The 63,374-nt window shown below is 34.8% G+C and overlaps 3 protein-coding genes across 3 annotated transcripts; 1 reads left to right on the top strand and 2 right to left on the bottom strand.

Annotated features, from left to right (window-relative positions):
• The first annotated feature begins 7,266 nt into the window (after nt 1-7,266).
• On the top strand, nt 7,267-10,945 carry LOC128552772 (DNA-directed RNA polymerase III subunit RPC9-like). Its single transcript, XM_053533835.1, has 3 exons — nt 7,267-7,411; nt 9,962-10,065; nt 10,394-10,945. Exon 3 carries the CDS (start codon nt 10,403-10,405, stop codon nt 10,811-10,813), a length of 411 nt encoding a protein of 136 aa, XP_053389810.1. The 5' UTR covers nt 7,267-7,411; nt 9,962-10,065; nt 10,394-10,402; the 3' UTR covers nt 10,814-10,945.
• A 15,303-nt stretch (nt 10,946-26,248) lies between these two features.
• On the bottom strand, nt 26,249-42,282 carry LOC128552773 (XK-related protein 6-like). Its single transcript, XM_053533836.1, has 4 exons — nt 42,121-42,282; nt 37,781-38,241; nt 36,615-36,823; nt 26,249-35,417 (listed from the first exon to the last, which is right to left on the bottom strand). Exons 1-4 carry the CDS (start codon nt 42,280-42,282, stop codon nt 34,744-34,746), a joined length of 1,506 nt encoding a protein of 501 aa, XP_053389811.1. The 3' UTR covers nt 26,249-34,743.
• An 11,402-nt stretch (nt 42,283-53,684) lies between these two features.
• Nucleotides 53,685-58,059, bottom strand: LOC128552774 (uncharacterized). Its single transcript, XM_053533837.1, has 5 exons — nt 57,348-58,059; nt 56,069-56,305; nt 55,650-55,896; nt 54,160-54,384; nt 53,685-54,046 (listed from the first exon to the last, which is right to left on the bottom strand). Exons 1-5 carry the CDS (start codon nt 57,651-57,653, stop codon nt 53,763-53,765), a joined length of 1,299 nt encoding a protein of 432 aa, XP_053389812.1. The 5' UTR covers nt 57,654-58,059; the 3' UTR covers nt 53,685-53,762.
• Between the last annotated feature and the right edge of the window lie 5,315 nt (nt 58,060-63,374).

Below are 63,374 nucleotides of genomic sequence, written 5' to 3' on the forward strand. Positions count from 1 at the left end.
GATCCTTTGGAAGAAAATAATGCACCCAATAAGAATAATACCAGACTCAGTTTGATTGAGTCTGTTCATCAGAGGTCATGAATTGTGCAACACTTCTCACGTCCCCTAGCACCGGCTTAAGCGAAACACTATTGCACATATTTCCGTTTTAAACTTAACTCTCAGTCAGTATACAAAGTTTAAAGAAACTCTGTCAGTAGGGAAAAGTTTTGCATATACATATAGAAACTGGGTTTGATATGCCTTTAAAGCCCTTTCTTCTACATTGTAAATAATAAGAAGTATTTACAACAGTGCTGGTGTCTGTGTTTATTCTTATGTTAACCTTTAGAATATCTTTATAAAAATAAGAAAAATATACAAATTGAAGGACAGTTTGTCGCAATTGTTGTTTTTCTTCTGTATAAAGGCTGTCTCCCAATATGAAGGAATGTATATATAGTTTTGTCCTGCTTGTCAGTCTGTCATGAACATATTGTCTACCGATCTTTTATTGGAAAGTTCAGTAACTAAAGGTAGTTTTGAAGATTCTCAGCGTATTCCAGTATTTTTTCTTTTTTTTTTTTTTTTCTTTTTTTTTTTTTTTTTTTGGAATTATAGTGGTCATTGTCTGGACTATTTCTTTTAATGTTGGGATTTGTATTAAGCTTCATATGAATGGTCAATACCATTGTACCAAAGCCCAATCACTCATATTCAACGGGTGGTTTTTGTTTTCAATTGAATGATTTTAGCAGAATTACAGAGGTTTGAATTTTCAAATAAGTAAATTTTACCTAAAATACTATTCTGTACAGACTTCCTGTTTTTAACTGTTTGTTGATTTTCAAGGAAACTTTGTAGAATAAAACTTTGTAGAAATTATCAATATGATAGAAAAAAAGTGGAAACCACAGATCGCCCAACACGACCTAAAAGAAAGTGCTGCAGGCTCAGTTTTATTGAGCCTGTTCATGGACGGAAATTGAAATGCAAACTACCGTCCACGCCCTCTAGCCCCGGGTTGAGCAGAACTCGACATTTACACATGTAATAAGTACCAGAATATAATTTAGGGCTTAGTTCTATCTGCTTTACATTGCCTTATGATATTTTTGGCAGAGTTGCAGGCCTTTGAAATATAAGTAAATATTGCCATGACAACTTATGTTGTATGGCACAAAGTCTTGTGTTGGCTTAACCTCTGAAACTCCCCAAGTTTGATGTACTAAGTCTAGTCCCGTTCTGCATATCTTCCCTTTGTGCTACACATCAGTTTAATGTTCTCTTTAGTGAGAAGGCACAGGCTTTTAAATTTACTAAAGGCATCTCTAGTTTGTCTTAATTGCAGTTTGTTGAGGTATTCCTAATCTAGGTTGGTTGCAACTAGACTTTATAAAAAAACTGAAGTATTGAATAGATAGAGCAAATCCTAATAATTTAGATAATTTTAAATGATTTATTGCCAATATAAGCTAACTACTCTAAAAACCCTGGCTGTTTTTTGTTGTTGTTTTTTTTTTTTCATCAGAACATAACGTACTTAAAGCGAGCTGTTTTGAACATTGCTTGTCCATCTGTCTGTTTCAAATCAAGCTCTCTGTCGGTGTCAACAGTTTCTTTAGTGAACATCTTTTCTTTAATTGATTTTTCAAGATGGTGAAACTTGACATGGATGCTACTTAGGTGGTACTCTTTGAGAGGTGTTCATTTTATAAAGAAGTCAATTCCAATGATATTAAGATCAGTCCAGCAGTTTCTGGCTAGAAGATTTTAAATGTTCCCATAGGAAAAAGTAACCACGCCCCATGCCATGTTTTCTTTGCAAATCAATTTTGAACATCAAAGAGTTACCCAAGGAAAAGTTCTGTGAATTTATTTCAAGGTCCAACGAGCAGTTCAGACGATGTAGAGGTCTTTTGAAGGTTTTTCTATTTATAGCTCTGAAAAGCCATGTTTCGTTTGGGTTGTTGTTGTTGTTTTGTTGTTGTTGGTGGTTTTTTTTCTGGGTTTTTTTTTGGGGGGGGGGGGGGTTGATGAATCAGAATAATTTAAAATATCTTTGTATACGGTCACCAAATGAACCTTTGCAGAAACCTTATTTTAAAATCAGGCAAACAGTTGTAGAAAGAATAGACTTTCTACTATTAGCACACAGTTCAGTTAAAACCAAACCAGCAACTATTAACAATAACAAAGTTTTTTTAACGTAACAATTCAAATACCTTGAAAATATTAACTAGCCGTCCGTATGCAAGAATAGTCCAAATCCTGTTATGGTCAAACTTAAACCTAGTTTGTAAAAATTCCAGATTTCACACAGAATCAAAAAATATTCAAAGAATATCAGTCCACTCTTTACGATATTTTTTAAATCCACAAAGTTAACCTAAATCCAACAAATGTTCAATGTCCAAATTGGTATATATTTTGTTATTAAGAAATACAGGAATGTTTTTTAATAAGATCTAGCTTAGGTTTTTCATTCTTCTCAGACAGCTTTCTATTTAAAGCATAAAGGAAGATTCCAGTACTTTCATGTATCACCAAGAGTAAAAAGAAGATTCTGGAACAGCCAGAAAAAAAACATGACTTTAAAATTATGTTTACATACTTTTATCGGCACCCTTTTCGAAAACCATTTGAATATAAAAAACTTACTGGATACATGTTGTCTCAAAACTAGGACAGGATTGCATTAAACAATGAGTCATCAATATAAAAAAAATGAAAAAAGTGAAGCAAAAGGGGAATGGGCATTAAATAAACAATTTGTTAATGTCTGTTTAAAAGAAAGAAAAATATTTTAAAAAATTGTTTTTTTTTTGTGCCCATTTCATAAACTTTTAAGACAGGTCCTTATCCTAAATTCATATTTTGGATTCAAGCTGCTATCACTGACTATGTAATTAGGACACGAAGAAAATTTCATTCATGCAATGTCTGGCACAGCAAATTTGTGTGGTTTCAGCCATTGTAGAAATTCCAGTACACCTTTGTAGATCTGTGGTGATGATGGGACTAGATGGGATTTTACTAGATGGTATTGGGTTAGAAGTATTATCTTCCTTGGAAAACATTTATGGAAAATTTATTTTTTTAGCCATCACCTTTCTTCTTGTCTATGCTGTAGATGATAACATTTCTTCTATGGAGACACACCAAAGTTGTCTTTGTTCCGGGATTTCATAGTGTGAACAGAAGTTTAGATTCAGTGTTGTTATATTTTCTGGTTCTTTGGGATCATGGGGCACATTCAATAGATGTGTAATAGAGTTCCGCTTCTATGCTTCCAAGGGATCTTTTATTAACTATCATAACAGCAATCTTTAAGCAAAGAGCTATAAAAATAAATGTATGATTTTGTTCTTTGCTTTAAGTGACATGTGGCGGCCGTAAAAAGTCTCTCCGTACTTGGATTTAGTGTTGTTATATTTTGTGGTCCTTTTGGGATCATGGAGTCCATTCAATAGATGTGTAATAGAGTTCCGCTTAAGCCCGTGCTTGGGGCGTGAGAGGTGTTGCACATTTAATTACCTCTCATGAAAAAACAATCAAATCGAGTCTGCTATTATTCTTTTTTTTTGGTTGCATTCTATGCTTTCAAGAGATCTTTTTACAGGTTTTATTATTTATATTATTTCTGGACATCTAATCCTCTTTCTGTTGATTTATGTAGACATATGTGCGTGTTTTAAGAGGCATACCTAAAAATACCCTGACGTAACAGTGATTACTTTTCGTCTAGATAGTTTCAATCGACACGTATTTTCCACATTTTTTTATTTTTCAGGGGCAGAACATAAATATGTCAGAGTCTGACTGTTAAGAACATTTAAACAAAAAATGCTTTAGAAACGTTACAGACTTTTATCACTGTTTTTGAACTTATATGTTTATATTAACCTTCAGAATCGTACTAGAAGTGTCTCTATAAACGTTTAGACTATTGTCAAGATTAGCACCTACTGTATTACGTATCATCCGTTTCTGCTTTCAGCATAGGTATTTAGAGTGCATGCTCATGCTGTTCATTTTGTGATTTACACGTTGTGGCATTACTGACCAGTACATTTGTAATGGAAACATGTCAAGTTTCCCGGATTCAGACCCACTTTCCCGGACATACGGAAAACTTAAATATCCCCCGGAAAATCCTTTTTCCATAAAAGCATATACCATTAGTTGGCCAGACCTACATTTTAAATAAAAAGAATTCCAAGCTTAATAGACCTGGTGTGTGTATGGGCTATTTTTAGACTGTGTTATTTGGCGGGTGATGATGTTTACATTAATATGTTAAAAACAGGAGCTTGTTTATGGATGCTTTAGGTGGGAAAGGATATTTAGGGATACATTTGAATATATAAAAGAGCCGACGTTTATTGGAGTGATGGCAATCATTACCACTGATACAACTTGACAATTTGGTTCAAAAACATTTTAACAGCTACATGATTTTGTATATTCAGCTTATTCTTTATTAGTAAATAACACTTTTTAATACTATATAAATTCAAAATGGTGAAATAGATTTATTGCCAATCTATTTTAGCTACTGCTCATGCGCTAACATTCTAGAAATATCGAAAAGATCTGCAAGTTATTCACTGGATACTGTATATTAAATGAAAAGAGACGTGCTAGTAAATTTCATCAATTCCTCTGCTTATTAAATGATAACAACTAAATAAATTTAAATCAATACTTTAAAAGAATGTTTTAAAATGCAAGTTACAACCCCTCAAACCATTGCCCAAATTTAATCAGTTGATCAAGTCAGAAAGAAAAATGAGTTAGATCTAATCTGTTTTACAGTTATATATTCGACCAAAAATTTCTCGGTAAAACCTCCTGCATTTTCACCAAATCTCCTTAACTGAAATCTCCTAGAAAATTGTCCGGGGAACTTGCCATGTATGCTGGAGGGATAACTTTTTACACTGTTCTGTAGTTTTGAAACATGGTGGTAATAAAGATTGAGTGTTTGCGCGACGATTTAAGTGTTTTTTCCAAGGTACTGTCCGACTGTGTCCCTGAATATTTTTGTTTTGATCTTTGTTGTCCATTTATTTTGCTTTGTCTATATTTAGCAGTGTATATATGTATACAGACTTATGCTTAGCACTGTGTTTTTTGTTACTGTTGACAGGCTGCTTTCCGGGAATAAAGCTAATCCTACTGGATCAATGTTCTTGTTTGTTACGAACCTAATCTTATCATAGCATGCATACTGTGTTAGAAACAAATGCATTTTATAATCATCACTGGTCAGGGACCACCAATTCAAAAAAAGTACATGGAACCTACTGGGAATAAGGTAAGTATATACTTGGAAAAAAGTCATATTTGCCCGTTCTGATTGGTCAGTCATGTAAACAAACCCAAGAAGAGACTTTTTTTTCAAACTGGAACTTTTTTACTTCATTTACAGTATTCTATTACATTTTGACAAAATCTGCGTTTATTGAAAAAAAAACACGTTATATTTTACGAATTTCCTCCGCCATACAAACGATGTAAACAGGGTGTTGTCTCATTCACACGAAAATTACTTAAGGTAGTTCTGCACGGAAGTGATAGCGTAACGTCATTTATCCGGAAAACATAGAATAAAGCCTGGATTCGGCGTACAGATATGAAAAATATTTTATGAATTAATGACAACCCGTGAGTAACTTTATTATAAAGGCACTGTTACAATATTTCTGAAGTTAAAATATGATATTAAAACATCTGACAAGTTAGATAATTCAAAATAATGTCTCAAAATTAGCTTGAAATATGCGGTTCACTTTAATCATGGTCAAATATCTCAAATATAAGCATACGGACCTATGAATTTTATTTCACTACCATATGTTTACTTACGACTGTGAGAAGTTTCATTAAAATCTACATTGTAGAAAGAATTCTATTCGCGAAAATGTTATGAAAGTTGTGATTTTCCCATAGACTCCCATTATGAAAGATTGTACGTGGTTCAAATTTTTCAAATCAGTCTAGCAAAAAATCAAGCACATGACCTTAGCTATCTTTTTTATTTGCTGAATTTCCTAAGTGTATTCTGAAGTTTTGAAAAATCAGGGTTTTATCAAATGAGATAAGATAAGATAAGTTTTATTTTAAGTTGGCAAGACATATAACAATGTCATTATTCTGTTATTTGGAACGCGTTCCAAACAAATATTTAACATAATACCTTATGGCAAAATGGACGATGTTTACATTCCGAACCGGATAACCACTTTGGAACTACTTTTTTAATTCATAATGATGATCAATTCTGTTATGTAATAATACTTCGATTTATTCCGTAATTCTTTTTGAATAGAGTCAAATCATTCAATTACTTTAATTAATTCCACCTCATGCCTCTAAACAATAGATATAAAAGAAAAACAAGGGCGTTCCAAATAACAGGAGTATATATATAGCGAGCGAGTTAAGATACTAAAAATGCCTTGCAAGGGGAAGGTTCCCCCGGGAAAAGGGTTTTCTTTGGGGGATATATTTCTTCAGAAAATGGGGCTTGGCAATCTTTGGGGGTTAAAGTCTGTCACTTTTAACCCCCAAAAGATTGCCAAGCCCCATTTTCTGAAGAAATGTATCCCCCAAAGAAAACCCTTTTCCCGGGGATACCTTCCCCTTGCGAGGCACTATTTAGAATCACAACTCTCTCTCTATATATATATACTCCTGTTATTTGGAACGCACTTGTTTTTCATTCATACCCATTTTTGGAGACAAGATGTGGTATTCAATAGAAGTGAATTGAATGATTTGACAGTATTTAAAAAGCTATACGGAATAAATCGAAGTATTATTATATTAAATTATTCTTTACTAAAAAAAGTAGTTCCAAAGTGGTTATCCGGTTCGGAATGAAACAACGTCCATTTTGCTGTAAAATATGGTAAAATATTTATATGGAACCCGTTCCAAATAACAGGATAATGCCATAACAATACAATATAAGCTCTGACTGAGCTTTTTAACCGACTACTTTAACATTCTACATTGTAGAAAAAAATTCGACCCAAATGTGCTGAAATACCTTAAACAAAGTATCACTATTCATATGTTTTTTCGTTCGATATTTTTGTTGAACTAAGATAGTTCTCGAAAAAAATGTGATTAGATATATATGTTTCGATATATGGAAGGCCGTACACGCCATAATGATATAATGGAAGTCTATGGAAAACAATGTTCTCTAACCTACTTTTCCTCCGGCTTTATGGTACGGTTTGGTACGCGAAATAGGCACAACTTGCGCATGGACATAGGTTGTTTCCGGTTAAGATGTCAACAAACATGTAGACAGCGCTGAGATTTTATATTTCCTGGCATTATTTGTCCTAAATAAAAGTTATCAGCATAAACCATGTTTATTTTCAGCAAAAAGGCAGTCTCAAGGATTCTTAACTTGGTAATTTTAGAAGTCACCCTTTTAAAATTCGTAGTAAACAGGCACGATTAATGGATAAGTTTTCCAGACATGTTGCAGCATATTTCATCTACAAGTGCGGTGGTATTCGGACACGACATTAAATGTTATCGGTCTAATGTTTTCAAAATAGATAAAATATACTTTTAAAGTGATGGATGTAGGGACCTTAAAATTAAACAACAAGTAATACATGAAGGAAGAGTTTAGACTTTCAGTAACCAGTAGTCAAAATAATTCGACGTTCGGATTGTTTTATATTTGTGACTTGCAATCTAAACGTCAAAACTTTGAATGACCAAAATAATAGAGGATGAATCAAAGTACACAGTCATGTAAAGTTATTGGTTTTATCGCTTGCGCATATTGGCGTGTATACATGGTAAACTTTAATCGTGTACAGTACATACATAGGTTTAAATCAACAGAAAATTTGTAATCTTGGATATTATTTGATAATTTTTACATAAATCTATCTATCTATCTATCTACATCGTTACAACCAACAATCGATTTCCGATTATGACTGGTCGGCGCTGTCAGAGAAACAGTTGTTAAAGAAATTTAGTATATTACAGTATTAAAAGTAAAAGATAAAAGGACAGTATGCTACAGTTAAAATAGGACAGAATGGAAGAATTACATAGTGACCGCCGCCAGCCTCTCTGTAAAGATACTGAGGCTGGGGCTAGCTTTGACTGTGTGGGGAGGGAGTTCCAGAGACGGATGGTTCTAGGGAAATAAGAGTTAGCAAAGTATTGAGTGCTGGAATAAGGGATCAAGTAGTTCAGGTTTCTAATGGGGGACAAGTAACCTTGGTCAATAGCAACGGTCTGGGTCCTTACTTTGTAAAACAAAAGTAATGAACAGTTTAACCTACGGTACTGGAGAGTTTTCCATTCTAAGGATTTCAACATTTCAGTTACACTGCTTGTATAGTTGTAATCATTCATAACATACCTAGCTGCTGACCTTTGGACTCGTTCAAGTTTATGGGTGAGGGTTTTCTGCCAGGGATGCCACACAGTTGAACTGTATTCTAGCTGGGGGCGGACATAGGTGGTGTATGCAGCTTCTTTGACCTTTATGTTATCTGTCTTGACATTTCTCTGAATAAATCGAAGGGAAGAGGTTGCCTTAAAAGTTATGTTTTCTATGTGTTGTGACCAGTTCAAATCATTGGAGATAGTTATTCCTAGGTCATTAGCTGATGAGGTGGACTTTAACTCTGTATTGTGTAACCTGTAGGGATATATAAAGGGATTTCTCTTCCTACTTACTCTAAGGACTTCACATTTGTCGGGGTTAAATTCCATTTGCCAGACTCTTTCCCATGTTTCTAATTTATGGAGATCTTCTTGAAGGGCTATGCTATCATTATTTGATTTGACAGTGAGGTAAACGATGGTGTCATCTGCAAACATACGGGTTTTACATTTGACTGAGTCAGGCAGGTCGTTAATGTATACAAGGAAAAGGCAAGGCCCAAGGACAGACCCCTGTGGAACTCCAGACAGGACCGGAAGTTCGCTGGACAGGTGACCTTCAACTGCGACCTTCTGGGTACGATTAGAGAGGAAAGATTTGACCCAATTAGTTATTTGGGGACTAACACCTAGGGATTGTAACTTGTAAATTAGCCTCAAATGGTCAACTTTTGTTTAGGGGTCACATTTTTTGGAAATTGTAAATCAGGTGTTTGCAAGAGTTATCTTTCCTGTGGGGACTTGAATCCCCTTTTGATACATGTAAGTTTTATTTGAATTTATGGCCAATTCGTGAAATAAACGGCATTTAAACCTATAGCATGTAAAGTGTCTGCAGCGATGAAAATTTCATTGGAAATTGCTTCAACTATTTTGGTCTTTCAAGTGTTTGACGCGAGTGGGGACATTGCCCATATGAAAAAATTATCTCAATATTTCCTAAGATCGCGTCAAATTAGTTGGACTACAGTAACCAAATGCCTAGTTTGTGATCTAGTAATTATTTGGCACAGGGTTAGCAACAACCACAGGAAAGATAACTCTTGCAAACACCTGATTTACAATTTCCAAAAAATGTGACCCCTAAACAATTTTAACGCTCGAAATCGCTTTTAAAACCTAGCTTATAGTGTTGCATAGAAGGGATCCTAATACTATATGAATTTTAAGACGGGAAAGTATGGAGGTTGGAAATTATACACTGTTTTCCAAAGTGAAAGTACCATGTATTTGAATGGGGCTAAAATTTCATTTTCATTTTTTACTGAATGACTGCATAGTGTTATTTCTAGAGATCAGAAAGGGCAGGGTACTGTCAAAAAGGGGCAGGGGGCCGCCAAAAAAGAGCAGGGTGCTGTTTTTAACATGAAAGTTACCTTAGTCGCGTTTCCAGATGTTTATAGTTATGTATTCATAACATTTATGATTATTGCACACTTATTAAAGAATGAAACATGGACCAGTTCATTTTAGATATTTAGCAGACTAAAGGTTAAATGTAAAAAAATAAAATCATAAAATGGATGTTTTGATTTTATATTTTCAGCTCTTGTTTGCTGTAGTGATACTAAGTTGGGTGTATACAATTTTGGCTGGACGCTGGGCATCAGTAAAATATTTGAAGGACACATACGGTATCGCAGAATAAAGGTAAACCACTTTATTGTCTTACTTACATGAGTAGAAAGATAGTGATAAAGATTAAGTTCATCCTCTTAGTTTTGGCTCATACATCATTACATGTCAAAGTAAAAGTTGTGCTGGGCGTCCTCTGGTTACTGAAATGTTAGGACACTTTGGAAGAACACTTTGGCCTACAGTTATCATACTTAATAGGATGATTGCATGTGGTCAGTAGATTGCCTTTATTTTTTGTAGGGGTTAATAGGTCAAAGGTTATTGTGATCTCTAGATTGAAAATGGGACAGGTCGTCATTTAGGGCGCATGTGTTTTATAAACAGCACTTTTTTTTTTCAGCTTGGCAGAATGGAGGTGAAAAATGACAAGTCTGCAATGCTGAGTAACTATGAAGTCCTGAACCTTCTCAGTGACATGCACAAAGGACAAAGTAAACAGAGCAAACTTCAAACTAACCTGGCCACAATATCGTACGAGATAACTCATTACCTCGAAAACTCAGCATGTTCGAAACAATCACCTGAACTTGTCGCAAATTTCATTAAAACTTTAGATAGGTTTAAACTGACAAAAGCAGAAAAGATGCAGCTGTTGAACTTGAGGCCAAAGACTGCTGTAGAAATTCAGTTGATAGTTGAAGAAAGTGAGGAACGACTGACGGAAGATCAGATTTATGAGTTGTTAGATCTAGTGAAAGAACATTTACCTGGTGGTGATGAGGAAGAGGAAATGGAAGAAGATGACCAGGGACAAGAATAAAATATGAATAGGACCATCCAATTGACCTGTTCAAAATTTTGATTTTTTTATAGATTCTAGATGCAAAAAGATGTTTTTGTGTATTTTATGTGTACTTCAATGAGGAAATAAATCATACCTCGCAAAGCATAATTATGAAATTATTGAAACTATTTTAAATGTTTTAGCAAAATTGGCCTTTATTGACTTGCCCTTACATAATTTCTGATGGCCATATCAAGACAGTAGAATTGTGTACAATTAAGGTATTTCTGCACATTTGATAAACCAGAAGTAATGACGTAACATCATTTATCTGGAAAACGTAGAATAAAGCCTGGTCTCTGCATACAGAAATGAAAATTATTTTATGAATTACGGTAATGGCAATCTGGGGGTAAATTGAGAAATACAACAATGTTACTATCTTTCTACAGATATGATATTAAAACATCTGACATGTTAAATAGTTTCAGATAATGTCTTAAAATCAGTTTGAAATATTTGGATCTCATTATTCTTGAGCAAATATCTCTAAAACTAGCACACAGCCTATACATTTTATTTCACAGTATTACAGACCATATGTTTATTTAAGACTCTGAAAAGTTTCATTATTAAAAATCTACATTGAAGAAACATTTCTATTTGCTAAAATTTTAATAAAACTGTGATTTTCCCATAGGCTTCTGTTATGAAAACATGCGCGAGGTCCAAAATTTTGAAGCAAAATATCAAGCACACAACCATATCTTTTTTTTTTTTTTTTGCTGAATTTTCTTAAAGTTTTCTGAAGTTCTGAAAAAAAAACAGGTTTTAATAAAATTCTAAATTGGTGATTTTTTTTATCTGAACGTGCAAAACTACCTTGAATGAATGTATTTGAACATTTACCAGGTGAGGATGACCAATACATGCAGGTGAAAAAAACAAAAAATGTAACAACTGCATGAGATAATCATGATGGAAAGTAACTACACACCTATTTAGTTTGTTCTTGCTTCTTTGTTTTCATAGCAGAAGGTGGGAACTGTAATAAATATTTCAAGTTTGCCATCAATATGAATTTCTATTTTCTTCTGTTTGTAAGATGCACATTATATGTCAAACTGTCATTTTTAGGATTCTTAAAAATATAGTATTTTAAGCTATGTTAGCAAATAAAATGTTTCAAAAGTTCATAGATTAACCATTGTTTTCAAGAAGTCTGCACTTGCATAAACACCAATTAGCTTGACTATGTGAAGAATAACGAGAGCCATTCTACTCACACGAGGCCACCCGTCAAGGGTCAGCTTCACACTTTGGTTAAGGTTTTGCATGTCAGTTAATACCTTAGTGACCATTGCATGTATTGGATTGAAGCTTTACACCAGGCTTCTTAGTGATCAACTGAAATAAGTTACATAACATTTGGTTGAATGTAATTCAAATTATGGCCCCCTTGTAGGGTTGGATACCGGTTCCCGGTATCGGTACAATACCGAATAATCACTTCGAAAAGTACCGGTATATACCGTTTCGTAAAAGAACCGGTACCGATTTCGGTATTTCCATAAAAGTAAAAACAAAATTCTTACAAAATCTGCTGCAAAATAAAGCAGAAATTTAAGCAAATAGCGTAATAACGTGATCGACATTGTTTTTACTGTGATACCGCTCAGAGTAACCTCCCTTGACATGGAGAGCCAACCGTGCGAATAGTTTCGTATGCTAAATATTCCCTGAAATACTTCTTTCCCCGTCATTTCAAACAACGTAAACCAATACTTAATTTCAAAATATATGACCCTATTTTTCTTTGTAGTTTTCTTTTAAAACCAATGAAAAAAAATGATGTAAATAAAAAATTACGAGACTAAGCTGTAACCTACGTAAACAAATAATCGGTTTCCGCGAACCATTAGAAATAATGTTATTGTTGGAATGTTGGTTGTTTCAAGTGTTTTGAAGGTTGTTGTACAATTAAAAATGTGTTGCAAAGTGTTTCACTTTATAAACTTTACTAGTCAACCAAGTCGAAGATTATCATGAGTGAGAATGAGTCTGACTTGTTAGAGGGGTAGTTTGAAAGCTAATAAGTGTTCAGTTTAACAGTTCTAGACAGTACTGAGCTTTAAAAGCATTGCTACAGTGAGTGTATTCATAAATTTTAATTGCATAGTGAGCGAGGTATCTGCTCTAGATTTTTATTTTGGAAAACTAGTCTGTAAGATATGTTTATTTTTAACTCTTTCATAACCTAATACATACAACATTCCATTAACAAACTTAAAATGTTCATTTAACACAGCAAATTTTCATGTATATCTACTTACATAGGTGTATATAATACTAAGCGAATCATTGCTTATGTAATGTACTACAAAGCATGGTATCGGTATCGGTATCGTTAAAAATACCGTATCGTTTCGTTGGTATCGGTATCGGTATCGGACCGCTTCGTCCTTAACGATATCCTACCCTACCCCCTTGTTCTTGTTTAAGTTTTGCATGCATCTGGCTATCAAGCTGTACCTCAGTAACAACTGTTTGCATTGCTTTGAAACTATGCACAGTGCTTCCCAGTCATCAGACCTACTGATACATAAACAAGTTCGATAACGATTGTCTGCATTTAATTTATCTTGGACCTTTTCTGACTTAGATTTGGTTAAATTTTTGCATGAGACTATCAAGGTATCTCAGTAACACCTATATGTATTGGATTGAAATTTCATACCGTTTCCAAGTGATCATACCTACAGAAAAATACAGTTAAATAACTCTTGGTTGGATTTTAATTAAATTACGACCCTTTTTCTACTTGGAAAACTTGGTTAAAATTTATTTTGCAACTATCAAGCTGTATGATAGTAAAAGCATAAGTATTGGACTCACACACTGCTTCCCCAGAAATAACAAAGTAAGGTTACTCTAAGTTGACTTTTATTCAAATTATGGCCCATTTTTAACTTTGGTTAGTTTTGCATGCAAGCTGTCTTAATAAAATTTTAATTCGTTGTGAATTGTAATGAAATAACTAGCACAAGTCTGTCAAGTTATGGCCTTTAATTGACTTAGCTGTCAAAAAGTTTAGCACACTATCTTATGGACAGCTCTTGCTTATGCAATATAATTGAACATCACCTTTCAAATACTGTGGAATCATTAATATTCATGGGGGGCTAATTTTCATGGATTTCGTGGTTGAGTCAATCCACGAAATTTAATCCCAACGAACAAGTAAAATTCCCATTTATTTTATGTTCAAAAGTTGAAATCCACGAATTCATATCCCCATGAAATTGCCGTTTTGACCAAAACCACGAAATTTCATGCCCACAAAATTAAATGATTTTACAGTAATTATTTACAAAGGCAGTATGAACACCTCCCACTTCGAGACAGATGGTGTGCTGTCATAGATACAGCCTGTTCATCTTGGTTTTTAAATAGAATGAGCAAAACAGTTTTGTTTTTAGCTCACCTGAACAAGAATGTTCCAGGTGAGTCATTGTGAATTTGGGATACCTGTGTCCATTATTGTCAACAATTTTAACTGGCAATTTTAGCCTAAATTTAGTGGAACTTGGTCAGAACCTTTTGCTTAAGTAACATTTGGAGGATTTTAATACTTAGTCATCTCTTGAATAAAACACTAGGTCAAACATTAGACTAGATGCCCATGGGCATGTGGAGCCCACCAGCTGCCAAAAGGACTGGGAGTTGCACACGACACTCTGTCTCATTGAGGCAAACATTTACTTTCCAAATAAAAAACAGATCGCAAAAAGTTACAAAATAAGTTATTTAAAGTAACAACAAAGAGAAGTAAATCTTAAAAAAAATCTAAGTCCACACAATAATCCTTAACAGTAGAGATAGGCCAAAATACACCTCAAAATTGGATGTAACATGCATGTTGTACTAAAGAAAAGTGGTCTTGATTTTTCTCTACGACCAGTAATAAAAATGTTATAATATAAGCCGTTCATAGTAACAACAAAGGGAATTAATTCTAGGTTCTTGCGCAAGACACTCCGTCTCATGATGGTGAATGATTGTGCCAAGTTACATCAAAATCCCTCTATGCATGTAAAAACAAGTAAATGAAGTATTGCCATGCAATACAAAGTCCCCTACTGGAAGGCACCTAATTTTCTCCACGGCAGTGTAACATAATGAACTGATATCTGTCAATGATGTATAAACAATATTGTACTATATAAAAAATATCAACACACTTGGATTAAAATGTGCATATATAAAAAGCCACAGTTGTTTTCATATTGATTTTTTTTTTGGCCGATTATAAAAAAAGTTATCATATAAGTTATTTATAGTAACAACAAAGGGAAATTGATCCTAAAACAAGAGCTGTCTCCATAGGATGACACATGCCCCCGATGGCACTTTGAATGAATAGTTATGGCCGATGTTAGAGTTTAGGACCTTTGACCTACAGAGCTGGGTCTTGCGCGCGACACGTTGTCTTACTGTGTCACACATTCATGCATAGTTATTTTAAAATCCATGCATGAATGACAAAGATATGGACCGGACATGCCCATCAATGCACTATCATGAAAAATGACCTTTAACGTCTAAGTGTGACCTTGACCTTGAGCTACGGACCTGGGTCTTGCGTGTGACACGTCGTCTTACTGTGGTACACATTCATGCCAAGTTATTTGAAAATCCATCCATCGATGACAAAGATATGGACCGGACACGCCCATCAATGCACTATCCTTTAACGTCTGTGACCTTGACCTTTGAGCTACGAACCTGGGTCTTGCGCACGACACGTCGTCTTACTGTGGTACACATTCATGCCAAGTTATTTGAAAATCCCTCCATCGATGACAAAGGTATGGGCCGGACACGCCCATCAATGCACTATCCTTTAACGTCTAAGTGTGACCTTGACCTTTGAGCTACAGACCTGGGTCTTGCGTGCGACATGTCGTCTTACTGTGGTACACATTTATGCCAAGTTATTTGAAAATCCATCCATCGATAACAAAGATATGGACCGGACACGCCCATCAATGCACGATCCTTTAATGTCTAAGTGTGACCTTGACCTTTGAGCTACGGACCTGGGTCTTGCGCATGTCGTCTTACTGTGGTACACCTTCATGCCAAGTTATTTGAAAATCCATCCATCGATGACAAAGATATGGACTGGACACGCCCATCAATGCACTATCGTTTAATGTCTAAGTGTGACCTTGACCTTTGAGCTACGGACCTGGGTCTTGCGCGCGACACGTCGTCTTACTGTGGTACACATTCATGCCAAGTTATTTGAAAATCCATCCATCGATGACAAAGATATGGACTGGACACGCCCATCAATGCACTATCGTTTAATGTCTAAGTGTGACCTTGACCTTTGAGCTACGGACCTGGGTCTTGCGCGCGACACATCGTCTCACTGTGGTACACATTCATGCAAGTTATTTGAAAATCCATCCATCGATGACAAAGATATGGACTGGACACGAAAATTGTGGACAGACCGACAGACAGACGGTTCAAAAAGTATATGCCTCCCTTCGGGGGCATAAAAAATCTATATAATGTAAGTCCACAAGAAACTCTTTACCATATAGAGAAAGGTCACCACAGAAAAGTGGTCTTGATTTTTCTCTATGACCAGTAATAAAAAAGTTACAATATAATCTATTTATAAAAAACAAAGGGATGTAATTCTAAAATCAAGAGGGCCATGAAGGCCCTGTATCGCTCACCTGACCTATTGGCCTAAAGATCATCAAGATTAACATTCTGACCAAGTTTCATTAAGATATGATCATAAATGTGGCCCCTAAAGTGCTAAATAGCTTTTCCTTTGATTTAACCCAGTGACCTAGTTTTTGACCCGACATTACCAAGATTCGAACTTGACCAATAGATCATCAAGATTAACATTCTGACCAAGTTTCATTAAGATATGGTCATAAATGAGGCCTCTACAGTGTAAACTAGCTTTTCCTTTGATTTGACCTGGTGACCTAGTTTTTGATCCTACATGACCCAGATTCAAACTGGACCTTGAGATCATCAAGATTAACATTTTGACCAAGTTTCATGAAAATACTGTCATAAATCTGGCCTCTTCAGTGTTAGCAAGTTTTTCCTTTGATTTGACCTAATGACCTAGTTTTTGACCCTGGATGACCCAATATCTAACTCGTTCAATACTTTACTGAGGGTAACATTCTGACCATGTTCCATTAAGATTGGGCCAAAATTGTGACCTCTAGAGTGTTAACAAGCTATTCCTTTGATTTGACCTGGTGACCTAGTTTTTGACCCCAGATGACCCAATGTAGAATTTTTCCAAGATTTCATTGAGGGTAACATTCTGGCCGAGTTTCATTAAGTTTAGGCCAAAATTGTGACCTCTAGAGTGTTAACAGTCAAATTGTTGACGATGGACACAGGGCGATCACAATTTAAAGCTCACCTTTGAGCACTTCGTGCTCAGGTGAGCTAACAAGGGTGCTTCATGGTGGTGAACATTTGGTCCAGGTTACACCAAAATCCCTCCATGCATGAAGAAGAAATGCTCCGGACAAAGTCATTCTTGAACTTTACCTTTGACCTCTAAATTTCACCTTAGACCTAGGGACCTGGTTCTTGCGCTTGACAATACATCTTATGTTGGTGAACATTTGTGCCAAGTTACATCAAAATCCCTCCATGCATGAAGAAGAAATGCTCCAGACAAAGTCCTTCTTGTATCTGACCTTTGGTCTCTAAGTGTTACCTTGACATTAGACCTTGAGCCTGGGTTTTGCACATGACATGTTGTCTCATCCAGGGGGATATTTGTGCCAACTGATATTTAAATCCTGTTTTGTATGACAAAGTTATAGACAGGGCAGGAAAAAAATCTATTGACCTTTGATCTCAAAGTGTGACCTTGACCTTTAAGCTAGGGGTCTGGGTGTTGCGCACGACACGTCGTCTCAACACGGGGAACATTTATGCCAAGTCATATTGTAATCCCTTGGATGACAGAGTTCTGGATTGGACAAGAAAAAAACCTTAGACCTTTGACCTCTAATTGTGACCTTGACCTTTGAGCTAAGGGTCCGAGTTTTGCACATGGCATGTTGTCTCATCATAGGGAACATTTGTGCCAAGTAAAAAAAAAACACTTCATGGATGGCTGAGTTATGGACAGCACAGGGAAAAAACTGACCTTTGACCCCAAATTGTGACCTTGACCTTTAAGCTAGGGGTCCGGAATTTGCGCATGACACATCGTCTCATCATGGGGAACACTTGTGCCAAGTGATATTAAAATCCCTTTATGAATGTCAGAGTTATGGACCGGACACGAAATTGTGGACGGAAAAGTGCACTCTTATAGTCCCCGAAACTGGTTTTCAGTCAGTAGGGCACTAATAATGCTCCGGACAAAGTCAATCTTGTATCTGACCTTTGGCCTCCTAAGTGTGACCTTGACCTTAGACCTAGGGACCTGGTTCTTGCGCTTGACACTTCGTCTCATGGTGGTGAACATTTGTGCCAAGTTGCATCAAAATCCCTCCATGCATGAAGAAGAAATGCTCCGGACAAAGTTGTCATTCTTGTATCCTTTGACTTCTAAATGTGACCTTGACTAGGGACCTGGTTCTTGTGCATGACACTGTCTCATGATGGTGAACAATTGTGCGAAGTTACATCAAAATCCCTCCATGCATGAAGACACATGCTTCATACAGTCATTAATGAATTTGACCATTGACTTCTAAGTGTGACCTTGACCTGGGGTTTGCACAGGACACTCCATGGATAGTGAAAGGGTTTATGGTATTGGATGGAACCATTAAACAATCAAGTTGTGACCTTGACCTTAAGCTGGCAGGGGTGAATTTTGAATTCTGCACATTGTCTTGATAAGGGGAATATTACATTACAGCCAAGTCATATTAAAATCCTGGGGTTTAGGAGATACAGAGCAGACATAAAACGGAAGGCTCAAACCTTTGACCTTGAGTTGTGACCTTGACCATGAGCCAACATGGCTGACTCATGAGTTCTGCATATCGTCTTGATGAGGTGATTAATTAACCAAAGTTTCATGAAAATCCTTCAAGGGGTTTAGGAGATACAGAGTGGACACAAAATGGTAGGCTCAAACATTTGACCCAGAGTTGTGACCTTGACCTTAAGCCGATATGGCTGACTCATGAGTTCTGAACATTGTCTTGATGAGGTGATTATTTGACCAAAGTTCATTGAAATTTCTTCAAGGGGTTTAGGAGATACAGAGCGGACACAAAATGGAAGGCTCAAACATTTGACCCAGAGTTGTGACCTTGAGCTGACATGGCTGACTCATAAGTTCTGCACATCGTCTTGTTAAGGTGATCATTTGACCCAAGTTTCATGATTATCCTTCAATGAGTTTAGGAGATCCAGAGCGGACACAAAACTGAAGGCTCAAACCGTTGACTTCCGAGTTGTGACCTTGACCTTGAAGCAACATGGCTGACTCGTAAGTTCTGCATATCGTCTTGATGAGGTAATCATTTGACCCAAGATTCATGATTATCCTTCAAGGGATTTAGGAGATACAGAGCGGACACAAAATGGAAGGCTCAAACCGTTGGTTCTGCACATTGTCTTGATGAGGTGATCATTTTACCAAAGTTTCATGATTATCCTCCAAGGGTTTTAGGAGATACAGAGCAGACACATAATGTTACGGACAAACGGAAGGACCATTCCTATAACCCCCACCACTCGTGGCGGGGGATTAAAAAGCCTTTTCTTTGTGGCAGATAATAGGTTATTTTCATTCATCGCTATGTAGAGATGGACGCTGTTTTAGAAACCAAACTTTTAGGGTATATATAATCAGTTGTCCCTTAACTCCCACACTGAAAAATAATATTCCAATGGTAACATGAACTTTTGAAACTTTTTTAGTCCACAAGTCATATCTGGCTTAATAAAAGACAACAAAACATATATACAATCATATTTTATGTACAAAATATAACAAAACAACACTATGAGTAACTGGATCAGTCAAGACTATCTAAATAAATATACATTTAATCTCTGTGTAAGGCAATAACATAACAACCAATCAAGCTGCTTTCTGCAAAACTGTGCTACAGAAAAATTATGCAGAAAATATAAAAAGGCACTAAATAAGATGATAAGTCAAAGATAAAGGTCTGCAATCGGACTGAAATGTACGAAATCTGAAAACTGTTAACATATTCTGGATTATGATGATTTTACATGCAATTATCAACGTTAAAATTTCTGAACTTTTCTAACAAGTAAACAAAATTCAGCATAGTTTTAATTACCTTATACTTATAGCTAACAAAAGGATACTATTAAGTGAAATGATAATGTATTACTGGTTTGGGACCAGTAGCTAGACAAAACTCCTTGAGCCGTGCCATGAGAAAATCAACATAATGGGTTTGCGACCAGCATGGATCCAGACCAGCCTGCGCATCCACGCAGTCTGGTCAGGATCCATGCTGTTCGCTAATAGTTTCTCCAATTCCAATAGGCTTTAAAAGCGAACAGCATGGAGCCTGACCAGACTGGTCTGGATCCATGCTGGTCGCATACCCACTATGTTGGTTTTTTCATGGCACAGCTCCCTTACTTTTCAGTCATTATTCTTCAATTCATTTGATCATCATTAATAAAACATGCATCCCAAAAACTTGCACAAACTTTGTGAAATTACCCAAAAACAGAAACCACAAGCATTAAAAGACATAAAATATTGGTTTCATATGGAAAAAAAATGGAATCATAAAAACTTGTATTTGAAAGCAAGTGGTTACATGAATATATTTTAATAATGATTGATAGCTATCTTGAAAATGAAAATCAGTAACTCATACATTTTACCTTCCTGTAATCAATAGTGCATAATCATAATAAAGGTTAACAGACTATCAAAAGCGGCAATAACAAGAGCTGTCAGTAAGACAGCGCGCTCCACTATTCGGCGATTTGACAGTAAAATGAATATATGTCTCAATAAGAGACCTCTACTTTAAAAGAAAGACACACCAAGGGGCATAATTCTGTCAAGAACACAAATTAGAATTATTGGGATTGTTACCACACATGCAGATGATGATGGTAAAGATATATTTTGAGTTTCAAGCCATTATATAGTCCCAAAGTTATGTCCAGAAAACGAAGTTTGTTAAAAAATTTAAGTATAAAAGGGGCATAATTTGGTCAAAAATACATAGAGTTATGGGGATTGTTACCACACATGCAGATGATGATGATAAAGATACATTTTAAGTTTCAAGTCTTTATCTTCTATTGCATTAAAGTTATATCCAGAAAGTGAAGATTGCAAAAAAACCTTTAAGTACAAAAGGAGCATAATTCTGTTAAAATACAATTAGAGTTATGGGGTTTGTAACCACACATGCAGATGATGATTATAAAGAAATATTTTTAATTTTAAGTCATTATCTTTTAAAGTACTAAAGGTAGGTCTATAAACGAAGCTTTTGAAAAAATTTAACATGAAAATAATTCCAAGAATAACACCTTGGTGACCTTGACCTTGGGTATAATGGGCCCAGCCCCTGTACATACTTTGTTTGTATGCTGGACAATGTTTATGTAAAGTTACAGTAAGATATAAGCAATAGTAACAAAGCTATAACAAAAAAACAAAGGTTGCCCAAAAACTTTAACCTAAATATAACACACTGGTGACCTTGACCTTGGGTATAATGGGCTCAGCCCGTACACATACTTTGTTTGTATACTGGACAATGTTTATGTGAAGTTACAGTAAGATATAAGCAATAGTATCTTAGAGAAAATGTCCAACTAAGGAGGGAAAGGTTTATGGGCCTTCGTACATGCGTATTTAGTAAATTTTCCATATGTCTGGAGCCATATCCAAAACATGGTTTGAAGGATTTAAATAAAACAGAATACAAATGATACCTGTTATATGTGCAATTTATATGACAGTTAAATGAATTATCTAGACTTACTAAAAGATTATGAGATATATTTAAAATGTATAACTAAGAAAAAAAATCTAATAATACAAAACCTTCACAATGACTAGATTTTAAACATAAAATAAACTAAGTAAATATACAGAAAGCAAGTAAATATTCATGTTTTACATTATACTTTACAAAATTTACAACTTGTCACTTTTAAGTTGTTAAAAAGTCGTTTCAAGTTATGCATTTTTCCACATATATATTGCATAAATGTTTATGTGGTTTTTTTATTAAGAATGCATTTGCAGTTAAAATAATATTTCTTGTTTGTAAGAGTTATAGCCCATTATATTAAAACTGTAAATAATCCATAAAACAACATGCTTAGTGTGTAATGATGCATATTTCTATTTTTAAAAAATCAGCTATCATATGGACAAAGACACGACTTTTACTAAAACGTTACTTTAATGAAACATTCTGAAATGCCTTATTTTCAGATTATCTCCCTTTTATTTAAGAATAAACTTGAAATATGAGTTGATGTACAGCTTATACTGCTTTTTGTTATAAGGAGGACTCATTTCTTTAGCTTGTAACTTTCTTCAACTTAACATAGTTTCTTCTCCATCTAACAACTGATTGCATGTATTGATTTTCTGCCGTTTGACCATCCAACATACTTCTGTATTTGGATATCATCGTTAAAGAACTTTTAAACGCAATGGCATACATGAAACTGATGTCACAAATGACGCCATGCCCCCAATATAAGTTTGAATGTCAATATGAAACAAGAGCTGTCTCCATAGGATGATACATGCCCCCGATGGCACTTTGAATGAATAGTTATGGCCAATGTTAGAGTTTAGGACCTTTGACCTACGGACCTGGGTCTTGCGCGTGACACGTTGTCTTACTGTGCCACACATTCATGCGTAGTTATTTTAAAATCCATGCATGAATGACAAAGATATGGACCGGACACACCCATCATTGCACTATCATGAAATATGACCTTTAACGTCTAAGTGTGACCTTGACTTTTGAGCTACAGACCTGGGTCTTGCGCGCGACATGTCGTCTTACTGTAGTTCACATTCATGCCCAATAACTTTAAAATCCATGCATGAATGACAAAGATATGGACCGGACATGCCCATCAATGCACTAACATGAAATATGACCTTTAACGTCTAAGTGTGACCTTGACCTTTGAGCTACAGACCTGGGTCTTGCGCGCGACACGTTGTCTTACTGTGCATCACATTTATGCGTAGTTACTTGAAAATCCATCCATGGATGACAAAGATATGGACCGGACACGCCCATCAATGCACTATCATGAAAAATGACCTTTAACGTCTAAGTGTGACCTTGATCTTTGAGCTACGGACCTGGGTCTTGCATGTGACACGTCGTCTTACTGTGGTACACATTCATGCCAAGTTATTTGAAAATCCATCCATGGATGACAAAGATATGGACCGGACATGAAAATTGCGGACAGACCGACAGACGGTTCAAAAACTATATGCCTCCCTTCGGGGGCATAAAAATATTGACGTTTCAGGTTCCATTTAACGGAGTTTTAAAATGAGTATGTAACAATCTGGAACACAAGATAAAGTATACATGCAGATATGTAGTGGCAAATTAGTAATTTTGCTATGTGTATGTGTTTGGAGCAATATGAATATATTTTATGAACAACATTTCCTACACTACAGAGACAAAACATATATTTGTTTCCTGATAAACATGCTTCAGTACATTCAATTATAACAAGAGATGTCAGTAATGGTGACAAATGCCCCTGCAGCGCCTTGACCTTTGACATGGTGACCTTGACCTTTGACCTGGTGACCCCAAAGTCAGTAGGGATCGTGTACTCAATAAGAACTATCAGCATGTGAAGTTTGAAGGTCCTGGGTGCAGTGGTTTGCGAGTAAAGTGCCTTTATGCAAAAAGTTAATGTGACGAACGAACTAAAGGACGGACAGTGGAAAACTAATATGCCTCCCTTCGGGGGCATAAAAACTAAACTGGCCTAATTCTAAAGTCATTGTAATATAGCTGTTTAAAAAATATCACAGAAAATTATTATTTTTGAAGACACAAAAACTACAAAATATTTAGCACTAAGAATCATTTTCTTCAAAATCCGTCCGAGTAGAGGGTTACCTTGCAGTAATTTTAATCAGAGTATGAATGATTATGGTAAATACTACCTATCTGTATTTACTGTAAATCGTGTAACTTTGTTTTTCTTTAATTTCCGACAACAATGTTTAATTACCATAAGTTTTTAGATATTTTAAAAGCTGCTTGTTTTGAAGTCAACAGGTGCTCTGTTTGAGGGTATTTTTGCTAAATAAAAAATTGTGAATATCATCAGATCTACAGTAATAATGTTATAAAGACTTTCAACTATTTTGCAGAATACCCTTAATAACTAAGCTTAAGTAACATGATAAGAGTAAGCACTATGCAGTACAATTTGCACTAGGAGACCACCTGAGGGAAGGTCAACAAGAGCTGTCCGTAAGACAGCACGCTCGACTTTTCTCAGTGCTTGATTGAATTAGAGCTTTGCCAGTAAAAACTTTATAAAAATTTTAACCAAACAAATCTAAGGTAAAAAGGGGCATAACTCTGTCAAAATTCAAATCAGAGTAATGGGGATTGTTTCTCCTGGTGTAGACTTTGATAGTAAATAAGTATTAAGTTTCAAGTCCATAGCTTTGATAGTAAAAAGTGGTCGCTTTGCACAACTGGTCTCTTAAAACAGCATAATTTGTTTTTTATTAACACAAATGGGTACTAAACAAGAGATCACAGAGTGATCTTGGCGCCCACCAATGTGCCATTTTTGAGTGTTCCAAATTTCTAGACTTACTGACTAGCTCAAGGTCAAATTTCATTTCCGTACACAACACTGTGCATGTGGTCCAAATTCGAAATCTGTAGCTTGAGAAATGTGAAAGTAGATCACTAGGTCAATGTCAAGGTCAAAGTTTGTTTCGGTACACAATCCTATGCAAGTGGTCTAAATTTGAAGCCTGTAGCTACAGAAACGTGAAAGCAGGTCACTAGGTCAATCTTAAGGTCGAAGTTCATTTCAGTACACAAAACTATGCAAGTGGTCTAAATTTGAAGGCTGTAGCTTGAGAAATGTAAAAGTAGGTCACTAGGTCAAAATCAAGGTCAAATTTTATTTTGGAATACAAAACTATGCATGTGGTCCAAATTTGAAGCCTGTACCTTCAAAAATGTGAAAGTAGGTCACTAGGTCAATGTAAAGGTCAAAGTTTGTTTTGGTACTCAAAACTATGCATGTGGTCCAAATTTGAAGGCTGTAGCTTGAAAAATGTAAAAGTAGGTCACTAGGTCAAAATCAAGGTCAAATTTTACTTCGGAATACAAAACTATTTATGTGGTCCGAATTTGAAGCCTGTACCTTAAAAAATGTGAAAGTAGGTCACTAGGTCAATGTAAAGGTCAAAGTTCATTTCAGTACACAAAACTATGCAAGTGGTCCAAATTTGAAGGCTGTAGCTTGAGAAATGTAAAAGTAGGTCACTAGGTCAAAATCAAGGTCAAATTTTATTTCGGAATACAAAACTATGCATGTGGTCCAAATTTGAAGCCTGTACCTTCAAAAATGTGAAAGTAGGTCACTAGGTCAATGTGAAGGTCAAAGTTTTTTTCAGTACACAAAACTATGCACATGGTCCAAATTTGAAGGCTGTAGCTTGAGAAATGTGAAAGTAGGTCACTAGGTCAAAATCAATGTCAAATTTAATTTTGAAACACAGAACTACGCATATGGTCCAAATTTGACGCCTGTACCTTCAAAAATGTGAAAGTAGGTCACTAGGTCAAAATCAAGGTCAAAGTTTTTTCCAGTGCACAAAACTATGCATGTGGTCCAAATTTGAAGGCTGTAGCTACAGAAATGTGAAAGTAGGTCACTAGGTCAAAATCAAGGTCAACTCATGTCAAGGTTCATCTTGCCACTTAAAAATATACATGTGGTCCAAATATGAATGTTGTAGTTATTGACAAGAACATTTTAAAAGCTTTTCCCTATATAAGTCTATATGAACCATGTGACCCCCGGGGTGAGGCCATTTTTGACCCTAGGGGCATAATTTGAACAAACTTGGTAGAGAACCACTAGATGACGCTACATTACAAGTATCAAAGCCCTAGGCTTGTGGTTTGGACAAGAAGATTTTCAAAGTTTTTCCCTATATAAGTCTATGTAAACCATATGACCCCCAGGGCGGGGCCATATTTGACCCTAGGGGTATAATTTGAACAATCTTAGTTGAAGACCACTAGATGATGTCACATACAAAGTATCAAAGCCCTAGGCCCTGTGGTTTTGGACAAGAGGTTATTCAAAGTTTTTCCCTATATAGTCTATTAAAACCATGTGACCCCCGGGGCGGGGCCATATTTGACCCAGAGAAATAATTTGAATAATTTTGGTAGAGGACCACTAGATGATGCTTCAAACCAAATATCAAAGCCCTAGGCTCTGTGGTTTTGAACAAGAAGGTTTTCAAAGTTTTTCCCTATATAAATCTATGTAAAATATAGAAATAAACAAAGGGCCATAACTCACTCATAAATTGTTGAACCAGTCTGATTTTCAGGGGGACACAACTAGGGTACCAATACATCATTCTGACAAAGTTTGGTCAAAATCCCCCTAGTAGTTTCTGAGGAGATGCGATAACGAGAGATTGTTAACGGAAGGACGGACGTCGGACCACGGACGCAGAGTGATTTGAATAGCCCACCATCTGATGATGGTGGGCTAAAAAGTGGTCTCTGAATGCAAATGGTCTCTCAAGCAAGTTTGACTGTACTTCAATGGAAAACCTCTTTAAAACATCATTCATCATGGTGAAGTACACCTGCATATCTTCTCTGAAGAGTTTTTGTTTATGGTGGATTTAAAGTCATAACAGCAAAATTATAGGCCATACAGCAAGAACCTTTTCATGGTGGAAGTAAACCGAAGGTGCGTCTAGGGGCGTTACTTCAGGTGAGGGCATGCAACTACAGACATATGAAAATAACTATATACAACAAAGTGGAAGACACTACATTAAATATGCAAATTAAAAAAATATATATAAATTTATAATACAATGTGCATAAAAGAAATCACATTCATGGATTGGAACTTTTTCAGTGATGTTCAAGACAATGCACTGGAAATTAAGTAAAAGTACATACTGGCATTTTCAAAAGTTTTCAAAGCTTTGAGTATTGATCAGAAGTAGACTACAAATACAGTTTGTACTTTTAAAAGAAATATAAATACTAAGCTTGATAAGCAGCACAGCAATTATAAACAGTTCGGGTTTTTTTATGTGTCACAAAAATACAACAGTCTAATATAAATTTTGCACTATGTTTATATCATTGTAGGATTTTCAAACATTTAGTAAGAACAATTTCAGAACAACATATTTTTCTGAAAATTTTGCATGCTAACTTCTGCTAATTTGTCAAATTATAATAGAATGACGAACATATGAAACAGCTAAACAGAATAATCATACAGTGAAAATGATTTAACGGTAAAATCTATGCAAAAACTACTTGGCACACTTATTTGCTATGGTCCATCTAACATACACATAATATCAAATGAAACAAACATAAAAACTTACAGATAACAAGAGCACCGCCTTGCGGGTGCTGACGCTCATCTGATTTTTTTTTGTGTAATAGAAATATTGTCCTACCCATGATTTTCTAAGTCTAAAAAGGGCCATCATTCTTGCAAAAAGCAGGATAGAGTTATGTTTCTTGATGTACAGTGTCCACTTATGATGGTGAAAAACTGTTGCAAGTTTTAAAGCAATAGCTTTGATAGTTTATGAGAAAAGTTGACTTAAACATAATACTCAACCAAGAAAATGATTTTCTAAGTCCAAAAGGGGCAATAATTATTGCAAAAAGCAGGATGGAGTTATGTTGCTTGCTGTACAGGGTCAGCTTATGATGGTGAACAAGTGTTGCAAGTTTCAAAGCAATAGCTTTGATAGTTTAAGAGAAAAAGTTGACCTAAACATAAAACTTAACCAAGAAATCTGATATTTTCTAAGTCCAAAAGGGGCCATAAATCTTGCAAAAAGCAGGACACAGTTATGTTTCTTGCTGTACAGGGTCAACTTATGATGGTGAACAAGTGTTGCAAGTTTTAAAGCAATAGCTTTGATAGTTTTGGATAAAAGCTGACCTAAACATAAAACTTAACCAAGAAAACTGATTTTCTAAGTCCAAAAGGGCAATAAATCTTGCAAAAAGGAAGATGGAGTTATGTTTCTTGATGTTCAGGGTCTGCTTATGATGGTGAACAAGTATTTCAAGTTTCAAAGCAATAGCTTTGATAGTTTAGGAGAAAAGTTGACCTAAACATAAAACTTAACCAAGAAATCTGATATTTTCTAAGTACAAAAGGGGCCATAAATCTTGCAAAAAGCAAGATGGAGTTATGTTTCTTGCTATACAGGGTCAGCTTATGATGGTGAACAAGTATTCCAAGTTTCAAAGCAATAGCTTTGATAGTTTAGGAGAAAAGCTGACCTAAACATAAAACTTAACCAGGCAACGCCGACGCAGACGCCGACGCCGACGCCGACAACTGCTCAAGTGATGACAATAACTCATCATTTTTTTTCAAAAAATCAGATGAGCTAAAAATGAGCCGTGCCATGAGAAAACCAACATAGTGGCTTTGCGACCAGCATGGATCCAGTCCAGCCTGCGCATCTGTGCAGGATCCATGCTGTTCGCTTTTAAAGCCTATTGGAATCGGAGAAACTGTTAGCGAACAGCATGGATCCTGACCAGACTGCGCGGATGCGCAGACTGGTCTGGATCCATGCTGGTCGCAAAGCCACTATGTTGGTTTTCACATGGCACGGATCAAATATGAACTTGAATATCATTTTAAAATACCCTTTGCAATACAGTAATTTGGTAAAAACAATCCAGCCATGGTGAGCTAAGGAAGTGGGCAATTTGCCCAGGTTAATAGGATACATTAGTCCAGTAACTATATTAAAATCTAACATATACATGAACAATAGGTTCTGAACATTTGTAATATTAATCACTAACATTATATTGCAATGAAAATGAACATGTCGAAGAAGCGGTAATAAAAGTGCATTAACATACCTAATTAAACTGCTAAATTTCATATCATGCCAACAGTATCAAATGTTTTCACAGTAATATTACTGGAAAATAGCAATATTAAACAGTAAATTTACACATTAATCAAATAAATTTTAAACAAGAGGGTCATTGACCCTAAAGCGCTCACCTGTGTACAAGGTTTTAAGTGTGAATGTATTAGTACAGAGTTAGGTTTCTTCTATGTTAGCTTATATTATATATATTTCACACATTTTTTAACCTAGGGCAATAATTTGAATAATTACAGTAGAAATTACAAATCTGATATCACATGCCAATAATCAAGGCCCTAGCCATTATTGATTCAGAGAAGAAGATTTTTTTCAAAGTTTCTTATGTATAAAAGCATATAGTAAGTACATGTCAGACGCAGGAGTTAGGCCATTCTTTTTTACCTTAGGGTAATAATTTGGACAAGTATGGTAGAGAGTCAAACCCTTTTATCAAATACCAAATATCAAAGCTCTAAAGAAAAGGATATTTAAAGTCTGACAGCTAAAAACCTATTTTTAACCAAAAATACCCACATGTTCAATGAACCGGAACCATTTGAACAATTTTGAGAGAGGGCTACCAAGAGATCATTTGTGTAAAGTTTCATCAAAATCCATTCAGTGGTTTTGGAGGAGATATTGTTTAAAGAAATTGTTAATGAAAAGTGTCCACGCCCTCTGGCAGCCATGTTTTTGGACAAATCAGAAAAATTTGAACAATATTTGTAAAAGGTCACACAAGAACCATTTGTGTAAAATTATTTTAAAATCGTACAAGCAGTTTCACAAAAGAAGATATTTAAAGTTTCCACTATATACAAATAGGAAAAAGTGACCACACCCTCTGGCTGCCAAGTTTTTTCATGAATAAAAATAATTTGAACAATCTTGTTAGAGGGTCACACAAGGACCACCTGTGTAAAATTATTTAAAATCAGGCTAGCAGTTTCACACAAGATTTTTAAAGTTTCCACTATATACATACGGAAAAAGTGACCACACCCTCTGGCGGCCATGGTTTTGACATATCAAAATAATTTGAACGATCTTGGTAGAGGGTCACACAAGGACCATTTGTGTAGAATTATTTTAAAATCGGGCTAGCAGTTTCACACAAGAAGATTTTTTATATTTCCACTATATACATACATGTGTATAGGGAAAAGTGATCACACCCCTGGCGACCACGTTTTTTTTACGAAACGGTGTAATTTGAATAATCTTGGTAGAGATTGATATTAGGACCATTTGTGTGAAATTATTTCAAAATCGGACCATTGGTTTAGGAGGAGATGTCGTTTGAAAATTTTTCTATTTTTAGCTCTGGCGGTCCTATGTGCAACCAAGCGGGACCATTTGAACAACTTTGGCAGAGGACCGTCCAAGGAACATCCATGCCAAGTTTCATCAAAATCCATTCAGTGGTTTTGGAGGAGATGTCTTTTAAACACAATTGTTGACGATGGACGACGACGACAACGACACAGCATGATCACAATAGCTCACCCTGAGCATTGCTCAGGTGAGCTAAAAATATAATACAAGGGACAAAACAACAAAATTGCTAAACTTTGCAATATTTTAGGCCCTATATTAAAATCAAAGACAAAATCAAGTAAAAATAATTTTAACATTATAATATAACATCATATAGTACTGTAAATAAGTAAAATTAGGTCCCTTTCTAAAATGAAAAGAGCAAGCTTAACAACATAAAACAACTTACCGGTAAATACAATACAAACTCTAAACATTCCTGTAACATTAAGAGACAAACATGTATAAAATGTAGCACCTCTTGGATATGGCCACATTAATAATGGTCACATGATAAAAACATGTATGTTAACAAATTCTCCTGAATCTATTTTTGATTAAACACTAAAATATTCAAATACAATCACTGTTATTACAGTCATTTAAAAAAAAAAGAGAACATTTTGTGAAATTCCCTGATTTTGGATTTTGTTATCATTTCGCAAGATTGTCCCTTTAATCATGACAGCAAAAATGTTAAAATCAAGTTTAAGTTTATTAATAAAAGCCTACCGTTACAACTTTAAGCTTTCAATGAAACAGTACAAGCATTTTTTTTGCATTAACCTTCACCCTGCTATATTTCTATAATGGACTAGTCCATCATTCAATTTGGGCGATACCATTTATTATTCAAAGGGGTTTTCACCAAAAATTTACTGACTGAATAGCGAACAGTGCAGACCATGATCAGACTGCACGGATGTGCAGTCTGATCTTGGTCTGCACTGGTCGCAAAGCCAAATCACTTGCCGCCAGCAGGCTAAAGGTTAAAACATGCTTAAAGAAAAAAAAACAATATCATATAACATTTAATTTTAATTATGCATTTCTGTGGAGAAGACATAAAGCACAATATTCAGTTAATATGCACAACATTCTAAATGTAAATAAATGATCTTTTTATCAACCTTTAAGCCTTACATATCTATGCACATAAAAAGCAAATATCTAAAACACCTAAAGCATTTGAATAGCACAGCAGTTATGTGGAATTTGTCATTTAACAGTTATGTGGAATTTGTCATTTAACAGTTATGTGGAATTTGTCATTTACACTAAGGATATACTAAGCTAAGGTAGTTTTCAACGTATCATATGTGCAACTTAGAACCAAAATATCATGGAGGCCGGGGGAAAAAAACGATTACTCAACAAGAGATACAGTAGGGTTATTATAAAAGCTTTTACTAAGATGCTTTATTCTGCTGGAGTGGATTTTGCACGGGCACACAGTATAACCAAGACTTGTGAAGTCCATAAGAGCCAGTACATCCAAGATCAAGCTTCTGTTATTAAATCTCTTTTATTGTATTAATCCACCTAGTTTTGTTCTAAAAGAATATAGACTCTTCTGAAACAAAGAACTATTTATATTCTGGGTCATGAATATTAATGAAAGTACATGTAGTTAACACACAGGCAAAATATGGAATAAGATTTCCACCTAACGCTATATGGATTAAACTTTCTGACAGAAATAAAACTGGGTTACTGCAACAGTAGCTTAATCTTGGGATGTCGTACTGTGAAATCATTTTTATTCGCGTAGGACGAATTTTCGCGTATTTCGCGCTAGAACCGATGCGCGAATTTAAGACCTAGCTATTATCATTTTTAATTCATTTTTTCATTTATAAACTGAAAATGCGCAAATGAAAGCACGCACGAAACAGTCCTTTTTCACGTTTGCGCGAAATTTCATGCCAGTGAATTTAAATGATTTCACAGTATTTGGCTCTTGTGGATTTTCCACATGCTGGATCATGGCTGTCACACTCACAAGACCTAGTAAAATTCATGGGAGCCAACATAAAACCTCATCCAAGCTACTATTAAAATGACAATTTCTTAATTTACCTTTTTAGCCAAAACATGACTACAAAGTCCTCTAAGATACATTTATTTAGTATTTATCAATGAAAATTCAGAAGCCGGTTTCCACTTAGTGCAATACATATTCTGATTTTTGTTGGTATTTATTTGTCAAAAACAAAACTTGAAGCCACATTTTACAGAATATTTATAGGTATATAAAATAAAGCACAGCATGGTGCATTGTGAGCCTTTTTGGGCTAAATACAACAAAATACAAACCAAAAAAAGAAAATTATACAATATTGTATATCACAAAAAATATTAAATATACTAGAATAAAACTTGGGTATAAAAATATTAACTGGTTAAAAGTTATCTTTGCAATTCACCCGGTTTTTAACAAGAGCACCGCCTTGCGGGTGCTGACGCTCATCTGATTTCTTTTGTGTAATAGAAATATTGTCCTACCCATGATTTTCTAAGTCTAAAAAGGGCCATCATTCTTGCAAAAACCAGGATAGAGTTATGTTTCTTGATGTACAGTGTCCACTTATGATGGTGAAAAACTGTTGCAAGTTTTAAAGCAATAGCTTTGATAGTTTATGAGAAAAGTTGACTTAAACATAATACTCAACCAAGAAAATGATTTTCTAAGTCCAAAAGGGGCAATAATTATGGCAAAAAGCAGGATGGAGTTATGTTGCTTGCTGTACAGGGTCAACTTATGATGGTGAACAAGTGTTGCAAGTTTCAAAGCAATAGCTTTGATAGTTTAAGAGAAAAAGTTGACCTAAACATAAAACTTAACCAAGAAATCTGATATTTTCTAAGTCCAAAAGGGGCCATAAATCTTGCAAAAAGCAGGACGGAGTTATGTTTCTTGCTGTACAGGGTCAACTTATGATGGTGAACAAGTGTTGCAAGTTTTAAAGCAATAGCTTTGATAGTTTAGGATAAAAGCTGACCTAAACATAAAACTTAACCAAGAAAACTGATTTTCTAAGTCCAAAAGGGGCAATAAATCTTGCAAAAAGCAAGATGGAGTTATGTTTCTTGATGTACAGGGTCTGCTTATGATGGTGAACAAGTATTCCAAGTTTCAAAGCAATAGCTTTGATAGTTTAGGAGAAAAGTTGACCTAAACATAAAACTTAACCAAGAAATCTGATATTTTCTAAGTACAAAAGGGGCCATAAATCTTGCAAAAAGCAAGATGGAGTTATGTTTCTTGCTATACAGGGTCAGCTTATGATGGTGAACAAGTATTCCAAGTTTCAAAGCAATAGCTTTGATAGTTTAGGAGAAAAGCTGACCTAAACATAAAACTTAACCAGGCAACGCCGACGCAGACGCCGACGCCGACAACCGCTCAAGTGATGACAATAACTCATCATTTTTTTTCAAAAAATCAGATGAGCTAAAAACCCTATAAAAATACAACTTAGTAAATTCTATACTAAAATACTGTTGTGAGGTATTCAACCTAGAAATATTGTCAGGTCATAAAAGTATGTGAAACATTTTACCAGTCCCATACACATTTTATAGTTTTCACTGAAAATGACATATCTAGAAACTGTTTGTGGAGCACTAAGTTTTGTAGATTTTTGTTTATTTTGTAAATAAAAGTTGAAATTCATACAATATCTATCCCCAGAAAAATGGCATGAAATTACGTGATTTCATGGTACATGCATAACCTCATTCTGACAAGATCACATACATGTAATCAAGACTTTATTTCAAAATAGTGAACACTTCATTGTAACATTCAAAACCTTCTTTTACTGACATCAGGTACACCCACCACCATTATTAACTTTAAACAAAGGCTCAAAAAGCAAAAATTGGCTGAAATTATGAAACCTTAAATTCAAAATTTTGTAACTTCCACTTTCCGTATTAATAAAAACACCTACACCATATTCTTCTCAATCTACATGTACATTTCCCTTTATATTTTTAATCTTAGAATGAATAATTATCTTAACTTGATTACTTCCCATCTACAGACAAATGCTGATGAATTTTGAATAAAGCATGGTAAGGTACTTTAAATTTTATGTACTTAATCAAATACTTTTATTTACAAACAAGCAAATTTGGTTAATCGATAAACCCTGCCAAAGGGGATAGAGGTTTCACTCTTGAAAAAATCATTCTCTACTGACAAAAAGCAGATATATTTTCAAAACAAATGTCAGTTTGGTCCCAATGTCTCCTTCATTATTACAGTTATTTAGCTGAAACAGCTTGCATGTTTCAGCTTGCAAACTTTTTCCTATCACCTTTGGCAGGGGATAAAAAGGAAAGGTAGCTACATAAACGTTAATACAGTCTACATTCACAGCATCCTTTGTAAATCTCATTTTGTACCATTCATTTTAAATAATTTAAAAGAAATTTTTTACACATTTGTAGTGTGTGGATTTTCAATATAGCCAATTTCATCTGGATCTAACTCATGACATAATGACTGATAACATGAGTACTCTTGTCCCTTTAGACAGCAAGGTATACTGCCTCTTCCTAGTGGATGAAAACATCCGTAATACGTCAACTGAAAAAATAACTGTAAAATTGCACCTAGAGACACTACAAAAAATGTTGGTATATAAAACCACTGACTTTTGTCTTCAGTAAAATAAAACCAGAAACCCATCATTGTAAAGTTTTCGGCATAGATGATAAAGTAGTAAACTAACATTCTATACCTGGTAGCCCCGTCTCGGACATTTAGAAAACAAAAGACTAGAACATATCCGCAAACTATGTTAAAACATCTTTCTTCACATCGATTCTGATAAAACTGTGTCTTCTGGCAGAACAACCATGATGACATTGCAATCCAATGGAGACCTACGATAATGAACACAAAGTAGTCAAACAAGGCAGCGAATAAACCAAGGGAGATAACTCTAGGTCCAATTTCACAGGCACGCCATAAAAAGGAGAAAATCATTCCAGGGATGGTCATATTTTCCTTGTCCTCGTGAGAAAATCGGAGCGCTTTCTGATAGGCAACCATGGACCATGACAGGCTTGCCCACGATGACAATATTGCAGCTGCCCGTATTCCTTCTGCAAAACAAAAAATTATCAGGTAAACAAACAAAATGTTACGTTCCCTCCTTGGAAGTCAAAATCTGATACCTTGCAGAAGTTGTTGTACATCAAATTTATGAGTACAAGTTGGAAAGCAAACCTAATCTGCTCAGTTTGTGAAAGCTGGCCTGCTCTCAATCCCATTGCCTGACTTGTACAAAGTTTGTTACTCCTATATGCTTTGTGCCTAACTTGATACTCTTTTTAATCATTTAGGTAAACTTTACAAATGAGCAGAAAGATGTAAACAATGTCAATCATTTATAACTGATAACAATGAACACATATGTCTATTCTTTCCTACAATAATCTGTCAGTAAATAAAATGTAAATGTTTTCTCAGTAAGTATTTAATTGTTCATTCATATTAAATAATAAACATGTTCACATTGAATTGCTCTAAAGCCAGGTTTTCCTAAATGATTAGTACTGGTAACCTTTGCAAAACTTTTGTAATGAAATAGTAAACTGTTGGTAAAACAAACTATTATTTAAAATTGTATAAATAACATATCATACAAGATAAAATTGTATAATAAACTGTAATTTTTAGAATTTCTTGACAGAAACCAGCCATAGGTGTTGTTGATTGTTCAAATTTGGCTTAGCAATATGGCATATTCTATGATCTGGCATGTTACCGATGTCATGGCTCTAAAAACGGAAATCAGGAAAAACCAATAAAGCTGATTTAATTAGATGTCTTACTATTTAGACTAGGTTCAAACCAGTTCTCATTACCTGCTTGGGATTCTGGTTCAATGAACAATTTGTGAATTTGTAAATGATGCAATTATAAACATACAGTTGAACCTACTGCAGCAACCACCTATACTAAGCAGCCAGTCAGCTAACTTTCCATACTGACTTTTTATTCTTATTTCAATTTGTCTTAACCTTTAGCCTGCTGGCAGCAAGTGATTCTGTCTTTGCGACCAGTGAAGGCAGGCTGATCATGGTCTGCACTGTTCGCTAATCAGTCAGTAAATTTTCAGAAAAACACCTCTTCAAATGTTACAAATGTAAATGGTACTGCCCAAACTGAATGATGGACCAGTCCATTATAGAAATTTAACAGGTTAAAGGTTAAGCAGCCACCTGTCCTAAGCAGCCAAACTGTGTTGCTCCTTTGACTGGCTACTTAATACAGGATTGACTGTATTTGAAAAATACCTAGAATCCAAGATTCTTGTTGTCTGTGTAGCATCAAGATGTATATTTGTAGAACAAGCTGTGGTGCTGCCTCGAGAAAGCATTCAAACATTCGTATACAACACGCATCAACATCCTCCATTCTCATTACTATATAGTGACGCTTCTTTTCCTTTGGAGGTAGATATTTGCTGCTGCTCTTCAAACCATTGTATATATATTCAATTTGCCTGTTAAAAAGTTATTAAATTTGAACGGTTTAACCTGGAAACTTAATAACTTAAAGTAAGAGTGCAGACAACTTCACGTTATTTAATACTGACACTTTTTTCACATAAACCCATCCCTTACATTGTGTCTGAAGCTGCCTTTGCACAGTTTCATAGAATATAATATAAATAAAGTGTTAGTTTCTAAATCTGCCTGGAATAACAAATACTGTATAGGTGGGTATATTCGCAGTCAGAAAGTCTGCAAACTGCCAATGCCAGACATTTCGCGAGAGGAAATATTTGCAAACTGCCAAAAAAACTGATGTGCCAAAGCTAAGTTTGCTTATAAATCTTTACTTGACTATAATAAAGTGTCTTGGAGAATGTGGAAATTTATGCTAGCAGTTTTGTTCGCATATTTCTTGAATTTGTGAAATTAATGAAAATTTTCATGTCGCAAACTTATCCACTTAATACAGTATGCATTTTAAGCTGCACCAGGGACATACTTTCACACACATGATTCTGAGGTTGTTTCAAACTGTCAGACTTCTACCAGCTTGAATATAAACTTCAGTTTTTCGTTCTCACTGAAATAACACTGAAAAGACCTTAAAAGTGAACCTAAATCTGGTGAGTAAATCTGGAAATCCTTGAACTATAAACTTTAAACTTTAAAAGCGGTCACCTTAATAACAGACACTTGAAATAATCTACCTTAAATCCATTTGCTCTGTTCTTTCATATTACACTTGGAGAGCAGTAGTCTGGCAGTTATGGTGTTGGCTGCTAACCCAGAGGTCATGGGTTTGAGCCCAACTAGGTTCACAAAAATACCTTCTTCTTTTACAACAGCACTGGATTTTCCAGGAAGGGAACTCTTAAGTGATATATTAACTTAAAGATTAAATCCTAAACCTATGAAGAGAAAAAAAATCTTGCTGAAATGAATAATGAAAAATCAATGAAACACACCTTATAACTGGCCCCATCATCAGCAGTGTCAAAGCAAACCTTGTGAGCCACAGGAACATTGAAGTCTGCTGCACATTTTCCTTTCCATAATTTTTTACCAGGAGTTGCTGACTCTGATAATCCAACAAGTACCAGCGAAAATTCAGCATGCAGGTAATAAGCGAAGGTCCAATAATGAAAGCTGCTGTTAGAGCGAAAGCTAACATGTTACCCTGATGGAAATAATCCCTAGCAAGTAAAATGTCTGTAACAACGTCAAAATAGAAGAACGCGATTGACGACAAGCCCACCAGTACATCAAAACAGGTGAAGTCTGGACCAACATGCAGGACCTCTGTCTCAGAATGGCCATCATGCGGAGGTATTTGCCGTTTTCTTCTTTCCTTATGTTCAAAATCTGGAAGAGGTTCATCTGGACTTACATACTTATCAATACCTGAATTCTGAGATGAAGTTCTGCTCTGCAAAAAAAGAAAGTTTAATTAAAGGATCTTAACTGATGCTGAATAGCGTGGCCATATAGTGCTAGATCAAAGGAGGAGGAAGTAAAATTTAAAGAATAGTCTAGCTAAAAACTGGCATTTAGGAAAATGGCAAAGATTAACCATTCTGACCAGTCGCTTCACTAATTCATTTGATTTTTGTGATCAAGGTAATTGAAATAAAGAAACACAGTCTGGGACAATTTCAAAAAGTAGTTTTTCTAAAAATAAGCACACTGAGCACTGATAATGCCAAAAAAAGTGTATACAAGCACTTTTCATTTATCAGTCAAATAAGTATAATGCGTAGTTGGTATACAAGATATCAGGGTAGAAATATCGCATTTTATAAAGAAGTGACTAGGAGTACAGATCCATACCTCTAGTTAAGACTGTTAATGGTTGTTTACTGGTATTGACCTCATTTTCCCTGATATGAAGGGTTACTCACTGTTATTTACATCTAAATTTTTTTGAAATTGAAAAATCAAATAAAACTTAACCAATATTCACCTTCATTTAATATTGGAAGTTTCTAGCCGTTCGGTAATTGATTTCTAAATCAACTAAATGAATAAGTAATAATTTTATATAGTTTTAACTTTTACAGTTATTTACTTAAGATATCAATACTTACTTGTAAACAAAATATTGTGTGAATACATACCAAAGTATCTTTTTCATCGTCTCGAAAAGATTACATAAAAAGAATTATGAGATCGTGTTTGTATACAAATCCGTTGATATTCTATTTTTAGAAACGATAAAACACTGATCGCCAAAGGTCCATGTTATTTTGTAAAAAGTGATGTTTTTCTAACGCCCTAAACTTTAATTCTTAAAACACAAATTTATAAATAATTTTTTTGATGAATGGAAAGCTTATAAAACAAGCAATTCATTAATTAATTTTGACTATTATTTCGAAATAAAATGGATTAATTATGAACATTTAACTACTGTTGTTCTAAAAGTTTTGAAGATTAAATGTCATTTAAAATCACTGTTCATTTAAAAAAATATTTGAATACTAAAATATGAAAATTGTAAGTATTTCAAAACTGTTTTAACTTTGAAAATTCAGTGAAAAAGTTGTTGAAATGTAAAAATTCCGATCCCACAAAAACATTGTTTTGCCCGCTGCCAGATGAACTGATTTTAATGAGTGACGTCACGGCGACCTCGCCATTATGGATTTCGGCAAACTTTCGTTTTATCGGCTGAATAACGCAGTGATTTATTCGAGATGATTAAAAGTAATTTAGTATTCACACAAAATTTTGTTTGCAGATAAGTATCAATATCTTTAGTAAATAACAGGTATCATTACAGTGTTCGCATTTACGATGTAAAGGTATCTTAATACGCAATAAAATTGGTTTGTACACAAATTTTTCAAGGCCGTTGCGTACATGGGATGCAAAGTAAAAACGGAATTGAACGTTACGAGTTTAAAGTCAACAAATACTTATCACGATGTTGGAATCCCAGTTTCATTTTCAGCAGCATTATTTTCTAAAAATAGCACAGAATGACATAGCCTATTGTCATTCAGTGACGTATTCAAACTGGTTTAGCGTATTGATCAAAATCCTAGCCTCCGATTCTAGGATTACGGAAGTTCCGTATTTCTAGACAACCCTATGGGGATAGGCTAGGATTACGGAAGTATTTAAGAGGCATCAAATATATGTTACAAGATGCATTCAAATGGTGTTGTAAGCTTACTTATTTCACTTAAAATAGCGACTTTTCATGCATGTCGTATTATTTCGTGTTATCGATCTGCCATTTTGGGTTACTGTAGTAAAGGAAGAAAGAGAAAAGAAAACAAAATAGAGAAGAACAATTAAAAGTAACAAAAATGCAAAATCATGACTATGAACTAATAACGTACTCTAAACAAAAAACAAAATTACAACAATATATTAAAAAAAAAACACGATTATTTTTTATGGAAATTGAAAAGAAAAAGAAATGGGCCTTGAACTGAGCGCCTCCTCGTGATGTAGTTTGACAATTATGTAAACACTGAAACAACAATGAAACATTACTATTTTCATTAAGAAGATTTTAACTTTTAGCATTCATAATCATTCATCAACAGCGCAAAAATAATTGTCCAGCTATATTTTACTAACCCAAAATGGCGGATCGATAACACAAAATAATATGGCAGACATGAAAAATCGCTATTCTAAGTGAAATAAGTAAGTTTACAACATCATAGATGCATGTACTAACATATATATTTAATTCCTCTTAAATACTTCCGTAATCCTAGCCTATTCTCATAGGGTTGTCTAGAAATACGGAACCTCAGAGGCTAGGATTACGGTACCGTAACCCTACCCACTGCCTTTATTTAAAAGTAACTATTAACTTATCAAACCCATCATGTTTTATTTAAAAGTAACTATTAACTAGTCAAACCCATCATATTTGATGAAACTTTGTAATTTCTCTATATCTGTGTTGTGTTTATCAGAACTGGAATACATTTATGAAGTTAAATTTATAACGTGTTATTTATTGTAAAACATAGACAATTGTCAATATTGTAGCCACAAAACCTGGGACTCAATCATATTTGGCTGGGACTCAACACTTTTGGGAGTACTGAGTCCCAGGGTCTCAGTGAAATTTTCAGGCATACGGTAACCGGACAGCTAGACACTTCCTATTATTTTAATAGAGGTTTAGTTCTAATCTAAATGTTGGATAACAATTAACAGACTTCTTTAAAGTTTTTCAATGTTTTCTTTAACGTTTTTCTACTATTTTTAAGAGATATATCACACCAATTGTGAATGGGATATTCACACCAACTGTGAATGGGTCCAGTGGACCCAATTTGAAAATTGTGAAAGACTGTTTGCAATTGTGAACGTGTCAGATTTTCGGTACAGTGCTTTAGGGTATAGCGGATAGCTAACTAATTTTTCCTGCATTCCAATTCAAAGAAATGAAATTAGTAGGTTTTTTTTCAGTATATCAGGCAGAAAACATCTGTTCTTCTTAAAACATTCAGCATTTTATAGAAATTCAAGTGTTCTTTCTCTCCAAGACATTGTTTACATATGAGCTGATTTAGGGTGTACAGGATAGTTTTGGTCATTTTTTCTATTATTAGTTTAAAATCCACATCTTAACAAACCTTCCAAGATTTCTTTACTATAAATCAAAATAATAATGTATTCTCCTTTCAAAAACATTCAGCTTTTTAAATTTCTATCAAATACTTTTCATTCACTGACGTTTTTTACATATACACTTATTTAGTCTATAGCCAGTATAGGGGATAGCTTTATTTTACATTTGATGACATGTGAAAAATAACACAACAAGCAAATATTTAAAATGTATGTCAGAATGTCTTTTTGCATGCCAGTAAAAGAATAATATGAAAATTTATACAATAATTCAAGTCTAAATATAAAATTTATCAATCTATCCTCTATACCCTAAAATCCGCTATACCCTAAAGCACTGTACCACTTATATAAGGAAAGGAATTGTGGAATATGTCATGGAAACTTAGATCACACACCATAATGTCAATTTGAGGTCTCATTTTTTAGCTGATTCTGCAGTTTGTGTTTTACTGAAAATATTTTTCTTGCATCAAACATGACCCGCATGCACTTTTCTTTTGGTTTTTACTCAGCACTGACAATATTCTTCAAGAAAATTTAAGTTACAGACATTTAAAATGGGTCCTGAAGTGTGCTGCGGCCATTGGAAATATGTCAATTTCATATAGAATAAAGAACAGCTCTTTAGTGTGTTGCAACCCTAAGGTACGAATTGATTTATGCACGAATCGCGATAATTTTATCACTGCGAATGCTGACATACCTGGACTTGGATAAGATCAGGAGAGTCGGTTCCTTCACAGCAAGTTTTGTCACAATGCTTTAAAGGAACATCACCTTCATCGGTAGGACAATAGCAATAGGCTGCAACTTCTTCAGAATATTTGCACCTTCTCGAGTGCGGAAGTTTCTTCTTTGACGCCATTTTGTAACATTTTATCTACCCCAAAGTAAAACAATTGGAACAAAGAAACAAATCTGTTGTCAATAAGAATGTATATGCTCTAACGTACATAAAATGACATAGATTTTGATGAAAAAATGCAAAAAAGGAACTCAAACATCCCACTAGTACATTATAGACTACATGTATTTTCTTCTGTCTCTTATTTTACATAAAGTGCACTTGACTACATTCTTGACCTCAATGTTAACCCAATTTGGATATTAATTTTTCGTAGAGACAAACATATCTTGATCTCTCTCTCTCTCTTATTTTCTCTCTCCCTCTTTCCCTCTCTCTCTCTCTCTCTCTATCTGTCTTTCTATTTATCATCTTTATACTGCCTAACCAAGTACAGGGACGTAGACATTTTGTGCGCGTCAAGCCATAAAGATTGTTAGTAGAAAAAGTTTAAATAAAAGAAAATCGGGCCAAATAAAAGGGAAAGGGGACCATTGAACTGTACTCTGTGCATCAATAAATGAAGGTTCCATGTGCACCACCGTATGAATACATATGCGGATGTCTCTAAGTTGTATTCTGGTACTTACAACATGTGTAAATGTTGAGTGCTGCTCAAAAAACGGTGCTAGAGGGCGTTGACGGTAGCTTGCATTTCCACTACCTTCCATGAACAGGCTCAATCAAACCGAGCCTGCAACATTTTTGTTAATGTCGTGTTGGGCGACCTGTGGTTTTCCATATTTTTTATTTTGTTAGTGATTTAAAAGATAAAACAAAAGGTGATGAGCAATGTTATGATGAAGTATGTTCAATGCTGCAAACAGCGGCATTGAACTGCTTAAGAGTTGGAAGGAAGGAATGTCAGGTGGAAGATTATTTCATAGAACTATAGTCCTGGGGGAAAAGGAATACTTGCAGCAGTCAATGGTTGCATACATTAACCTGTAAGACAGCGGCGTGATTGCATTGTTAGAGGGATGAAATAGTCTTCCATGGAGATTGCAACCAGTTGACTTGAGCTTTTTATACATAAGAGAGAGAGTCGGGGTTCAATGCGCTGGAGATCTAGCCTGCGCCATTATAGACTGTATATCATATCAGTAACACTGGAGGTGCGACTAAAGTCGGGCATAACCCTACGCTACCAGACTTCGCAGCTATATTCCAGCTGTGATCTGACGAGGGTCTGATATGCCATGGACTTAAGTGGTTTGGACTTGACCTTTACATTCCTACGGAGGAAACCTAGAATTTGATTTGTCTTTTTGATTGACCTATTTATATGGGCGTCCCACGAAATATCGTTTGAGATATCCACGCTAAAGTATTTTGCTGAGGTAACAGATTCTACAGAAGTGTATTATGCAGGTAATATTGTGAGGGGATAGAATGTCTCCTCCTTGTGACATGGATAACATGATATTTGGTGGGATTGAATTCCATATTCCAGTTCAACTTCCACTGCTCTAATGTTTTAAGGTCATTTTGGAGGGTTTGATTGTTTGACAGAGGTAACGAAGTGGCATGTATATTGTAGCGTCATCTGCAAATAGATGCACTTTAGACTTGATATTTTGTGTGAGGTCATTTATGCATGCTAGGAAGAGCAGGGCCCAAGCACGAACCCCTGCAAAACTCCAGAAGAGATAGGTATGGGCTATGAGTTTGTACCGTTTAGTATTATGGACTGAAGCCAATTGTTAAGGAAGCTCTTAATACATTTAAGGGTTTTGCCACGTATATCTTAATTATGCATTTTAAACAGGACTTTCTCATGGCTCACTTTATTAAATGCTTTACTAAATTCTGAAAGGATCAGGCCAACCTGTTGTTTGTTGTACACTGATTGTACGGGGTGGTTTACAAGCATAACTAGTTGCGTCACACGGGATCTTTTTTTTTCTAAAACCATGTTGAAGATAATACAGAATACCAAGAGTTGTGAAGTGTTTTGTAATTGATGAGGATACTATATACTTCAGGGTTTTGGAAAGTACACATGAAAGGGACATGGGCCTTTATGTGCCTGGGTGTGACCTGTCGCCCTTCTTGGATATCAGGGTTACATTTGCATTTTTCTATTGGAAAGGTACAGATCCTTCATCAATGGATTTCTTTAAGATAATTTCAAGGATCACAGTTCCTTTGATAGTGTTTTAAGAATGATGGGCTTGATCTTGTCTGGCCCACAGGCCTTATGAAGGTTTTGATTTAAAAGGAACTTATCTATGCTATTAGCATTTACATGGATACTTGGCATTTTTGGGTGGGTGAGTCTGCCTCCAGGTGGTGAGTTTTGTTTTTGATCAGATATGTCTTGGAATTCATCTTGCAGTAGGATGTTAAGTTTAAGGGTGATTCGAGGCTTAATTTTGACTGAAATTGCTTATTAAGTGCTGTTTCTGCTTTTGAAGATTTTGTTTTGGTATTTTTAAGGGCGGTAAGGATGCTGAGCCTTGTATGGAATGTTTGAGGAGTGAGTAGAATTTGGTTTTGATGTAGGAAAGGCATCAGACTGGTTTGCTTTCGAATCAACTTCAGTGGAATCTATAAGAAGATCCCTTGGAAGCATAGAATGCAACCAAACAAAAATAATAGCAGACTTAATTGCTTTGATTGAGTCTGTTCACGTGAGGTAATGAAATGTGCCAGGTACTTTTTATAAGCCTCTTTTATTTTCTTTTGAACTACATGTTTGAGGTCTAAGAAATATTTACGACCAGAGGCTTTGTTTGATTTTTTTTTTGAAGGCCCTATCACGCCTTCTGATTACTATCTTTAGACATTGATTTACCCAGGGCAGGTGGTTTCTAATAGAATAAAAAAAGTGGAAACTCCACAGGTCGCTCAACACGACAAAAACGAAAATGATGCAGGTTCGATTTGATTAAACCTGTTCATGGACGGAAGACATTTTTGACAAGGGTTAGAAAATATGACCACTAGAGTGTTAGTAATGTTTTGAAGGATTTGACCTAGTGACCTACCTATTGACATCAAGAATTCAAGTTATACACTTGATTAGATTTAATAAAGACACCATTTTGACAAAGATATACATGTATGAAGATCAAGAAGTAAATGTGGCTCCTAAGAATTTTCTATGACTTCATCTGGTGACCTAGCTAAATAACTCTGGTAACCAAGTTTCAGACTTACTTTTCAAAGAGACAAACTTCTGACTAAGGTTTACGATGATTAAGTAAAAAATAACTTCTAGGTTCTTGAAAACGCTTTTTTATGACTTTGACCTAGTTTAAGATTTTAGGTAATCCAGATTCAAACTTGACCTAAATTTTGTAGAGACAAACATTCTGACAAAGATTTTATGAAGATCGAGCAGAAAATGTATCCTCTATAGTGTTAAAAGGCTTTTCTAAGATCTGATCTAATGGCCGAATTTAAGACCCCAACCAGGTAACCCAGATCTGAATTAGATCTAGATTTCATAGCCACATTCTGACAAAGCTTTATAAAGTCAAATAAAAAAGTGTACTCTAGAGTGTTAACAAAGTTTTATTTGATTTGACCTTGTGGCCTAGTTAAGACCTCAGAAAACCTAGTTTTAAACATATCTACACTTGATAGAGGAAAACATTTTGACCAGGGTTTATGAATATCAGATAGAAAATGTGAATTCAAACATGTTATAAGACTTTTACAATATCTGACCTGTTGACCTGATTTTTTTACTAACCTAGTAGCCCTGTTTTATACTTGATCTACATTTCATACCCCCAAAAAATCTGACTTAGATTATACAAAGATTCTCTCAAATATATATAATGATGCAATAGAATATGCACTCTCTAAAGAGTTAACAATGGTGTTCTATGTTTGACATAGTGACATAGGTTTAAATCTTAGTTAACGCAGCTTTAAACTTGACCTATATTTCACAGAGGCAGACATTCTCTTAATTCTTTAAGAGCAGGTGGAAAATGTGGCCTCAGAAGTGTTAACCTAGTTATTGGCCTTGTTTAACCCAGATTCGAACTGGATCTTGATTTCATAGTGTTACACATTTGGACAACGCTTTATGAAGATCAGCAGAAAAAAGTTGGCTCAGAGATGTTATCAAGTCTTTTTTTCTATGATGTGTCCGGATCTAGTTATTCACCTTGTGTAACCCATTTATAATTTTGATCTATATCTTATGTGGCCTCTGGTGCTTTTGTAACATGTTTTTACATGATTCAACCTAGTGACTTAGTTTAAGACCTCAGGTTATTTAATCGTGAACTTACACAGATTTTATAGAACCAATATTCTGACAACGTTTTATGAAGATAATGAAGAAAATGTGACTGTGTAAACAAGAGTTTTCTATGATCTGGCCTAGTGGCCTTATAACTTGACGTTACCCAATTTTGAACTAGACCTACATTTCACTGGGACAAATAATTCTGACAAAATATATGATGATCGAATGGAAATTGTGGCCTCCATAGTGTTAGAAGTGGATTTCTATGATTAGATGAAGTGACATTTTTAAATGCGGGTAATCCAGTTTTAAACGTGATTTACAATTCATGCAGACAAATATTCTCACGAAGACCTCACTAACCCATATGACATACACTTTACTGAGACAAATATTAAGTTACATATGAAATAGAGAAAAGTGGAAACTTCACAGGTCGCTCAACACGACAAAAATGAAAATGTTGCAGGCTCGGTTTGATTGAACCTGTTCATGGACGGTGGTGGAAATGCATGCTACCGTCCACGCCCTGTAGCCCCGGGTTGAGCAGAACTCAACATTTACACATGCTAAAAGTACAAAAAGCAATTTAGAGACATCCGCAGATGTATTCAAACGGCGGTGAACATGAAACCTTCAATGATACACGTGTTTAGGCGTGTAATTCCATGAAGAGTAAAGATGAAATGAAAAACATGGCTTCTTGAAGAAAAAAGTTATATGATTTGACCCGGTCATCTAGGTTGAGACCTCAAGAAACCCAATTTTAAATTGACATGAACTTTAAAGAGGCAAATATTCAGCAAAGATTTCATGAAGCTCAGCTGGAACATGAAGATTCAGAAATATTAATATGGTGTTTTCATGATTTGATCCAGTGACCCAGTTTTTGACCTCATACAACCAAGTTTTAAACTTTACTTACATTACATTTCCTACACACAAACATGCTGACAATGTTTAATGAAAATCAAATTTAAAATGTGACCCCACTTTTGTAAACAAGGTTCTTCTATGATTTGATCAATTGACGTAAGATAAGACCACAGGTAATACAACTTTAAACTTGACCTTAACTTCATGGAGACAAATATTCTGACAAAACTGTATGATGATGAAATGAAAAATGTGGCCTCTATAGTGTATTCTATGACTTGACCTAGTGACATATTTTTTCATCTAAGTTTACAAAGTTTTAAACTTGACATACAATTTCATAGAGACAAACATTCTGACTTAGTTTTATGAAGATCAGGAGGAAAATGTCAACTTAAGTGTTAATAAGTTTTTTTATGATTTGGCCTAGTTTTCTTGTTACTTAGTTTTTGACCTGGTGTAACTCTGGTTTGGATATGATCTTCACTTTTCTGAGGCAAACATTCGGACAAAGTTACAATGTGGCCTAGAATGCTGACAAAAGTTTTTCTATTACTTGAAAATGTGAGCTATTTTTTTTCTTTGATTATATCTTGACTTCAGTTAACCCAATACACTTATAGGGGTAAATATTCTGAAAAATATCAGTCAGTTAAAATATGGTTTACAAGGTGTTTTTACATAATGTAACCCAGTCTGAAAATTTACCTAAATTTCATCGAATGAATCATCATTATGAGAATCAAATGAAAATGTGACCTGTAATGTGTTAACAACGCATTTTTCTATTGGATGAATGTAGCATTAAGAACAGTATTTGATATATTAAGCTGAGTTTAGATCAATCTTTGTTTCTAATTATTTATCAATGTTTTAAAATCTATACTAAAAAGCGATTGACTGAATAAGTTTGTAGAAGTTGTGAAAACATATTAACTCAGGGAGGGCCTAAATTGTCCACCTGTCATCATGTAATATAGATGTATTATACGCAAGTTTTTTCTGTAACGTTGACTAAAGCATAAAATATATGGAGCATCTCTGCAATATGGAATATTGAGACAATGTGACTGGTGCACGATGGAAGATAAATTATCGCTTGTTTAATATCAATAGTACACATTTACTGAACTGCGTGTTTTAGGTATGAAATACGCGATTGAAATGGGTTAGTATATCTTCCCGTTCATGACCATGGTTCTTATAGAATACCTCTGGGTAGGGTATAACACGTACGGAGGCATTTTCTTTCTGATCTGGTGCCAGTGATGCGAACATGTATCCTAGCGGATCTCACGTATGGTAAAGTTAACTGTTCTGATTATAATTATATCCCTTAATGCAAACTATCTCTATATATTCAATTTATCCTTGAGATCCAGTAACTTTCAGAGACAGAAAATATAGCTTCTCTGGTTTGTCACTAGGCGCTTTGCCGTAATTGGTCTGGTATAGGCTATATACCAATAAAAGAAATTGTTCTTTGTTTCATATTAAATTCAGCTACTTCAGAACAATTTTGTTACAGTTTCTAGATTTTCACTCCGACGTAGACCTATTTTCCACAAGATATCCATACATTTGCTTCAAGAAAACGAAAAGAAAAAGGGGTGTTGAATAGTATGCAGTGAAATGCAAGTCAGCTGAAGTCAGGTACCCTCATATTGCCGCATTTCAGAAAGCGGTCCGCAGAATAAACACCCTACTTTCGTTTTCATGTAAACAACTCGAAAACATGCGAATATTAGCATGAAAAGTGTCCTATTTTATGTGAAATTCATTCCACGAGTGAAAAATGGAAAAATTAGGATCTATTTATTAGGGACTTCTTTCGACTACACCACGGAAGCATATTTTTGACCGAATTACTGCATTATGACCTATATTGTGGTGGTGATTTAGTTGCATCTGTCTATGCTTTTGCAGGAAATTACGTAAATCCAAAGATCAATAGGAATTTATTTTCCAACAAAAAAATAAATGCATGTTAAATATTGCTGATACCTCTCCACACTTAGTTATAAAAACTTTCAGTTAACTAAGAGCTCTGAAAAAATTCACATTGTAAAGTGCTGAATATATTCGTCTTTGATGGTTAATGATTTTGATATATGCACTTCCCAATTCTTAATTCAAGGCCTTATGGTATGATAGCATTAATCAAACAGACATAATTGTAATAAAAGTTAGGTTTTTAAACCTCATTTATGATATTTTAGAAAATGAATAGGTGATCTTTAATACCTAGGTAACATATATTTGATTCTTAGAAACCCTCATGTTCTGTATTTCTTTTGAACGAAAGTCAAATATATTCAGACTGCGTAACTAAGTCTACTGTTAATTGTCAATATGTCTTATAATTGAGAATAGTAACAGGTTTAAGTCCAACAAAAATATAACGGTCATGTGTGCATGTTCAGTAAACATGGTGTATTCACATTAAAAGCATACAAATGTAATTGTTGGAGTGTTTTCAATGTTGCTAATTCTTCAAGGTGGAAAATTTGAGTGGCGGCTGTTACGTATGTCACATTTTAAAGTATCTTTATCAACTAAAACTCAAAATTATACCAGTAAGCTTACTTTGACATCTAAAATAGAAGGAAACTATTCGTACCCAAAACATTTCTGAATGAAACACAGATAGGCTCGAGTTATTAAGAAACAGCATGTGATTTATATGTTTACATTTGTATGCACATTGTTTATAACCGTAACTGTTTGCAAAGTATTATATTGTCTCGTGAATATATATATAATTTTGAATCTTAACACATTCTCATATTAAGTCTCATAAATGATACAGCGAGAATTGCAGTCTTATAAGCAATGCGTTGGTGTTGAGAGTCCTAGAATAATTTCTCTGGGTTACAGATAAACGTGTAACACCTTTGGTCAATGCATTAGCAATTGTTATAAAAAATCATGTACATGTACTTTTATCTGTAGGTGTATATATTATTTTTATATGTTTATATTAGTTGTATCTCAGACTATCTCAGATTATCAAAACCATAAAAAGATCCGTTTGGAAGCATATATAGCACGCAAAAAAGCGAAGGACCAACAGTATCTCTTTCTTTAATTTGTTCATAAAAGGTGTTTTCAACCCTTCCCCACTGCCCTCATTCCAAAAACCATCTTAAGCGGAAATGAATTAAATGGAATCCATGATCCCAAACGTTCATAAATAGTTACGGGAATGAATCTAAATATGTGCAACTATTTACGGTAAGCACCACTGAAAAGATCTTTCCAAAGATTAAGAAAAATGAAACATTTAAACTGATTTAAGACGACAGTATATCGAAAAATCAATTTGCTACGAGCTGTGTTTTACAAACACATTGCAAATGTATTGTTTATCTTGTAGTGTCGATATCAACCACGATATCAATTTCATCCGCAGAAGCATTGAAATTCTTCAGGAAAATGACCCGAATGCGACAGATCATTTGATTTCTTTCAACCAGATTGTTTAGAGTTTTGTTTAATTTGTAGAACTACAGGTAAGATTACAAACTGAAACGAAACAAATCATTTGGATTGAATTGGTTTCACAATACGATTAGATTGTAATTGCATTTAAATGAATTTAACAGACTGCATCAAATATATTACCAGTTCAATTTCTTTTGTTTTTGTTGGGTTTAACGTCGCATCGACCCAATTATAGGTCATATGGCGACTTTCCAGCTTTGATGGTGGAGGTAGATCCAAGGTGCCCCTCCGTGCATTATTTCATCACGAGCGGGCACTTGGGTAGAACCACCGAGTAAGGCTCGAACCCACATCGATAAGGGGTATTTCTTTTGTAGTCATACAGTTATGGTCGTATATGTCTGCTACGTGAAAGCTAAGTGGCTGTCATAATATTAGTTTAAACACACCGTTATATTGATGTATCATAAACATAAATGCACACACAATCACGTTAACAGTCAAAATAGTGCGAAAGATATTAAAACAAACTTTCATTGAAAACTTTTACTAGTGCATTTCCTATCACGATAATGTTCTTTCCACGAGATTCATGAATATCGCAATATATCATCTTTTATTTCATGAAAATGTTTTAGCACAAAGATTGGCGTTATTTTAAAGCTCTAAACGTAGATAGCTAACACGATAATATACTAAACGTAAAAGCAAAGGCATATATTATGTCGATTTTGCTTAAAAATATTATTATTGCTGCTGTTACTGTTTTTGTAAATTGTTATTGTTCTGCTGAGAAATTGTCCGCTGAATATATAAGTAAAGCGAAATGTGATTTTAGTGGACCCAAGAATTTATTTGCTTTCTATGAAAATCAGAATTTTCTTTTCTGAACTTGAAGACAAGAATATTCTTTTAAGAGTGAACCTGAAATATTTCTTTTCCTTTGGACATTTTTGCTATACTTTTGTTATTCAAAATCTGATCATCTCGAGAGATATAAATTTAAGTACATGAAATATTTTTTGTCTTATACTCAATTGATTGACTTTCAAAGAAGCAGCAGCTTGACCCAAATTACAGTTCGTAATTTTGAAAATTTAAACTAGTTCGAACTCTCCTATTAATGTATATTATACAGTATCTCGTAAGATATACGAGGGATGTTCGAAATGAATTGCTTATTTCTATCTAGAGACTTCAAATTTTAAGTTAGCCCAAAAGGGCTCATTTCATGCCCTCGAAGTACTCCCCCGTGGCTAGAAATGCAAAGTTTCAGACGATGTATCTACTTCTTGAAGGCGCCACGGTACGCTGATTTGGGCACAGTAATAAGATACTGATGAATGGCAGATCCAAGTGCCTGTCGGGACTGGTATTTCCGCCCAGCAAGGAATGATTTCAATTTCGGAAACAAAAAGTAATCACATGGGGCAAGGTCTGGGGAATACGGGGGGTGAGGCAAAACAGTTACTTTTTCTTTCTTCAAAAACGCCGTAACTATTGCGGAGGTATGAGCGGGGGCATTGTCATGTAGAAGACGGACATGTTTAAAACCAGTGGCAGGGCGTCGTTTCTGATAATACTTTTTCAGTTTCTTCAGTACTACGTCTTTGTAGTACTTTCCGGTGATGCTTTTGCCCTTTTTCATCGGCACTTTTATTGCGACTCCTTCACCAGAGAAGAAGACTGCATACAAAACCTTCTTTGCACTCAAAGAACGTTTGGCAATTATTGGGTGTTTGCTGTGTTTAGTGGCCCAGATCTTATTGCTAACCTGTCTGACGGGCTCAGAATAATGGACCCAGGTTTCATCACCTGTAACGACATTGGCAAACTGCTTTTTGTCATATTTTGGAAACATTTGAAGCAGCTTTTTGGCCACTTTAACCCGTTGCCTCTTTTGCTCATCAGTCAACAGATGTGGCACCCATCTAGCAGAAATCTTTCTGACTTTCAAATGCTTCTTTAAAATAAGGTGAACCGTTGATAGTGATATGCCTATCTTTCGTGCAATATCACGAACTGTAAATCTGGCATCTCCTTCAATGATTTCCTTTATTTTGGAAACGATTTCTTTACGAGATGCATATTTTGGCCTACCTGATTTCGGTGCATTTTTGATGGACTCTACACCAGACTCAAATTTCTTTTTCCACCGCCGAACTGTGTCATAAGACACACAAGAAGGTCCATAAGCAGTAGAAAGTTCAGTCATCAGCTGCTTCAAAGAACAACCAAGTTTTGAGCGAGCTTTGATGTAAGCCCGTATTTCATCTTTCTTGTCGACGCTTCTACCAACCATTTTTACTACAGTGGTCAATGATTGCGTGTATTCAAATGGCAAATTTTATGTCTTACACTTAGTCTAATGTACATTTATACACCGTTGTGTAGGTATTGAATAACCCTAGACAGGTAGGTATTGGTTTTTATCGTGCCCCACGTGGATATCGAGCTAGAGGACAATAAGCAATTCATATCGAACACTCCTCGTATTACTGGTACCTATAAGACAAATGAGCAACCAGGGGAAAAGCAAGCCATATATGGTATTATTTTAACACTTTTCCCCAGCATACCAATGATGAAAACAGTGCGTTATATTATACACGGCTTTTGACGGAAATAATGTATCACTATTTACATGTTTAGGCCGTTCCTTTGGTGAAATTAAAACAGATCTTCAAGAAAATATGATGAGATATTATATATCTTTCTAATTTGGGAAATCGTTGCATGACAGAGAATGCTATAACGGAAAGTTATTGAAAATAATTAGGTGTTCATTTCTAATAAAGTACATAACGGGATTCTGACGCTTGCCATGAAAGCAACAGAGCAAAAACATTAACCAATAAGAATGAAAAAAAGCACTTTCATTCATGAAAACCAAACATAACAGTAGCTGTTTTATTATCTTGAAAGGCAAAAACTTTACATTAAAGCTCAATTTTATCTGTAGATACTTTTGAAATTAGAGTTTAGTGATTTTAAACATCTTTCTATGTATATCGTCAATCTTTTTTGACATTGCTTTCACGTCCCCTTCAACTTGAAGAAGTATTTCCAGCCCTTCAAGCTGATGTATGAACCGCGAACGAACATCGGGAAGACCTTGTAAATTTTGTCCTCGCAATGTGTTCTGAGATGGTATGTCAGCTGAACAAGCTGATGTCTCCGACAGTGTCAACGAAGGCATCTGAGGCGCCAGGCTTTCTTGTGGACGAAAACTTTCATCTTCATATTCTTTAACCATTTCTGAAAGTAGATAAAGTCATTTCATTTGGTATTTTCATTTGACGATATAGCCTGTCAAATGTAATAGGTTTTACATGTACATAGTTGTAATCAAATATATTCAGTCTACAAACCTGTACATAGTTTTGATTCATAACTCGTGATTCTCTCGAGAAGTTTTTTTGCGTCATTAACCCGAGACATATTCATCCAGTGAACTAGAATATTTTCGCATAGTTTTCTATCCAATTTTGAAGACACTGTCACATCTGATTCAGTTTCCTGAAGCTTTGACAGTACTGCAGACAAATCTACCTCTAAAATGTCACCAAAACTTTGGGTGCTACACTCTAGGCTCTCTGAAATGGAAATTGAATAATCGCGTCATATTTTCAGGAAGCGCTTAGCCAGAGATCGGGTCTGTTAGGCTATATTTGATTTTTTTTTCTCAGAAAATCTCCTTAAGAAACTTAATCTACACAGATAATCGGATTACTTGTATAAATTGAATATACATATACTTTCTTTTCCAAAGGCGATATGAGCTAATAAATGAGGGTCAGACTTACATTTTAAAAATCTATAACTGTCCCTGATAACTTTGCATTTCGTTCCGTGTTTCAATTCGTTTTTCTAAAGAATAGCAAATGTTAAATGTTTGATCCAATTTCTACGTAAACAGGAGAGTTTAAGGTTATAGGATTGTTTTAATTCGTGTAAATTACTACATTTTGTCTGTGAGTGGTATTGTGAAGGTTCATGGACTTCAGATTTAACTGAAATAACATCGAAGTTTAAGCCTGACAAAATAGAATGAAAACTTTATGCCCTACATCATTTTCTCAATCCCATCCTAAGATGTGGCAACGTATATATATATATATACATGTATATCGCAGTTTAGGGTATATCCAAAAAAATGTTTATGTTTCTAGAAGTTATATTAGAGTTCTTAAATTTCCAGTAAATGTGTGTGACGATAAAATTATTGTTCAGAATTCACTTTAGGTCGTACGGATAGTGTCACTGAACGCAACATTATTTGATAAGACCTCTTTATAAATACGGTGTTTGTTTCGAATTGAAAAGAAATGTCTGTTGACGTCTGTCAGTTATTTGGCAACAATTATAAATATGTGTGTATTTGTTAAGGCATATGGAAATCAAGAAAACACAGGTGAACAATGGTGAGTTATAGTCTGAACAGAAAATTCAGGTTTTCTTCATGGCGCATTAGCGATTCAAAAACAATCAGAAATCCAAGAGAATGGTATATTATAATTAATCGGCACGCCAGTACTGAAACAGTCCGTGGTAGAAGGGTACCGAAAATGGACAAGTAACTGTTAGATTTTATAGCTATTAAAATTAGATTTGTCATACCCATATACTTTTTAGTCAGAATTTATTAAGACTGTCTAAATATGACACAGATTCAGCGGCTTAAAGGCGCGTTTGTTATCAGCCGGAAACACAATGTATATTGAAAACACCGACGAATTCGTTAGTTTAGACGCCATGATGATGCATCTATCATAGTTACTCCTCAAAAGGAATTGACTTATATACCTTAGTACGTGAATGACTTAAGGCACACAAATGTACATGTGCGTAAACAACATACCACATTTGTTAACAATTCTTGTAATTGCGGTTTCGGTTGCTAACGGAAGTTCAGTTATGTCCATATTTTCGTCTATACATCGCCTCAGGTACTTTATGCCATCCGTTATGACATGTTGGTCTGTACGGTCCGATGTCAAAACTTCAAGCAGTTCCTTTTCACGACTGGGATTTTTAGTTGCATTCATGTCAATTTTCTTGAACTCTTTCAAAGTATTAAGACTGTCTTCAAACTCTTTACACATTATCTTTAAGAAAGAAAGTCTACTTAATTATTAACGAAATACACGAATGCAAAAAAAAATATTCTATACAAATATTTAATTGAATGATAAGAGAAATGATTAAACTGAATGAACAAAATATTGTTACAAATATTGTTACAGAGACAAATAAAAGTAGTGAAAAGATAACGAAAACCTCGTAATTTCTGATTTTTGATTCAGCATTTGCTCTTTCCTGTGTATTTGTCTGTATTGCATGTGTAAGTTTGGTAGTCAGTTCCTCCAACTCAGCGACCAGCTTTTCAGTGTTTCCTTCATCCTGCACTATTGTGTTATCGTCACCAATTTGAACATTTCTCGGTGCCGTTATTGACAGATAATAGGGATTATTGTGCAAAATCATTTCAATCCTTTCCGACTGCTGGCTTTTGCTCTAAAACGTAAATGATTGATACAATGTAGGTAACAATGTAGGTAACACACTGAGAAAAAAGAACAGCTAATCCGTCATTTGGTACTTTGCTACTTAATAGAATAACAAAATTACAACAAAATCAATCTAAGTAATTGTACAAGTTCACACATGTTACAATTACGCAGTAAACTGTCTGGAATTTACATTATCAGCGACAAACATCACGAGGGAAGAAAATGATGGCAAAAACGAAACAATGTCCATTTTGTGTTCTGTCGGAAAAGAACTTTAAATATTTGGGTGAAATCTAAACCAATTTAAACAATAAACCTCCCTATTCTTATAAAAAAAAGTATTCATCCGTTCTCTTAAAGCACAACTTTAATGAGTTTTTTGTGACTTTAAAAAACGCAATAAATGAAATATGTACCGTTCCGTGATAGATTTACGATATTTTTAAAGTTTTGATGTGTTAGATCTATATAGATCTAAGAAATAACATATCCCAGACAGTGATTTGTCGTTGAATAAAATCATTGTTTGGAGTTTAGATTCGAAGGATTTATATCACGCGCAAATCAAATCACTGTTTGGGGTATATTATTTCGATTCTAACACGTTGTCCAGGATTATTATGTACGTCCTTACCGATATCCATCAAATATTAGCCTGATTTCTGTTGATTTCTTTTCCAGCGCGCCGCTATGCCGTCTAACGCCAATGTGTAATAATTGTAACGTCAGAAAAATGAATTGTTTAACAAATAATCAAGGCCTTCGCACGAGTGGTTTAATTATTCGCATCCGAACGACTGCTCATATTTTATGAACTGATAAACTATAGGAACAGATTTCTTAAATATACAGAGCTTGATCTCCTTTTTTGTTTAACTGGAAATCAAATCAAGCAATGTTAGAATGAATATTATATAATAAAAACAATTTTGCAATTGTATTGACGAAACAACATTGATTTAAAAAATGTTACACCTAGATCTATGTGTAATATATTTAACGGATACGAACACAATTAAATAATACTAAGATGTTAAAAAACATACATTTAAAGTTTCTTTAAGTTTCTGCCGCAATGCTATGCTTTCTGTCTCCAAGTCTCTATTGGTTTTATTTGCGTCTTTCAGTTCCTGCTGCAAACTAATTCTTTCGTTTTCCAAGTCTTTATTGGTCTTAAGTGATTCTATCAGTTGCTTCTGCAAATCGATTAATGTTGTTGTCGTCTCTGTAGCGTTCCGGTTTGATGATTCCAACTGAATATTCAGTTTTGATGTTTCTTCCAAATATTTCACTAGTTCCTGTTCCATTTTCTTTCTAGGCATTTTCTCTCTATGTGGCCAGATATCTTTCATACTAAATGTACGGGGTAGTTCCTGTTACATGTGTTCATCGCCAGAAGAAAATGAGGTCGATGAAGGATGTCCTTTATCTTTGTTTGCAGGCATTTTACGACCTTCTGCCATTGCAATATTTCTTCTAATTTTCCTAAATAACTGAATTCATTTTAATGTATAATAATATACCTTTGCTTCTGTTTTCAAAATATTAGGTTCTGAATCGAATCAGACTAACTGATGACGTGATCGTAAAACAGGACAAGTTGTATATGTTTTGGTTGTTCACATATGTTTAATTTAGTCCGAGATCTTATATTTATATTATACAACTACTTCAGGTGAATTTTCAAATGCAGATTAATAATAAATTATGTAATACTTATATTCGATAGTTTCCACTGTGAAAAAAGATCGAACGCGTTCAAAGTCCATTTTATAGAAATGATTTGGTTTATTGTATTAATCGAATGTAATAAATAGACCGTTTATACGCAGACAAAGAAACTGCTTATTCAGACATTACAATATTATCTCAAGGTTGTATAAACAGGTTTTACATTACAAATTTTCTTACTAGTCATATCAAATAACGAAATGTTTATAATCGCTCTAATCTAAATAAAAAAGATAATGGAATTGTCACGTTCATATATATTTCCGAATACTGCATTTGTGGCGTTTATGTGTGTGTGAGTATACATGTACATGTGTATACATTTGGAATTCTTAGCAATTTTGGTAAAGGGTCATCAAAGGAAAATTTCTATGAAATTATTTGAAATTCGGTCTAACAATGTTTCATTATATGTTTGTTTGTTTGTTTTGCGATAAGTGCCGTTTTTCAATAGTGTTTCAGTTATAAAACGGTAAAAAGTTAACCCAGCCTGGAGAGTACGTTGATTCAGTACCAGTACTTAGTAACTACCACTTTCTCCATACAAATCGGAGGCGGAGGACAAATGATTTCAGACAATGTATTCTATCGAATCGCTATGAAGCACATACGTCTCATTCGAGGTTCTGAATTCACGATCCACCAATACATAGATACGAACTCTCCCTATTGAGTTAAGTTTCTGGTGGGCTTGGTTTGTGAAGAACAAATCTTTCAAAGTTAAAACTATATACAAGTGTGTGGAACAGTAACCACGTCCCACAAATCAAAAGCAATCTTGGAAGACGGTCGCCCAAGGAAGAAGATGTGACTACGCAATGTAACGACCAATTTATGACCAAGCGCTGTATAGTTTTAGCTAGTCCAACCCGTTGCGTAATTACCACTTTCATTTCATTTCAATTTGATATCTAGGTACACTGCTTGGGTTAACTTTCTATAGTTTTATAACTTAAACACTATTGAAAAACGGCACTTATCGCAAAACAAACAAACAAACATATATTTACACATTTGTACTATAAAGGAGTTTCAAATTTATTACAAATAACTTCAGTTTGCACATCAATGTAAATACATTAAACGATGCATATATGATTAATATACACTTATTGAACAGTTTGCCGGTCAGTAGTCAATAACTATTGCCCGTGGTCCGAAGGACTGGCAGACCGTTGAAAAATGTGCATTGCATTTCACCGAATTCAGAAAATTAACGTGTAAAGTAGCTTGAACGGTTGAATCACTGTCATAAGAACTTTACTTTAAAAGAAAATGCAGAAAACGTGATTTGAATTGTATCTTGTTTTTGAATTTTCATTTTGGTATAGTAACAATCTATAAATGGCGAAGCAAACTAAGGATAAAATTCCGATAGCAATTGGCTTGTACCAAGAACGCGGCCTCCCTGACCTTCCCTAAACAAAACCATACAGCCGTGTATCATAAAAATAGCAACAATAATTGCTACCTTCAAGCTATGTACACCAACCCGCCTAGGATGAACAAGTGGAATTAATGTATATGCTATAACTAATTGAGAATGAGTGATAAATTAATGACGTACTTAATTCTTCACTGACATTGCACTGACGATACAACTGATGTTGCTATTTAAAAAAACTAACTCAAAACATTTTTAAAAAATTATATAATTATGAGCGAAAGGTATACATTAAGCCAGCATTACTAAATATAATTAGTTATTCAGAACTCATAGTTCAACATACAATATTTACAAAAGGACAAGTTTGCACTGTGCTTGCTTACCAGAAGGCGAAAAAAGTGTGTTTTTTTATTTGATACCTTTTCGTTGTTTCGTGGGCAAAACAATGAAACAATAACAAGACGACAAATTTAATGTGCTGTAATTGGAGCGTAGCAACTTCGTTCTTTTGCGTTTTCCGCGACAGAGCGGCGAGCTAAACATGGTCTTTTTGTGTTTTCGCGGGCGTAACATTGACAGAACGAAAAAGCGAAATGACGACGAAAACGTCGTCTCTTGGCGAGCGAAAAGACGACAGAATGAAAAGACGACGTTGGCAGAAATTAGCCACCAGATACAGCTATTTGTTATCTGGTTATTACTTGGACAGTTTAGTTATCAAGTACGAATTGTATAACATTGTGAGAAAAGAAACTATTTTAAGACCGAGATCATGAACAAACAAGAGCATTTATTGATCGATGAGGCCACGATCATATTGAATAGGACAAGTATTTGCACGATGGGGAAAATATTTCATGATGGACCTGTCAATTCTTTACTTATGGGTGAAACAGGTCTCATAAGCGTAAATACGACTAGCTTCTACTGATTATAAAACATACCGTACGATTTGTTGTGAATCAACTGTTGTTGTACTTTTAGTAGTTCAACCGCCACCCTTGTTTAAGAGCAACATTTAAAAAACACGTTTTTTTTTCATCCTCAAGTAATAAGTAAGTAGACTCGCCCAGTTTAATCAATCTAGACGCATAATCTACATAGAGCGCTTACTTCACCCGATTTACATTCGGAACATTTTCACGCGTTTCGGGCTTTATCGTATGTTTAACATGGGATTTTTGAACCGTCCAAAGATGTTGGAAATGTTTGTCTCATTGTTTGTTTTTTTTTTAATAAAAATGTTACTGCTTTCATTGTCTACCACTTTTTTCCACCCTTGCCTGAAAAAACAGTTATGAATTTGTACACTGTTCAGACAATTGTGCTCTGTTGAAATTTAACCAAACACAAGTTTACCTGCATAAACAGAAAGCATGATATGTCACCATGCGCGGATCCAGATGGGGGGTGGGGACCGGGGGTCTTTAAAAAAGGAAAGAAGACAAGAAGGAAAGAAAATGTTTTTCGAAAAAGGCAACATTAGGACTGCATGTAAAGTATATGCGGCTGCTGCTACATACGACCCCGACATAATTCATATTATTTATCTAAAAGAAACTAAGAATTTTACCTTCAAGAAAGCTTGATTTTATCATTTTCGCATATTTAACAGGTTAGTCCATAAAACTGTCCCAGAATGCAAAAAATGCAAAATTTCCAGAGCGGGTGGGGGTGGGGGCAGGGGATCGGACCCCCTCTGAGAAAATTGGCTGTGTCCGTGCATGATCAATATACCTGTCCAGTACTTGACATTAAGGTAAACGCTTCATTCCTGCACAAATGACAATTTCGCAACTTTGTCCGGTTTGTACAAATTTCTGGCCGCGATAAACCATTTGACTTGTAACAGTTACTGTATAATGTAATAATAAAACGCATCATCTCTAAAGGCAACTTATCAAACAAAATTGTAACAAAACAATTTGAGTGCATAAAAGTTATACCGTACTTTAAAGCACTGACCTCCAGATTTTGGCTAAAAATGATCTTTCTTTTAAATTAACATTTGGTCATATTATGAACATAAGAATAAGAGTATTTGTGTCTAAACTATCTTAAAAATGCCAAATGAAGAAAAAATGCCAGAATCGGGAATCGAACCCGCGTCGCTGCTGCAATAAAAACTTTCCGGCTGTCTTTACCAAGACACGAAGGAGGAATATGTACTTAACGACCGTTAAATAAAACTATTTATAATTAATACAGTTTACTTCGAGTAAAGCTTTACAAACGCTTTTCAATTTTCAGTGTAAACGTTAGTAGAAACAACTAATTCTCATGTGTGTCCGTAACATATCGTCTGTCAGTATTTAAGTTCCAAAGCTTTCTTATGAAATATAGCATTCATTTCCTGATACCTAAATATTTCTCTTTTTTGTTGTCGTACGATCTGGAGGCCTATGCCTTTAATACACGAAAATATATCAGAAAACCCTTACCCAGCGGTTTTGACAAAAATGATGAAAGTTTATTTATTTACAATAGCTTTCTTAAGCAACACCTTTCTATATAAATTGAAGTACACATGTACATGTAAAAGAATGTCATTTACAAAATACTTTAATGCAAAACATAGCTAAAGAAAATCTTATCATTAGGCAAGAAGAAAAGAAATAAGCAGTAATGTGTTTGTACATATATATCATCATTCTGAATCATTATTTCAGTAATTTTTTTTTCAGTCTGACAGAAAACAGTAATTCAATAGTAGCAACTCTATGTTGACAAAAGGCAAAGAAAGAATAAATTGTTTCCCTTAAACAACGTGAAGAGCACATTCAAACTGGATATTCAGAAAAAATGATTGCGTTTATCATTCAATATTGATTGAAAACACTAATCGCAAGAATGGAATAAAAATCATCATCTGCTGATATTTGTGTTAGTACAAATAACAGGACAATCTAGGGCATAAATCTTGGCTTTTACGGTGTAATCCAAAAAAAGCCAGATAAAAGCACAAAACTGTCCGCATTGTATCTAAATTTTGAAAGCAGTCCAAAAGTCCATTGGACCAGAAGAGAACCCATGGAATATTTGTTTACAAGGGGCTATCTCCAAAAGAACAGTGTAAATGTAACAGGTTAGCTATGTGTAAAAGCCCGTTTATTATGCTAATGTCCGACATAACTTAGACTGAAATATTTGTGAAGTTTATAAACTGGAATACCATCAACCGTTTACGCAAAAAGAAAACAACATTCACTGAGAAATAGCCTCCTTGGGTTTACTAGTAGATATTGCAACAGTTGGTTCTCAGCTTTCCAATGTATTTGCAACTGTTCGCACAGAAAGCAAGTAAAAAAACGCCTCCATGGAATTCGGAAGCTTCTGTCTTTAACATGCTTTGGCTTTTCGGTTGTCATGACAACACAAACAACATTTAGTTATACATATATATATAGTAGAATTTACCTTAGATAACTGAAATACAATATACTAGTTTCTTGTTTCTGCAAACAACGATTTTCCAGTATTTTTAAATATTTAAGTATGCAATAATCATCATGCAAAGGCCCATACAATGTTCTTGCTCAAATTCGAGTACGTATTGTGGCTGAACTGTCTAACCTGTTTTATTTACAAAAAAAATGGTTAAAGGTTGTCAGTCACGTTTAAGCAACATTGTATGACATTTTTCAGTTTTCGTATATTCTGAGATTTATTGAAGGAACAAAAGACTCATTACATAGACTTAAATATCTGTTAGAAATATATGTTTTATATGTCTTAATTTGGTAATTTTCTGATTACTCACCTTTAACATAAGAATAGTTATAAAGCGAACTATTTCCTTTGATTTCAGTATGATTTCTAATGAATTTCAGAAAAAAATATATATATTTGCCTATGCAAAGTTTTGACAAATAATTCAACAATTTTTATATTTATATAATACTTTAGGCAATGTACGTTTACCTTAAATTTATACTTCTGCTAAAATAATGCGATC

This window comes from Mercenaria mercenaria, unplaced genomic scaffold (assembly GCF_021730395.1).
Source record: "Mercenaria mercenaria strain notata unplaced genomic scaffold, MADL_Memer_1 contig_3138, whole genome shotgun sequence".
Taxonomy (NCBI): Eukaryota; Metazoa; Mollusca; class Bivalvia; order Venerida; family Veneridae; genus Mercenaria; species Mercenaria mercenaria.

Coding starts and splice junctions, on each gene's coding strand:
- LOC128552772 (XM_053533835.1), top strand. CDS start 10,403: ATGGAGGTGAAAAATGACAAGTCTGCAATGCTGAGTAACTATGAAGTC.
- LOC128552773 (XM_053533836.1), bottom strand. CDS start 42,282: ATGGCGTCAAAGAAGAAACTTCCGCACTCGAGAAGGTGCAAATATTCT. Junction 38,242..42,120: donor CTGATCTTATCCAAGTCCAG/GTATGTCAGCAT, acceptor CTTTTTTTGCAG/AGCAGAACTTCATCTCAGAA. Junction 36,824..37,780: donor ATGATGGGGCCAGTTATAAG/GTGTGTTTCATT, acceptor ACTTTTTAACAG/GCAAATTGAATATATATACA.
- LOC128552774 (XM_053533837.1), bottom strand. CDS start 57,653: ATGAAAGATATCTGGCCACATAGAGAGAAAATGCCTAGAAAGAAAATG. Junction 55,897..56,068: donor CAAAAATCAGAAATTACGAG/GTTTTCGTTATC, acceptor TCTTTCTTAAAG/ATAATGTGTAAAGAGTTTGA. Junction 54,047..54,159: donor TGAATCAAAACTATGTACAG/GTTTGTAGACTG, acceptor ATCTACTTTCAG/AAATGGTTAAAGAATATGAA.